Consider the following 67,500-nt stretch of genomic DNA (forward strand, 5'->3'; position numbering starts at 1 on the left):
AATAACAGCGTTGGAAGGGATCTTGGAGGTCTTCTAGTCCAACCCCCTGCTCAAGCAGGAGACTCTATACCATTTCAGGCAAATGATTGTCCAATGTACTTGAGAGACCGCCTACTGCCAATCACCTCCATTCGACCAATTAGATCTCACCGATTAGGCCTCCTCCGAGTTCCATCCGCCAGTCAATGTCGACTGGCAACCACGCGGAGGAGAGCCTTCTCGGTGGCAGCTCCGACCTATGGAACGATCTCCCCGTGGAGATTCGTACCCTCACCACCCTCCAGACCTTCCGCACAGCCCTTAAAAACTGGCTTTCCTGTCAGGCCTGGGGCTAAAGATTGCAACCCGCCCGAATGGTATGAATGTTGTGTTTTAATGATGTATTGTTCTATATGTTAAAAGTTTGTTCCCCCCCCCCCCATTTTTAAGTTGTAAGCCGCCCTGAGTCCCCCCAGGAAAAAGGGCGGCATATAAATAAACTTAAATACAAATACAAATAAATACAAATGTCTTCTTAAAAATCTCCAGTGATGGAGCACCTTCAACAGTGATCGCGAACCTTTGAGTGCCCAAACCGGAAGGAAACTCGGAAACCTGATAACCAGCTGGCTGAGCTGGGCGATGGCGCGCGTGCCCACAGAGGGAGCTCTGCGTGCCACCTTTGGCATGCATGCCACAGGTTCTCCATCATGGACCTACAACTTCTGAAGGCAAGCCATTCTACGGATGAATTGTTTTCACTGATAGGAAATTCCTCCTCAGTTCTAAGTTGCTTCTCTCCTTGATTAGTTTCCACCCATTGCTTCTTGTTCTACTCTCAGGTGCCTTGGAGAATAGTTTGACTCCCTCTTCTTTGTGGCAGTCCCTGAGATATTGGAAGACTGCTATCATGTCTCCCCTCGTCTTCTATTAAACTAGACATACCCAGTTCCTGCAACCGTTCTTCATATATTTTATCCTCCAGTCCCCTAATCTTCTTTGTTGCTCTTCTCTGCACTCTTTCTAGAGTCTCCACATCTTTTCGACATCGTGGTGACCAAAACTGGATGCAATATTCCAAGTGTGGTCTTATAAAGCCATTATAAAGCAGTACTCACACTCCACGTGATCTTGGTTCTACCCCTCTGTAAATGCAGCCCAGGACTGTATTCGCTTTTTTTTGGAAGCTGCAACAACGTGAAACAATTCACACCATGAAAAAACAAAACAGACACCCACAAACCCTCCAAGTCTGATCAAAAATGCTGGTTCAGTTCTCTGCCCAGTCTTAAAGAAAGCAGGGCGAATCTACCCTGCTCTATTGGAGTTGCTGGTTTCACACAACACCAGTGGTGGGATTCAGCCAGTTTTCACCTATCCGGGAGAACCGGTTGTTAGCTTTCAAAGCAGTTGGGAGAACCGGTTGTTGGAAGAAATCTCCTTTTGTTTTTTTCCACTTTACAGGGCTAATCCTGTAAGGAAGGCAGGAAGGAAACATTCTGGTGTTGTTTCTAGCCTCATCTTCATTGTCCTGCTTACAGAAACTGCCTCTCCATTTAACCCTTATTCCATTGTAACAGCTAAAGCGAAGCGCCCATCGATGTGAGTGACGCTGAGTTGGCCATGCCCACCCACTCTCTTGACCACTAAGCCACGCCTACCCAGCTGGTCATTAGGGCAGAGAACCGGTTGTTAAATTATTTGAATCCCACCACTGCGCAACACCCTTCACCTGAGTATAGAATTCACTTCTTTTCTAAGTTCACCCAATGTCACAATACCAATGGGCTGGATTTGCACAAGTCACTAAGCCAAAAACAAAGAAAGTTGAACTCTAATTAAACTTAGCATCTTGTGTGAATGCAGCTACACTGTTTTTGACCGACCTGGTTCACATATGTTGTGGGAAGATGATTGCAAGTGATGTAAGTAAACTGGGTCAAAGTGACTGGGTCGAAGTTTCCAAGGCTTGCCCAAGATTAAAGCTCACTGGGTAAAGAATTCTGAGCTGGTGAAATCTGAGTTTACTAGTGTGGCTGCATTCACACAAGATGCAACCACTATGGTACATAATTTAGCAATAAGGTAAAGGTAAATGTTCCCCTTGCACATATGTGCTAGTTGTTCCTGACTCTCAGAGGTGGTGCTCATCTCTGTTTCAAAGCCGAAGAGCCAGCGCTGTCTGAAGACGTCTCCGTGGTCATGTGGCTGGCATGATTAAATGCTGAAAGCACATGGAATGCTGTTCCCTTCCCACCAAAGGTGGTCTCTCTCTTTTTCTACTTGCATTTTTACATTCTTTCGAGCAAAGCTGGCTGAGGAACTCTGGGAGTTGAAGTCCACAAGTCTTAAAGTTGCCAAGGTTGGAGACCAGTGGATTAAAGCACCAGGAAGCCATGGTGGATGAGTCTGAAGCTTCAGAAAACCCAGAGAACAAATTGCCCCAGTGATTTTATTCTGTATCACGATGTAGATGGCACCAGCTCAAATATCACCCACTAAAGATAGTTGGTTTTAACGGTCCATCTCTGATTCAGTAGCCACATTGTTATGGGAACAAAGTCCAACTTCCTCTGTTTTTATTTTTATTTTTCATCTCGTCGTTTTTAATCAGGCACAGTCTGTTATTTTTCCCTTTCTCCCTGGTCCTTCTGAAATCACACATGGTACCTTGAATGTGAAGAACAAGCTATCTTCTGCAACCACCCAGCTGCTTTATCTTCTCTAGATGACAAATTAGAGCAGAGGGCTCCAAACCTGGCAACTTTAAGACCTGTAGACTTCAACTCCCAGAATCCCCTGGCAGCAAGGCTAGCTGAGGAATTCTGGGAGTTGAAGTCTTAAAGTTGCCACATTTGGAGACCCCGGTATCATAATAAGAGCATCCCATCACCCTGCCCATGGTCAGACACTCCACCCTGGACAGCTGTATCCCACTGGTGAAGCCAGCAAGTAGGGAGAAGATGCTGCACGAATCAAGAGGGATCATTTTAAATCAACCAGGAAAAGGAATGCTTTGAGGACTGTGTGACACGGATCCAAATAGAAAGACGATGGAACAGGGGTGAAATGTTACCAGCTCGCACCAGTTCACCTGAACTGGTAGTAAAAAAATGCTTTAAAAAGTAAAAAAAAGAGTTCCGATGATCAGCTGTGCAGCACGATCATCATAAGGGTTTTTTTTAGCATTTTTTACTACCTATTCGGCCGAACCGGTAGTAAAAAAATGGTAACAAAGTTTTTAAAAAGTCCCGACGATTGTGCAGCACAGCTGATCGTTGGAACCTTTGAAAACCTTTTTAAAGCATTTTTTTACTACTGGTTCGGGCGAACAGGTAGTAAAAAATGCTTTAAAAGGTTTTTTTAAAGTTCCGATGATCAGCTGTGCAACAATCAGCTGTGCCACGCAATTTATATTCCCTAGGAAATCCTGCTTTCTAGTGAACGTAAATCATGCAGCAGATCTGTTTCCCCCCTCCTTGCTGTTCTACTTACCTTTACAGACTCAGAAAAAGGCTTCTTAGCGCCTGCGGTGCGCCTGCGCATTTGGTGCGCGTGCGCGCGAGAAGCAAACAGGTGGCAGATTTCAGAGCATTTCACCCCTGCGATGGAGCACTCTGTCCCAACCTGATTCCTCTCATCTGTGGCATGCCCAGATGAGGTAAAGGGAATTGCAATTTGACAAGTAAGACTTGACATGTTCAGAAGAGGGAAATGTTTCCTCTGTGCAATCAGATCCAATTCCAAGGGGTTATCTCCATTCCTTGGCCAAGGGATCATCTCTATTCCTTGGCCAAGGGAGCCAGCGTTATCTGAAGACATTTCTGTGGCCATGTGGCCAGCAGGAGGCACATGGAACTCTCTTACCTTCCAACCAAAGTGGTACCTATTTATCTACTCGTGTTTGCATATATATTTTTTGAACTGCTATGTTGGCAGGAGCTGAGGCAAGGGCAGGAGCTCACCCACTGTGTGGCATTCAGATTTTGAACCCAGCTTTCCAGAGAGTAACACAGGTAAATCTATTGTAAGCCAATTCCCTTGAAGGCAGCTCTAAACCTTCTAGTGCAGTGGTCTCCAACCTTGGCAACTTTAAGACCTGTGGACTTCAACTCCCAGAGTTCCTCAGCCAGCTGGCTGAGGAACTCTGGGAGTTGAAGTCCACAGGTCTTAAAGTTGCCAAGGTTGGAGACCACTGTTCTAGTGTGCTGGTGTGAAATGATAAAGTTTGGCCAGAGCTGGACTCAAGAGAAGGATGAAATGAGATCTTGTAGAAGAGAGGTGACTCAGAAGTGGACGCTTTAATAGGAACAGGCCATCGCCTGGCAGTTTGCTGACTAATCCATCTGAAGATAGCTTGTTATTCATTTAGAAAAGTGTATTGAATTTGGAATTCACCTTTGATATTCTGCCAAGGTAATCATGAAGGGGTTAAACAAGCAAAACAAGCAACATGTAAGAAAGAGGAACATGAGGAGAAATGGTAGTGCAATTGTAGGTTTGGTGTGTAGATTCTCCCCCATCTTCAGTTCTTGGGTTTCTTCTACGTCTCCACCATTTCATACATTTTCATATGACTCGAAGCAAAAAAAGAAAAGAAAAAGAAAGAAAAAAGGATCCAATCTTGAATGTCTTCCATTCTAGAGGGAGCCGGGGAAAGATCTACCAGATCTGAAAGATCTGACCGAGGCTTCCCGAGAGCCTGAAGCAAACTTCTTGCCCGACAAAAACCCCTTTTACTAATACACTGAGAATTCTGCTCATTCACATCCAGCCAAGTCTTTCGAGGGAGGATTTACAGTCACAGACCTTCTCTGGCTTGGAGAGCTGCCAGGCCGATATCTGCAAAACTTGGCAAGGAGCCTCGGAGAGTCACGAACCAATTAAGCAAACTAATTGTCTCCTGTAAACTCCACTCCCCTTTCGCTCTTCTTTCATTTCCTCTGGGAGGCGCCGTTCATCATCCCCCTGTGGCCTTACTCCCAAATCGATCCCTGTTCTTCAGCTGTTCCATTCATCTGGCAACTCTGCCCATGCGCACACTGGGAACAGGCTCCAGCTGTTCTTCTGCCTCACTGATCTCTGACTCTGAAGGCAGCTGATAACTGGCATACGGCTCTGGCCCCCTCTCTGCCTCCGACACAGAGCCCTCCTCAGAGCCTTCTGCAGACTCCAGGACTGGCCCATCTTCCTCCCTAACCTCCTCACTGTCCAAATGCCGCCAGCTCTACTAGCCAGTGGTGGGCCACAACACTGACCTAGAAACCAGGTAATTGAGTTCTAGTCTGTTCCATCCATGAAAACCGACTGGGTGACTTTAGGCCGATCACCAGGAGACTGTGAGTTCTAGTCCCACTTTAGGCATGAAAACCGACTGGGTGACTATGGACCACCGATCACCAGGAGACGGTGAGGTCTAGTTCTGCCTTAGGCATGAAAGCCAGCTGGGTGACTTTGGGCCGATCACCAGGAGACGGTGAGTTCTAGTCCCACTTTAGGCATGAAAACCAACTGGGTGACTGGGCCAATCACAAGACCCCTGTTCTTTAGCTGTTCCCTTCGTCTGGCAACTCTGTGCATGCGCACACTGGGAACAGGCTCCAGCTGTTCTTCTGCCTCACTGATGTCTGACTCCGAAGGCAGCTGATAACTGGCATACAGTTCTGGCCCCCACTCTGCCTCTGACACAGAGCCCTCATCAGAGCCTTCCCCAGACTCCAGGACTGGCCCATCTTCCTCCCCAACCTCCTCACTGTCCGAATCTGCTGCCAGCTCTGCTGGCTGCTGGCGGGCCACAACCCTGAAGCCACATATTGCCAATTTTGTAGATAGTAGGTGCTTCAGCTGTTTGATTCATGAACTATATTCACCCGATGTCAGAGAGAGACCGTTTCAGTCAGGAGGAAGGGTCAAGCAGGACATCAGCCTGCAATCATTACATAAGCCCAAGAGGGCAAGGTCCGACTTCCCTTTGAATGCTCTTGAAGCTTATCTAGTTGTTTCCCAAGGGCAAACTGCTTGTCTGAGAAGATTGCCGTGAAACAGGCTTTTAACAATGAAGTAGCTAGTTTGTACTCGACGTGTGTTTGTTTGGTTGTTCGTGCCGAACACACAAAATGCTCAATTTTCGGGTTGAATTTACCCAAAACATTGAATTTGGTGACTCAGTTAACTGTTTTACTACGGGCTTGTAGAATAAATACACTGAACTATAAACAAACCATGATTCGCATGACTAAGTCTACACGACATGCTAAGCTTCTTCCAACTACTCAACCCCCCACCCCCCCAAAAAATAACAATTTTAACCAGGTTTAGCATGTTGTACAAATACTTCTCTTAGATCTTATCTGGTTAAATGGATTGCATGGATAGCACCAGTGATGACAACAGAATAACGGTTCCACCACAAAACCGCGGTCGACTAAAGCGCGCTCGACGAAACCTCGTACCTGACGTCATCACAGCACGACGAAAAAAGCACGCTGTGAGCGGTAAAGGTAAAATTAACGCGTAACCCTAAACCTAACCCCCCCAAACCTAACCCTAAACCTAACCCTAAACCTAACCCTTAACCTAACCCTAAACCTAACCCTAAACCTAAACCTAACCCTAAACCTAACCCTTAACCTAACACTAAACCTAACACTAACCCTTAACCTAACCCTAAACCTAACCCTAACGCTTAACGTAACCCTAAACCTAACCCTAACCCTTAACCTAACCCTAACCCTAAACCCTTACCTTTACGTGAATCGGCTTGCTTTAAAAGCGCTTTTTAAAGCGCCCTTTTTTTTCCGCGGTCGTTGTTGTCGCACTGCTGATGACGTCAGGGACACGCTTTAATCGGGCGCGCTTTAGTGGACTGCGGTTTTGTCATGCCACGCAGAATAACAAAGCTGGAGGGGACCTTGGTGGTCATCTAGTCCAACCCCCTGCTCAAGCAGGAAACCTACACCATTTGAGACAAATATTTGTCCAAGTATTGCAAAAATAAAATATCAGTTCAAAATCCGATTGCAACAGACAAATATAGATTAATGCTGCTAAGCAATCAGCTGGAAATAAAAACTTTGATGAAAAGAGAAGCTTTTGCTTTCTTCCTGAACACAAGGAGGAAGGGGACAATTTGAATCTTTGGAGATTCCATATATCCCAGGGGCTGAGAGAAGGCCTCTCACCTTATCCAAAGATCATGAAACTTGGTGGGAGAAGAGACTCATAGCTGGTCTTTTGGAAATGTCTGAATGCCACAAGATTACGTTATCATTAGATGGGTTCAAACCAAAATCGGAATATCGGTGTTAATAGCATCCAAGACTGCATTCACACAACATGGTTCCTAAATTAATTCATTTTCTGGATTAGCTCATCACTCTCAACTATAAACTAACTCAAGGGAATGATTTCTTCCAATGGGGCTCCTATTTAAAAACTGGCCCTACCCAAGCTTAGCCTAGGGACACAGTGCCTCAGTGGCAAAGACGCTGAGGTTGTCGATCAGAAAGGTTGGCAGTTCGGCGGTTCGAATCCCTGGCGCCGCGTAATGGAGTAAGCTCCCGTGACTTGTCCCAGCTTCTGCCAACCTAGCAGTTCAAAAGCATGTTTAAAAATGCAAGTAGAAAAATAGGGACCACCTTTGGTGGGAAGGTAACAGCGTTCCGTGCGCCTTCGGCATTGAGTCATGCCGGCCACATGACCATGGAGACGTCTTCGGACAGCGCTGGCTCTTTGGCTTTGAAACGGAGATGAGCACCGCCTCCTAGAGTCGGGAACAACTAGCACATGTGTGCAAGGGGAATCTTTACCTTTAAGCTTAGCCTACTCTGTCGATGCATATGTTCCTTCTTCCCCAGACATATTTAAACATGTTGTGTGAACCCGGTCAATGGATTTCCCAACTCCTAACAACCTCAAAGGGGAAGGCCCTGTGTTCATTTCAAATGCAAACAGGTCAACCCAAGTACTTTGTACCTTGGTTAATGAGTCATTAGCGATCAGGTTCTTGAATTGATAATATTCCTGACCCAGCAGGAGGTGCCACACTTACCTGAACTGACCCACAACTCACCTTTATACCTGCAGGTGAGATACCCAGCCTTGTAAAGCCGCTCCTTCAAAACTGTAACCCGACTCTGCCCCCCCACCCCCTGAGCTGTCTCAAACCTCCCTAGGGAGCATGTCATGCTTCTGCTCGGAAACCTTTCACCTGCTCGGCTCCTTCACATTCATCAGCCAACATCTCTCTGTCTGTCATCATAACTATCGTCGCCCTGGCAACGGAGGGCCGGGGAGCTGGCAAACCGCCAGAGGCAATGAGGGTTGCAAAGTGTAAGGGAGGAGAGAAGTAGGTGGATGCTTTCACAAGCGTGAAGAAGGGGGTGTCAGGACAGGGTGACGCCTTCGGAGCTGGGGCTGCTAATTTTTTTTTTTTTTTAATTCATCAGAATCAAAGGCTCTGCTGCTTCAAGCCAGGCTCCGCTCTCCGGCTGAGCCAGACGCGGTCCAACGTGGGGCAGTTCACACATGCCTCATGCATCACTTGATTTCTCTACCCTGGGTGGCTCGGAGGAGAATGTGTGAACAGGTGGCTCCGAGAAACAGGGCATTCTGAGCTTAGATTCACACATCTGAGTCATCGGTTGGTGGGATAGGCCTGGAGTGGGAAAATATGCAGATAGAAATCGCACGCTGCCCTGAAAATCTCCCTGGCAGAGGGAAGGAGACGATTGCCTTGAATCAAGGCTGATTTCAGGCTTGCAAAGAGGGACCCCCATCTCCAGGCTCCATGCCTGCTCGGACAGCGAGGGGCATTACCCTTGTCAGAAGAAATGTCCATCTGGGTTCAGTTCCAAGTGGGGGGGAAAAGACACTGGAAATCAGTGGTGGGATTCAACAATTTTTACTACCAGTTCTGTGGACGAGGGGTTGGTGGGCGTGGCAGGGGAAGAGATGAAAGAAATGTCCTTCTGGGTTCGGCTCCAAATGGGGAGAAAGACACTGGAGACATGGAGGCTGCTTGGAAAGATGGTTTATTGGTGGACAGGACCACATGGCTTGAGTCCTGAACAGAAAAGGGGGATCAGATGCTTCAATGTTGGTGGAGAAGAAGAGAAGGGAAGGGGCGGAAGAGAAACTGAGTCCCTGGTTTATTGCCCTCTCTGGCCTTTGATCTTGATCTTGTATTCTGATTGGTTGTCTGAATCCCATGGGCCCATGAAGGGGAAACTCTCTAGGCTGCGTTTTGAATCCAGGTTTGGTTGAGTTCTCAGATGCCATGTGGCGAGTTGGGTAAAGGGCCAATATTATCATGCCTTAATCCCATCCCCCTGGAGCTGAAGTGGAGAACTCTTTATTATGTAAAGTGGACTAGCGTGGCCTTCTTAATGGCCCATTGACAAAGTGGGGATGGGCAGGAAGCTACAGGGAGCTATTCTGTCTTTTAAAACATATTTCTTCCTTTTCATATCCAGAGAAATATTCTGCCTTTTTCAATATTTCCTAGGATATTTCATTTTTCTGGGAGAGGACGGGTGATAACTTCCTACAGAAGGATACTGCAAAATCCCCATTCCCTCCCAATCAGCTGGGACTCGGCAGGCAGAGAATAGATGGGGGTGGGGCCAGTCAGAGGTGGTATTTGCCCTTTCTCCAAACTACTCAAAATTTCTGCTACTGGTTCTCCGGAACTGGTCAGAACCTGCTGAATACCACCTCTGCTGGAAACATGGAGGCTGTTTGGAAAAAATGGTTTAATGGTGGACAGAATCACATGCCTTGGAGCTCCCGGGTGAAAAAAAGGGAAGAGATGCTGAGAGTCTCTGGGTTTTATGCCCTCTCTGGGGTTTGAACTTTCTGGGGCACAGGAAGAGTATCTTGATTGGTTGCTGTCAGAGGGGTAGATCTTTGTTATGCAGAATAGACTGGCTCAGGCCTTAATGGCCCATTGACAAAGGTGGGGGGGGGGCTATTAGGAGTGAGTCTTTCCTGTCTAAAAAACATGTTACTCTATTTCTCATCCAGGGTGGGAAATATAATATTCTGCCTTTTTAATATTTCCTAGGATATTTCATTCTTCTTGGAGAGGGCTGGGTGCTAACTTCCTTCACCCTGCAAAGTGGGCACCTGGAATTTGAACCATTCCCACAAAGACCCTGGTAACAATCGGAGCTTGCGGAGGCTGGTGCTCTCTGAGCTGGGTTCGTTTTGTTGCAAATGTTTCATCACCCAAACTAGGTTAGATCATCAGTGCTTTTCCCCTCCAGCTGGTTCTCGACTTACAACAGTTCATTTAGTGCCCTTCAAAGTTACAACGGCACTGAAAAAAAGGGACTTATGACCAGTGGTGGAATTCATTTTTTTTTACTACCAATTCTGCGGGCGTGGCTTGATGGGCGTGGCAGGGGAAGGATACTGCAAAATCTCCATTCCCATCCCACTCTGTGGCCAGCCAGAGGTAGCATTTGCCGGTTCTCCAAACTACTCAAAATTTCTGCTACTGGTTCTCCAGAACCTGTCAGAACCTGCTGGACTTCACCCCTTCTTATGACTGTTTTTCACACTTAACGACATTTTGCCCCATCCTCGTGGTCACAGCATCGAAACTCACCATCTCCTGGTGAATGGCCCAACGTCACCCAACTAATTTTGTGTCTAAGGTGGGACTAGAACTCACCGTCTCCTGGTGAATGGCTCAAAGTCACCCAGCTGATTTTCATGCCTAAAACAAGACTAGAACTCACCGGCTCCTGGTGAATGGTGCAACATCACCCAACTAATTTTGTGTCTAAGGTGGGACTAGAACTCACCGTCTCCTGGTGAATAGCTCAAAGTCACCCAGCTGATTTTCATGTCTAAAACAAGACTAGAACTCACCGGCTCCTGGTGAATGGTGCAACATCACCCAACTAATTTTGTGTCTAAGGTGGGACTAGAACTCACCGTCTCCTGGTGAATAGCTCAAAGTCACCCAGCTGATTTTCATGCCTAAAACAAGACTAGAACTCACCGGCTCCTGGTGAATGGTGCAACATCACCCAACTAATTTTGTGTCTAAGGTGGGACTAGAACTCACCGTCTCCTGGTGAATAGCTCAAAGTCACCCAGCTGATTTTCATGCCTAAAACAAGACTAGAACTCACCGGCTCCTGGTGAATGGCGCAACGTCACCCAGCTAACTGTCATGTCTAAGGCGGGACTCACTACCTCTCGGAGATTGGCCCAGTGCTGATTCTCATGTCTATGGGAAGACTAGTCTTCCCATACTAGAACTCACACATTCATAGTTTCTAGCCTGATGCCTTAACCACTAGACCACACTGCTTCGATTGAGGGGACGCAGGCAAGAACTTGAGGCAGTTAAAAGCATCCTCCTTATTTTCTCCTTCCTTTTCCTTTCACAAATGAGTCATTTTCTGCCCGTTCCTGACTGTCAGGCAGAACTTAATTTTATTTATTTAGGAAATTTATATTGCCGCCTACTCGCACATGGCGACTCAAGGCAGCTTACGAGGACATAGAGGGACAATATCAAAGAAATTAAAATAATAATAATAATAATAACCCCCATCCCCTGACCCCGGCATCAACAAACATTTATACCAGCCATTTAATGGGCTCCATCCTGCTCTGGCGTCCCCGGGCCTGCTGGTAGGCCCACATCTTCAGGGCCTTCCCAAAGAGTGTTAAGAGTGGGAGCCAGTCTAATTTCTGGACGATGTTCCAGAGAGAGGGAGCCACTGTGGAGAAGGCCCTTCTTCTGGGCCCTGCCAGATGTATCTCCTTAGGATATGGGACCTGAAACATCCTGCAGGATGTTAGCTCCTACCCCTCTCCTAGGAAAATGAGATACTTTAGGAAGTATTAAGAGGGCAGAATATTTCCCTTAAAAGGGAGGCCTTGACCTTTGTCAATGGGCCATTAAGGCCTGAGCCAGTCTTTTCAATATCTCAGGGGCTGCCACAAAGAAGAGGGAGTCAAGGTATTCTCCAAAGCAGGAGAATAGAGGGTAGAGGAGAGAAACAACTTAGAACTAAGGAGGAATTTCCTGACAGTTAGAACAATTAATCAGTGGAACAACTTGCCTGCAGAAGTTGTGAATGCTCCAACACTGGACGTTTTTAAGAAGATGTTGGATAGCCATTTGTCTGAAATGGTGTAGAATTTTCTGTCTAGGTCTAGGGTCCAACTCTGTTATTCTATTCTATTCTATTCTATTCTATTCTATTCTATTCTATTCTATTCTATTCTATTCTATTCTATTCTACATAACAAAGATCTACCTCCTTCAGGCAGAGCCATAATAGGAATCCCAAAGCCCTTTCATTACATCATCATCCAGCAAGGCTCAATCAAGCTTGGGACTCAGGACAGCCTACAGAGTTGCCCCTGCATGGCTCTATGGGAGCCTGACAACCAATCAGAATATAAGCTCAAATTCAAAGCCCAAAAGAAGCTTTCTCTCTCCCTCCACCCCTCTCTCTCCCTCCCTCCCTCTCTCTCTCTCACACACACACACACATATGCACCCTTCTTTCCCAGGACCTCAAGCCTGTTCACCATTAAAATCATCTTTCCAAGCAGCCTCCATGATTCCAGTGTCTTCCTCCCCACTTGGAACTGAACCCAGATGGGCATTTCTTCCAACAATTCCTTGCCTCTCCTTTCCCACTTCTCCATATGCCTGCTGGGTATGGTGCTCCCAAGTGTTGGAAGTTATCATCCAGCCCTCTCCCAGAAAAATGAAATATCCTAGGAAATATCGAAAAGGCAGAATATTTCTCTGGATGTGAAAAGAAACATGTTTTAAAAGACAGAATAGTTGCCTATAGCTTTCTGCCCATCCCCAGCTAATGGGCCATTAAGGTTGGCCAAGCTAGCCCACTTTACATAATAAAGACTTCTCCTCACTGCAACTGTAGGGGGAAGGGATATTACTCAACTGACCACAAGGCAACTGAGAACTCATCACAGCCTAGAGAGTAGCCCCCTGCATGGCACCATGGGAGTCTGACAACCAGTCAGAATACATTTCTTACACAGGAACAGGAAACAGAGAGGTGGGACTAAACAGGGTATAAAAAGCCTAGCAAGCCCCTCCCTCAGCCCTTCTCTCTTCTTCTCCATCAACATTGAAGCATGTGATCACCTTTTCTGTACAGGGCTCAAGCCATGTGGCCCTGTCCAACAATAAACCATCTTTCCAAGCAGCCTCCATGTCTCCAGTGTCTTTTCCCCCACTTGGAGCTGAACCCAAAAGGACATTTCTTTCAACACAAGCAACAGAGCCCAAATCAAGAGAGCTCTTGATTTTATCCCAAGTTTTGCCAGCTGTCTTCAACCAGAGTCCTGCAACCTGGCTAGCATTTGTTCTGAACATCTGGGTCCCCGTTTTGGATTTGATCAAGGGAAGAAGCAGATGGATTTGAGAAGAAAAGGATGATTCACACACAGATTAGAGGAGGAGTGGGGTGCCCTTTTTTTCTCGGTCTGAAAAAAAACGTTCGGGCTTCACTTCCCTGCTTCTCGGTTGCGCTTTAATTGATTCAGAAGACATCGCTGCCTTTTTGGCACAGCGAGATTCTGTTTCCTGTCTTTGTTGAGCTACTTTAGTCATAGTTTAAGTACCGACGCTTTAAAATGCAGCGCTAATCAAGCAATCAATACAAAATGGCACCAAAGAAAACACAACCCCGCTCTCTTTAAAAAAAAAACCCATTTCCTTATGGAATATAATTCCCTCTTCTCCGAGAGAGCCGGGCTGCGCTTTTAGAAAAGCTGCTTCCTCAACTCTATATTTATCAAAATAAATATCATCGGGTCTCTTCCAAAATGGCTAAATTAAAGACTATTCTTTCAACACGCCATTGGCCGGGACTGATTCAGAAGAGCCATCACCGATTTTGAGGCTGCATTAAGTGCTGCAATTTTTTTTTTAACTTTTTCTATTTCTATTTTTTTTTTAATATGTTGGTTTTTCGCTGGATGACATTCTGAGCTGCCCAGAACCCCTCTTTGTGATTAGAGTAGATTATAAAAATAAAAATAAAAACCCTGTGAAATAAATAAATGCCATGCCCCAAGGCTTTCTTCTTCTTTGGGATTTGACCGTGTGCATATTTGAACATTTGTACTCCAGTTTACCGAAGGGAAAAAAAAATGTTTCAGTGTTTAACTAGCATCTTTTGCTGGGCTTCTAGGAATTACAAACCAGGAATGGATCGCATTAGGAAATGGGGTGGCTGAAATTGATCCTTTAATCACAAGGAAATAGGCTGAATCAACAGAGGGATAAAATCAAAATCAGGTGAAGTGTTAATACCACTTTATAAGGCCTTGGTAAGGCCACACTTGGAATACTGCATCCAGTTTTGGTCACCACAATGTAAGGAAAGATATGAAGACTCTAGAAAGAGTGCAGAGAAGAGCAACAAAGATGATTAGGGGACTGGAGGCTAAAACATACGAAGAACCATTGCTGGAATTGGGTATGTCTAGTTTGATGAAAAGACATGTAGGAAGTAACTTAAAACCCCTCCCTCTCCCATTCTTTCGAACTGCTAGGTTGGCAGAAGCTTGGACAAGTAACGGGAGCTCACTCCATTATTCGGTGCTAGGGATTCGAACTGCCGAACTGCTGACCTTTCTGATCGACAAGCTCAGCGTCTTAGCCACTGAGCTACCACGTCCCTTTTAGTTTAGCAATAGCAATAACATTTTAGGCTTACATAACTGTAGGAAGTTAGCACCCACCCTTCTCCTAGAAGAATGAAATATGCTGAGGAGAGGGAGGAGCCACGTCGCGACGACACATCGTACGGACCCGACAGTCCGGGTCTGTCGATGAAACTTTTGTCTTTGGACGGTCCAGTAGGACCTAAACCGTCCCGAAGAGATGGCGACAGGGAAGAGAAAGCCTTGCTGGTCACAGGGACATCGCAAAGTCCCTGTTTGACCCAAGGATAGTGCTTCCAACTGAGGACAAACAGGCAGCCCCCAGGCTGGCATAGTTGGAGATGGCTCCTGAAGGAAGAGATGAAGTGAAAACGTTCCATCTGGTCAGGTTTTTTTTTCTTTTTTTTAACTTTCAGAAGATCCATGCTAAGAAACTTTTTAAAAAAAATAATAATAACATCCAGTCCCCAAAAGTAAGAATAAAGCGGCGTTTTTGATACTTATTGTCCAATGTTATTAGAAGATTTCCTGCTCTTGTTAGTAACGATGTTTTGTGGATTGAAGTAATTGCAACATTTCCTGTCTCCCTGCTTGTAGTGTATGGACTGATTTTTTTCTTTCTATTTTCTTTTCCTTTTTACTACCCTAATTTTTTTTTGTTGTTGGCTAAATTAAACTTATTTTCTTACTTCAACAAATTCTTTTTCTCCTACCGGTTAAAACCGCTAATTTATTGAATCTGCCACCTGGAAGCCAAAGTCTGAACTTTGTTTCTGTTTTGGTTACAAAGAATGAAATATCCTGGGAAATATAGAAAAGACAGAATATTATATTTTCCCTGGGTAAGAAATGGAGAAACATGTTTTTTAGGCAGGAAACAGACTCACTCTTAATAGCCCCCACCTCTGTCAATGGGCCATTAAAAGGCCCAAGCCAGTCTATTCTACATAACAAAGATCCTCCCCACCTCCATGGGGAAGGAATTAAGGCATGATAGTATTAGCTCTTTACCCATCTCACCACAGAGCACCTGGGAAGAAGAAATGCTCAACCAAACTTGAACGCAAAAAAAACAGCTTAGAGAGTTGCCCCTGTACCGCCCCTTGGGAGTCTGACAACCAATCAGAATACAAGCTCAGGTTCAAAGCCCAGAGAGGGCATTAAACCAGAGACTTTCAGCCTCTCTGTCTTTTCTTTTCCTCTGCACCCAACATCTGGAAGCATGTGATCCCCCTTTTCTGTTCAGGAGTTCAAAACACAGCCTATAGCTAACATTTTGTCCTGGTGTGCCAAAAGTGGGCGCATACCCATAAAGCAATGCGCACACAACATCCCCCTGCGCTTGCATGTGCGCCCCTTGCGTTCCCACCACCACCCCGGGCATGCATGCGCGCCCCCCAGTGCCCCATTTTGGGCCTAGCTGGCCTCCCTGAAGCCTCCTGAAACCAAAAATGGGGTGCCGGAGGGGTGGCGCCACACCCCCATGATCCCCCCCCCGCACATGCGCATATCATCCCCTCGCCTCCCCACACATGCGACTCCTGCTTGTGTGGCACAGACCGGAAAATCAGCTGACCTGTGGAACTGAGTTGGGCAATGGCTTGCTTGCCCTCAGAGAGGGTTCCCCGCAGTGGTGGGTTGCAGGCAGTACGCCCCAGTACAGACGTACCGGAGCCTGCCCGGAGCACCGGATACCGTTCCAGTGCTCCGGAGGGCCCACCTGCCCGCCTGAGCTCCTTACCAGTCTTTTAAGTCTTTGGCGCTGAGCAACTGCATCGTTGCGGAGGCTCGTGGAGGCGCTAAGATGCATGCGTATGTGGACGCCACCAAGCCTGTTCTAAACGTACCAGTTGGAATGGGATCTGGAACCCATCACTGGTTCCACGTGCCACCTGTGACACATGTGCCATAGGTTCGGCATTATGGCTCTATGAGCTACAAACCAGAGGTAAATCGGATTAAGAAATCGGGTGGGTGAACGTGATCCTTTACTCCCATTGGGTGGATCACAAGGAACTCTTCCTCCTCTCTGTGGTTGCTGACATTGGATTGTGTGAGATTGGCAAATATGGGGTGGCTGAGGAGTGGGTATTTTTAAAAACAGTATTTTAAAATTGAATGGTGAAACATTACTATAATATAGTTGAAGGAGGAGGAGGAGAGAGAGAGAGAGAGAGAGAGAGAGAGAGAGAGAGAGAGTGGTGGGTTTCACAAGTTTTTAGAACCTCTTCTGTAGGTGTGGCCTGCTGTGTGGGAGTGGCTTGCTGGCCATGTGACCAGGTGGGAGTGGCTTGCCAGCCATGTGACTGAGTGGGCATGGCCAACTTGTAAAATGTGGTCAAAACTCACTTAACAATGCTCTTGCTTAACAACCAATATGTTGGCTCAGAAACTCTGGTATTTGAAGCACGCAAGTCTTAAAGCTGTCAAGTTACAAGACCCTTGCACCCCTAACCCTTTAGGAACCCCCCCCAGGGGTGTTCAAAAATGACAGCTTTAAGACTTGTGGACTTCAACTCCCAGAACCCTTCCTCTCGCTCTTCATCTTGATGATGTGCGGACGGGCAGGGGGAGGGAGCTGGAACCGGTTCTAAACGGCACAGTAGATTTGGGGAACCTCTTCTATAGAAGAGCTTAGAACTGGCAGGAACCCACCCCTGGTGTGTGTGTGTGTGTGTGTGTGTGTGTGTTGCCTTCCCTTTCTTTCAGCAACTGTTTGGGCGGCTTAGTAATTTTTGTGGAAATGTTTAAGCTCGCAGAGGCTTACCCCAGCTGTTCCCTTTTTGTTTCTCAGAAGCAACACACAATTTCCATAGGAAAGGCATAATTTCATTCTTTGGGGCTCCTCCGCATGGTGGCTTCCCCGATGCCGGTGTTGTGCCGGCAGAGAAAAACCTCCTGCGATATTTCCTCCGCGCCCCCGCCCCCCTCCCCAACCCGCCGCCCCTCCGTCTCCGTGTTCTATTTTTCCATTGGAGGCCGGAGAATTTGGTTTCGGCATTTCTGCCAAGGAGAAGAACATTTCCCCTGGAGTAATCCTTCGCCCAATTTCTCTCTCGCCCGCAAACTGGCTGGAGGATTTCCAAAGTCATTTGTGACCAGCAGGATGCTAATGTTGCTTAAATCAAGGAATTCATTTCTTGAACGTTAGAGCTAGCGTTGCATATCTGTATCTAACTTCCTACGGGTGCGCGGACGCCTTCCTTACTGTTGGCGACTGCAGAGTTCTGGGTTTAGGGTGTTTTGGGAAGTGGTTTCCATTACTTCCTTCCCGGGACCGAGAGAGAAGAATTGGCACAAGGTCACCTATCTGGCTTTGTGCCGAAGTGGGACTAGAACTCACAGTTTCCTGTTTTTTCCTAGCCTGCGCCTTGGCCTCTACACCAGTGTTCGTCGACCTTGACATCTTTAAGCTGCGCGGACTTCGACTCCCAGAATTCCCCAGCCAGAGAATTCTGGGAATTGAAGTCCCCCACATCTTAAAGTTGCCAAGGTTGATAAACACTTTAAGATGCGCGGACTTCGACTCCCAGAATTCTCCAGCCAGAGAATTCTGGGAATTGGAGTCCCCCACATCTTAAAGTTGCCAAGGTTGTTAAACACTTTAAGATGCGGGACTTCAACTCCCAGAATTCCCCAGCCAGAGAATTCTGGGAATTGAAGTAGCAATAGCAGTTAGACTTATATACCGCTTCATAGGGCTTTCAGTCCTCTCTAAGCGGTTTACAGAGTCAGCATATTGCCCCCAACAACAATCCGGGTCCTCATTTTACCCACCTCGGAAGGATGGAAGGCTGAGTCAACCCTGAGCCGGTGAGATTTGAACAGCCGAACTGCAGAACTGCAGTCAGCTGAAGTAGCCTGCAGTGCTGCATTTAACCACTGCGCCACCTCGGCTCTCCCACACATCTTAAAGTTGCCAAGGTTGATAAACACTTTAAGATGCGGGGACTTCGACTCCCAGAATTCCCCAGCCAGAGAATTCTGGGAATTGAAGTCCCACACATCTTAAAGTTGCCACGGTTGATAAACACTTTAAGATGCAGGGACTTCAACTCCCAGAATTCCCTGTCTGGTGGACTTATAGGAGTTGACGTCCATGCAGCTTCAGGGTGCCAAGGTTGAGAAATCTTGCTTTATACCAAACTGGCTGATCTCCGCTGACTGTTCTGCAGGTTTCGTGGCAAGATTTCAGAAGTGGGGTTGCCATTGCCTTCTTCCTAAGGCTGAGAGGAAGGGACTGGCCCAAGATCACCCAGCCTCAGGTCTTCCAGTTTCTAGGCAGATGCCTTACTTTACTCCACCAAACTGACTAATTTAACTCAGGAGTCACCAACCTTTCTGACTTCCGGGACCACTAAATCCATAATTTTAAATCCCGCGGACCACTAATACGATCTGCCTAATGGCCGGCTCGGTGGGCGTGACAACGTGGTCATGTGACTAGATGGGTGTGGCCAAATCAATGTCATTCATGTCGAGGGGTGTCTTGCCAGCCTCTACTTGCCCCTCCCCTCCCAGCCACTCCTCCCCTCCCTGCCTGGGCTCCTTAGGACCCCAACAGGAGCTAAGCAGCCACCATGAGAAAGAGTTGGCAAAACAGCTCAGTTCAAATTGGATCAGACCGAGAAGGATGCTCAGCAGAAGCACCTCACTGAGGACTACGCGCATAGGCTTTCCAAGCAGAGGGAAGACTTGCAGGAGTGCAAGGCCAGGTAACTGCACCTGGAGGCTCACTGGGCTGAGATGATCAGCCGGTTCCAGGCCATGATGCAGCCTCACTGGAAGGAGGCCCTCAGTGGCCCTTCCCTCCATCCTTCGCCCAAAGCCCCCCACCAGGAGGCTGAAGCAGACCCCAAGTCCGCATTTTAATCACGTGACCATGGGGATGCTGCAAGGGATGCCAAGTGTGAAAAACCTGGCATAAGTCACCTTTTTCAGTGCCATTGTAACTTTGGACAGTCACAAAACGAATGGTTGTAAGTCGAGGACTGTATCCCGTGTTTCTTTTAGTTCTCCAAAGGGGACAAATGGCCAGTAAAATTAAGAAGGGTGGGTGGGAGGGTTGAAGGGACATCCCTAGAGTGGGAGCCCAGTGTGATCTTTGATCCCAGCCATTAAAAGCCAGGCCTGTGAAGAGGCATTCATTCAGGGATCAAGGAACTGGAGAGAAAAGACTCCAAATGTATTTTATTTGCTTATAAATTTTACAAGCCTCCCATGGACACTCTGGGCAGCTTAAAACATAAGAGGCACAAAGGCTGAAGAGAAACTGTCGCTGTAATTTCTGAGGTAAACAAGGAAACACTTTAACATTGCCCAAAGTGAGCTTCCATTACTATGGCCTTCTGCACTGCATCTTTTCATCAACCCAGCAAGAGTTCCTCAACCTTGGCCACTTTAAGAAGGGTGGACTTCAAGTCCCAGAATTCCTCAGCCAAAACAATCGCTCAGAGGTGTCCAATCTTGACCACTATTAAGATTTGTGGTTGTGGACTTCAACTTCCAAATTCCTCAGTCAAAATAATAGCCCAGCGCTATCCAATCTTGATCACTTTAAGACATATGGATTTGTGCACGACACTATATCAACTCCTAATGTTGCCATAGTGAGAGAAGTGGAGAAGCACATTCCATGCACACTTTCGGCTAAAGTCGGATTTCAGATTACCGCAGCAGGCTTGGAAGGGGTGCAACTCATTGGGCAATGTGATTTATGACACAGACTGAGTAAGGTATTTCTCCAAGCACCGTCTGAAATCCCATAGGGTCCATCAGGCACCTGGGGTGGAACCACCTACCCACCAGGGGGTAGGACTAGATGACCTACAAGGTCCCTTCCAACTCTGTTAATCTGTTAATAAAATCATAGGCCCCATTCTTTGATAAAAGTCCTCCGATATTTGAGAGGCTGCCACAAAGACGAGAGGGGACAACTTATCCTACAAAACATCTGAAGGCAAGACGAAGAAGCAATGGATGGAAACTAACCAAGGAGAGCAACAATCTAGAACTAAGGAGGAATTTCCTTACTGTGAAAACCATCACTGAAACGGCTTGCCTCCAGAAATTGTGAATGCTCCAACACTGGAGGTTTCTAAGAAGAGATTGGACAGCTGTTTGTCTGAAATGGAACAGGGTTTCCTGCTTGAGCAGGGGGTTGGACTAGAAGACCTCTAAGGTCCCTTCCAATTCTTCTGTTATTCTGTAATCAGTTTCTTAAGGGTGATTGCCCAATCATGGACTGCCTTCCAGGAATCGCTCTGGGGCCAGGAAATGAAGTCCAAACAGGATCGTACAAGTTTTTGTCCTTCTTTCAATGAAAAGAGGAAGAATAGCAATAGCAATAGCAATAGCAGTAGACTTATATACTGCTTCATAGGGCTTTCAGCCCTCTCTAAGCGGTTTCCAGAGAGTCAGCATATTGCCCCCAACAATCTGGGTCCTCATTTCACCCACCTCGGAAGGATGGAAGGCTGAGTCAACCCTGAGCCGGTGAGATTTGAACCGCTGAACTGCTAATCTAGCAGTAGCCTGCAGTGCTGCATTTAACCACTGCGCAACCTGTTGTGGTGAGGCTTTGGCCTGTCCTGCAGGAAGCCATTCTTTTGTTCCCCTCTGTCCATCCCTCCCTTCCTCCTCGCCCTCCAGCCCTTCCCAAAGCTATTTCCCTTCCCTTCCCCAACAAAACCCAAACCCCATATGAGCTGTGGCTATGCAACACACCCAGGGATGCATCGTCAAGGCAACCGAGGTGCCAAAGCAATGTGACTGATCAAGGAGCACAGCACCCGATGGGGAGTGTGTGGTTGCCATAGAAACCCCGAGAATGAGCCCGGCGGTTGAGCCTTGTTGCTGAAGACAAGTCCTCTTTGGCAGCTGAGGGGAGGGAGTGTGTGTGTGGGGGGGGGGAGAAAGCAGATTCCCACCACCACCACCAGCCACATCAAAGCATCAACAGGGCAAAGAGGACATTGGGCTCAATCTGGAAAGTCAACTCGATTTAGCTTTGGGAAACAAACTTCTAGGCCCACGAATTGAGGAACTTGGTTGAGAAGCATCAAGCAGATATCTGGCCTTTGGGAAATCTAGCACAAGGCACCCACTTATCCCTTTAAGCCAAGGACAGTCAAGTTTTATTCCCTCAGAATTGAGGTGCATCCCCAAGGCCTCAGGATCTGGGGCTGCCTGTAAGTGCAGTGATGGCGAACCAATGGCATGCGTGCCAGAGGTGGCACCCAGAGCCCTCAATGTGGGCATGTGCACTATCGCCAGCTGCTCTTCTGATTTCCGGCACACACATGTGTGCCAGCCAGCTGGTCTTCACAGATGTCGGAGCACCAGAAAATGGCCCGAAAAATGGCCCCAAAACCACCTGAAAAACTATCTGAAAACGGCCCGGAAAAAGATCCAAAAACAGACCAAAAAAACAGCCTGAAAAATAGCCAAAAACCAGGTCGTTTTTCAAGCTGTTTTCCAGGCCATTTACAGGCCATTTTTCATTCCTTTTTGGGCCAAAACTCCAAAATACAGCCAGAATAAGGCCTGAAAAAAATGGCCAAAAAACAGGTACGCACATGACGGCCAGCTAGTTTCCAGCACGTACGCACATGCATGAATGCTTGTTTCTGTTTGATTACTCAGTGCAGAAAAGGTTCGCCATTACTGATCTAGTGTTTCTCAACCTGGGCAACTCTTAAGATGTGTGGACTTCAATTCCCAGAATTCTCTAGTCAGCCATGCTGGGGGTTAATAGTCCACACATCTTCAACTTGCCAAGGTTGAGAAACACTGGACTAGATAGTCTCTAAGTTTATAATGCAATGCTGGCTTGGGAATTCTGGGAGTTGAAGTCCACACATCTTAGAGCATAGAATAACAGAGTTGTGAAGGGACCTTGGAGGTCTTCTAGTCCAACCTTCTGCTTAGGCAGAAAAACCTACACCACTTCAGACAAATGGGTATCCATTTTTTTTTCTTAAAATCCTCCTGTGATGGAGCATCAGAGGTGGTATTCAGCAGGTTCTGATCAGTTTTGGACAACCGGTAGCGGAAATTTTTGAGTAGTTCAGACAATTGGCAAATACCACCTCTGGCTGGCCACGCCCCCATCTATTCTCTGCCTCCTGAGTCCCAGCTGACCGGGGAGGAGGGATAGAGATTCTACAGTATCCTTTCCCTGCCACTCCCACCAAGCCACTCCCACCAAGCCATGCCATGCCCACCAAGCCACACCCACAGAACCGGTAGTAGAAATTTTGAATCCCACCATTGGGGAGCACCCACAACTTCTAAAGGCAATCTGTTCCATTGGTTGATTGCTCCAGCCATTAGGGATTTCCTCCTTAGTTCCTCTCCTTGCTTAGTTTCCATCCATTGCTTCTGGGCTTGCCTTTTGGTGCTTTGGAAAATAGCAGGAACCCCTCAAACACCGGAACACGGATGTGAGGTCTCCTCCACCTTATAGTGTCCCAGGTGAGGAAACACTGGTGGTTGTGTGTCATTCTGCAGCTCAGGAACCCCCCCCCTCCCCATTTTATTATTCACTTAAAACCAACCGGACTGGAAGGAAAGAGGGGGAGGGAAAGGGGGGAAGCATCAGAGAGGATGGGAGCAGAACAAAAATGAACCCGGCAGACTTGAAATAGATTCGCCCGGTGTGCTAAATCGGAAGTAACAAGCCACAGTAAGGTCTGCATTAATTAAAAATGCTATAGCTGGTAACTCATCTGCTGGGTTCACCTCAGCAGCTGAGACCCCTGAAAGGGACACACAAACACACACACGCATACCTCACACACATACACAGTCCATCTCCCCCCCCCCCAAGGATAACATGAACCAAAATCAGTACATTTTGCAAAGAGCTGCAGGATGTTTCTACCTTACACAGTTGAGGGAATTATTCACAACACAACTTACGTAGGCTAACCTTAAAGTTTCTAGCTAAGAGATGAGCGCCTGCCTCACATTCCTCCACTCCTGAGGTATTATCATACATGCCTCTGGGATATTTCCCCACCAATCTGGAACGGTCTTCAGCAGATTTCAATTCTGCAGAACCTGTAGATTAGTCACCAGGCGGGCGATGAATCAGGAGCAGAACTGCAACAGCAGGGCAAGTCTATCTGAGTCAGCAAAGCCTCCTTTTCGAGGTCCAGGGACTTGGGGATGAGAACAGTCAGGGCCTGCTGCCTGCAAGAAGCTCGCGTTACTCACAGGGGCTGGCACAAGTACAGGTGGTCCTTGACTAACATACAGCTTGTTTAGTGACCGTTGGAAGTTACAGCAGCACTGAAAAGAGCGGATTGCAACTGTTTTTTCACACCTCAAACTGCTGCAGCATCCCTACGGTCAAGATTCAAATGATTGGCAACTGACTTGTATTTGTGACGGTTGCAGTCTGGCAACGCTTAAAGGGGGGGGGGGTCACGGGATCCCCTTTTGCAACCTACTCACAAGCAAAGTCAATGGGGAAGCCAGGTTCCCCTTAAGAGCTCTGCCAGGAAAGGTCCTAAAATGGGATGAAATTCACTTAACAAATGTCTCGCTTAACAACAGAGATTTTGGGCTGGTGGTCATAAGTAGAGGACTACCTGTAGCCCTCCCCTTATGGCCAAGCATTTAGCCACCGTTCAAAGTTACAATGGCACTGAAAAAAGTGACTTACAATCAGCCCTCGGAACTCACTGCCACCAGAGAATCCCCACAACTGGCAGGTTCTTATGATGGTTGCAGCCTCCCGAGTTTACGTGATTCCCCATTTGCGATGGTCCCTCCTGGCTTCAGAGCAAAGTCAATGTTGGAAGCTGGATTCACTTAATGACCGCATGATTCGCTTAGCATAAGGTAAAAGTAAAGGTTCCCTCGTAACATATGTGCTAGCCATTCCCAACTCTAGGGGGCGGTGTTCATCTCCGTTTCAAAGCCGAAGAGCCAGCGCTGTCCAAAGACGTCTCCGTGGTCATGTGGCCGGCAGGACGAAACGCCGAAGGCGCACAGAACGCCAAACGTGGTTCTTATTTTTCTACTTGCATTTTTCACGCGCTTTCGAACTGCTAGGTCGGCAGAAGCTGGGACAAGTAGCGTGGGCTCACTCGGTTACGCAGCGCTGGGGATTCAAACTGCTGACCTTCTGATCGACAAACTCAGCGTCTTAGCAACTGAGCCACCGCATCCCTTCACTTAGTATATGAAGTGTAATATGAAGGTGTAGGGTCTGCTTGGGGGGGGTGGACTAGATGACCTACAAGGTCCCTTCAATTCTGTCAATCTGTATCTGAAGTGATTTGCTGAACTACCATGGCCAAAAGTTTGGAAAATTGAGCAGGACTCCCTTAGCAACCGTCTTGCTCAGCAACATATTCTGATCGCAGTTGTAAGTTGAGGAACTTACACCCACAATGAATTTTTGGGTGCAGCAGCCTAAACGTAGCCAGCGCCTCTGCATACTGAGTTCTGTTTAGAATTAAACCATGGGATGGTTGTAAGTGCGAGGACTGGTTGTCCGTCCCTTTGTTCAGCAACATTATCACTTTGGACGGTCACTAAACATATTGCCGTAAATCGAGGACTACCTGTATGCAACCACTTGAAAATTCATTGCAGGTAATCCTCAACTCACAATGAATTGGGATCAGAACAGAAGAGAATAGAATAACAGAGTTGGAAGGGACCTTGTAGGTCATCTAGTCCAACCCACCGCCCAAGGAAGAGAGCAAGAGAGTTCTCAAATGAGTCCCGCTCAATTTTTCAACCTTTTGGCCGTGGTTGTTAAGCCTCTTTGTTAAGTTGTTAAGCAAATCATGAGGTCATTAAGTGAGTCCGGCTTCCAACTTTGCTTGGAAGGCAGCAGGGAAGGTTGCAAATGGCTGCAACCGTCATAAAAACTTTGGCCAAACAGGTAATGACCAATCCCACTTCAGGGCAGGTAGTCCTCAACTTACGACAGTTCATTTAGTGACCATTCAAAGTTACCACGGCACTGAAAAAAGTGACTTAGGACCGACCAGCTTTCACACTTACGACTTTTCCAGCATCTCCATAGTCACGTGATCAAGAGTCAGATGCTTGGCGGCTGGTTCATTATTATTATTTTTTATTTATTTTTTATTGTTTTAATTAAACAAAAACACACAAAAAAAGAATAATAGCAATATAGCAGTAGACTTATATACCGCTTCATAGGCCTTTCAGGCCTCTCTAAGCGGTTTACAGAGAGTCAGCATATTGCCCCCAACAATCTGGGTCCTCATTTTACCCACCTCGGAAGGATGGAAGGCTGAGTCAACCCTGAGCCTGTGAGATTTGAACCGCTGACCTGCTGATCTAGCAGTAGCCTGCAGTGCTGCATTTAACCACTGCGCCACCTTGGCTCTAATAATCTTTTGTTACATCTTGTAGAAAGCGTATCAACTGGTGGTTCCTATTTTTCTACTTGCATTTTTATGTGCTTTCAAACTGCTCGGTCGGCAGAAGCTGGGACAAGTAGCGGGGGCTCACTCCCTTACGTAGCACTGGGGATTCAAACTTCTGAACTGCTGACCTTCTGATCGACAAGCTCAGCGTCTTAGCCACTGAGCCACCGCGTCCATTCACTTAGTATATGAAGTGTAATATGAAATGGTGTAGGGTCTGCTTGGCGGGGGGGGGGTTGGACTAGATGACCTACAAGGTCCCTTCCAACTCTGTCAATCTGTATCCGAAGTGATTTGCTGAACTACCATGGCCAAAAGTTTGGAAAATTGAGCAGGACTCCCTTAGCAACCGTCTTGCTCAGCAACATATTCTGATCGCAGTTCTACTTGCATTTTTACGTGCTTTCGAACTGCTTGGTTGGCAGAAGCTGGGACAAGTCAACGGGAGCTCACGCCATTACGCAGCGCTAGGGATTCGAACCGCCGAACTGTTGACCTTTCTGATCAACAAGCTCAGCGTCTTAGCCCCTGAGCCACCGCCTCCCTGTAATATGCTCCATAGATACACTATTATCCCCTCTCCTTCATGAATGGCCATGAGTTGTGTCTTGAATTTCTGAACTAAACCAAGTGCCTTAAGCCAGGCACCTGCTCCCTTTTCCAGTTTTTTCTCACTGCATTGATTGATATGCAAAAAATACATTGGGGACCCCCGTAGCCCCTTCCTATTTTTCCACCAAATGCATCTCACAGGCTCCCCCTGCTGGAGGTAACAGACATTAACATGGTGGGCTACTGACGGCGCTAGTGCCCTTGGTTTTCAAACACCCCAAAAGTAACATCAGCTTCCACCCACACCCTTGGCAGAAGGTTGACCCATAAGGCAGCCAGAAGACTGAGCTTGAGCAACATACGAAGCTCAAATAAAACAAAACCGAAACGAATCCGGGCAAGGCAAGCCCTCATCGAGCTTCTCATGTGGGAATGCAACTGCAGGGTCCAGTCAACCTGGTTTAAGTGGAGCATGTGAACATAACCTGGCAGCTGAAAGGCAAAAAAAAACCAAACAGCAAACTATGGAACTGTAGGAAGTTATCACCCAGCCCTCTCCCAGAAAAAATGAATTATCCTAGGAAATATTGAAAAGGCAGAATATTTCTCTGGATGTGAAAAGGAAGAAACAGGTTTTAAAAGACAGAATAGCTGCCTGCAGCTTCCTGCCCATCCCCACTTTGTCAATGGGCCATTAAGAAGGCCAAGCTAGTCCACTTTACATAATAAAGGCTTCTCCACTTCAGCCCCAGGGGGGATGGGATTAAAGCATGATAATATTGGCCCTTTACTCAACTGACCACAGGGCATCTGAGAACTCAACCAAACCTGGATTCAAAAGGCAGCCTAGAGAGTTGCCTCTGCATGGCCTCATGGGAGTCTGACAACCAATCAGAATACATTTCTTACACAGGAACAGGAAACAGAGAGGTGGGACTGAACAGGTTATAAAAAGCCTAGCAAGCCCCTCCCTCAGCCCTTCTCTTCTTCTCCCCAACTTTGAAGCATGTGATCACCTTTTCTGTTCAGGACTCAAGCCCTGTGGTCCTGTCCACCATTAAACCATCTTTCCAAGCAGCCTCCGGTGTCTTTTTCCCCACTTGGAGCCGAACCCAGAAGGACATTTCTTTCATCAGAACTATAAGCTTTTTGTTTTATTTTATGCACTTAAAAATGAGCTTGGAGTATATTAAACTTTTCATTATCTTAATTTATCCTAACTGCAATCTTTGTTGCTACTGATTAACATGGTTACCTGTTGGGAGATTTGGGAAAAAAGCATTATTTGCAATTAAACTCTAAACTTAAGATGAATAAAACCTACCTGCTGGGTTTACATCACATGTAAGCCCCAAACAACAATGATTTCACAATCACATCCTGGTTCAGAATAATAGAATGGAATAAAATAGAATAGGAATAGAATATAATAACAGTATTGGAAAGGACCTTGGAGGTCTTCTAGTCCAACCTCCTGCTCAAGCAGGTAACCCTACTACACCATTTCAGACAAACAGTTATCCAATTTCTTCTTAAAAACTTCCAGTATAGAGCATCCACAACTTCTGAAAGCAAGCAGTTCCACTGATTAATTGTCCTCACTATCAAGAAATTTCTCCTTATTTCTAGGTTGTTTCTCTCCTTGATTAGTTTCCACCCATTGCTTCTGCCCTCAAATGGTTTAAAGAATAGGCTGCCCCCCTCTTCTTTGTGGCAGCCCCACACAACTTGCTAAGATGGAGCCTGGCTCCCCTCAATCTGCTGATCCAGAAATCTCCCGACTCTGTTTTCACCCAGCATCCTGTGCAAACACATCCTACTGGGTATCAGGAACCCCAAATGTAGAATCACATTTAAAGAGCCCATCCTAACTTTAGCCTACAAGGGAATTTGCAAAGAATGTTTGTTGTGCTAAAAAAAAACCTGCATCCTCTCCTTTCTACCAGATCTATTTACACCAGAAAGAAACTGCATCCAGTTTTGGTCACCACATTATAAAAAGAGATGTTGAGGCTCTAGAAAGAGTACAGAGAAGAGCAACCAGGATGATCAGGGGACTGGAGACTAAAATATGAAGAACGATTACAGGAACTGGGCATGGCTAGTCTAATGAAGAGAAGGACCAGGGGTGACATGATAGCAGCATTCCAATATTTGAGGGGCTGCCACAGAGAGGAGGGGGTCAAGCTATTCTCCAAAGCACCTGAAGGTCAGACAAGGAACAATGGATGGAAACTGAACAAGGAGAGATTCAACCAAGAAATAAGGAGGAACTTTCTGACAGTGAGAACAATCAACCCATGGAACAGAAGTTGCCTTTGGAACTTTGTGGCAGCTGGAGGCTTTCAAGAAGAGATTGGACTGCCATTTGTCAGAAATGGTGTAGGGTCTCCTGCTTGAGCAGGAGGGGGTGGACTAGATGGCCTATAAGGTCCCTCCCTGAACTGGACCAGCATATCTTCAAAGCATACCAGATTAATAATCTGTTTATCTCCCCCGAACTTTTAAGGGGTTTAGGCAATCTGGTATGCTTTGAAGATATGCCGGTCCAGTTCAGGTGTTCTGATCTGCCCACACATCCATAAAGCCAGGTAGCCACAGAATGTGGTTCCCACATCAATGGATTTTCTTAAGGTAATTCTTGGCAGAGCCAAAATTTGCTGACAACCCCTTCCCCACCGCCACGAAGCTCCCCCTCGAAATGGGGAGGAAATAATTCAGTTTGCTGGAATTGTCCTGTGTCTGCTCCCCAAGGTGAGCATTCAGAAGCAAAGAGTTGCTCTGTGTGTGTGTGTGTGTGTGTTGGTTTGTATCTTAGTAATGCAATGCAAATTGAACCGCTTAGCGTCTACGTCAACGTACATGCAACACAGAAAACGGGTTAGTTCTGCAATCCAGTGAAGCGCGTTGTGGGAACGCCAGTCTTAAAAACGATGATAAAGCGCTCGTCTGTCCCCACTTGGGGAAAGTCTTCACTCCCCCCCCTCCTCCTTGAGGTTTGGCCCCCGTGTGTTGCATGCACAAATAGGTGTCGTCTTTCTTCCGACCGATTGGAGACATTTTTTTTTTTTTAAATGTGCGTAGAACAAATGGAAATGACAGCCGACTTTTCCACGGTGGAAACTGACTGTCTGTGCAAAGCTGGAGGGGCGGGAACTGTTCTTTTGCTGAAACGAGATGGGTTAAATGCTGAGTCAACTCTGCGCTGGATGCTTGGTTCGTAGCTAGCCGGGCGGGCGGGATGGGGGGGGGATCAGCTCCCACCCACCGGAAAGCTGAGTCACCGAGTCCTTCAAACTGCTTTCCATTTTGCCTGCTGCTTTTATTATTATTATTATTGTGGCAACATCGCCATCAAAGCCTGCTGCATAATGCTGCTTAATCTGGCCTCTGGTTGCCTTAAAGGGCGAAATTAGGTCCCCCAAGTGAATGAAAGATAAAATAAAATAAAAAAAATAAAAATTAAGTAGTCCCCCCCCCCCTACTTCCTTTTTCTTACCAGTAGAAAGCTGAACGGCTGGGCAGCTGAATGGCCCAAACTCCTTTATCCGGTGGGCGCAGGTAGTCCTCGACGGATAACCATTCGTTTAGTGACGGATGTTATACGACGGCACTGAAAAAAGTGACTGGTGACCGTTGTTTACACAACCACGCGGCATCCCCATGGTTCATGTCATCAAAATTCAGATGCTTGGCAACTGGCATGTATTTTATGACGGTTGCAATGTCGGGAAGAGTGGGGGGTGTCATGTTTCGCGACCTTATCAATGGGGAAGCCAGATTCACTTAACAACTGCATTACTAATTTAACAACTGCAGTGATTCACTTAACAATGGTGGCAAGAAAGAACATCTTCTTAAAAACTTCCAGTGTTGGGGCATTCATAACTTCTGGAAGCAAGTTGTTCCACTGATTAACTGTTCTGCCAGGAAATTTCTCCTCAGTTCTAAGTTGCTTCTCTCCTTTATTAGTTTCCACCCATTGCTTCTTGTTCTACCCTCAGGTGCTTTGGAGAATAGCTTGACTCCCTCTTCTTTGTAGCAACCCCTGAGATATTGGAACACTGCTATCATGTCTCCCCCAGTCCTTCTTTTCATTAAACTAGACATACCCAGTTCCAGCAACCGTTCTTCACATGACTGACCGAAGATCACCCAGGTGGCTTTGTGCCTAAGGTGGCACTAGAACTCTCTCTCTCCTTGTGATTAGCACAATGTCATTCGGACAGCTTTACTAAGGTGGAACTAGAACTCACAAGACTCCTGATGATTGGCCCAGTCATTCAGTTGGCTTTGTGCCTGAGGAACTCTGAGTCTGCTAGTGATTGGTCCGGGCTGGGTGGTTGGGGGTTCCTGCTGGCATTACTACCGGTTTAGTGCCCAAATTTTTTGGCCTGTCCATGCGCACATTTGCACTTAAAAAGGTTTACACATGCACACACCATTAAAATCGATGAAGATTGTTCTGCGCCTGTGCAGAACAGACAATAAAGATGGCGGTGCCCAGGATAGAACTGGTACGGTGTCTGCCCGAGTTATTACCTATTCGGCCGAACCGGTAGGAACCCACCTCTGGATTGATCCAAAGTCACCCAATGTGGCTTTGTGCCCGAGTGTGAGTGGAATAATCTCTTGATTTCTAGCCTGGTGCCTTAACTAATACACTACCTTGGTTAAAATCATGCGTGGCACGACAAAACCACGCTCGACTAAAGCGCGCCCGATTAAACCGCATCGCTGACGTCATCAACAGGGCGACAACAGCGAGCGCGGAGAAAGAAGGGCGCTTTAAATAGCGCTTTGAAAGCAAGCCGATTCAACTTAAGGTAAGGGTTAGGTTTAGGGTTAGGTTAAGGGTTAGGGTTAGGTTTAGGGTTAGGGTAAGGTTTAGGGTTAGGTTTAGGATTAGGTTTAGGAGGGTTAGGTTTAGGGGTTAATTTTAGGTTTAGCGTTTACAGCGTGCTTCTGTCTCCGCGCTGTTGTCGCCCTGTGATGACGTCAGCTACGCGGTTTCGTCAAGCGCGCTTTAGTCGAACGCAGTTTTGTGGTGGAACCAAAATCATGATCCTCAGGATAGTCTCTTTATCCTTTGCCTTTCCCTAGCGATTCACACCTGCTTTGAACCTTGAACTTTCAACACAGAACGGGAGTCCATCCTCAAGTTACAAAAATCTCTGGGCACCTTTGCTAGAACCTGGTGCCTTTTTCATTCCCAACTTCCCCAAAATAAGCAGAAGCCCTTCCGGATCTCCTCTCTTCATCTTTCCTTCCCCCTTCAAACTCCACTCTATTGGTATTTAGATTAAAAGAGACAAGACCAGCCTTGATGGATTTGCCCATTTAATAATTCTTGATTTTATATTCCCGGCGCGCAGAACTGAGGAACATCATCCAAACCTCGGCTCGTCATAGAAAACAGCGCAAAGCAAAACGATTCGTTGGGACTGGGCATGCCGCGGACGAGCGCCAGCTTCTGCCGCTCGTCCTGAGCTTGATGATAAGAAAAATAGGGTTGGCAAGCAGCCCACTTGGCAAGGAAGCCATCAGCCAAATACGGTAGGTTGTTTTTTTTGGCAACAACCCCCTCGGGGATGGGCCTTCCACCTCCAAGCCTTGTTATGTCAAGAGGCAAGATCTCAGCAATTCCAAAATGAATGCAGAAGCAGTCATTAACATCAATCATAATCTTGTAGGATTAAAACACCATCTGCCATTCGGTAGATGTCCGACTTGAAAGGAACGGTTCCAGCAAAATTGAGGGCTTAGTCCTCCAGTCTGTATTCACTGGTATTGGCCTAGAAATGTCTGCACCGAGAGGTTTTCTTGATTCAGCCCCATCTCGGCTCCTGCAAAGGCCCGCTTGCATGTCAATTAAATCTCTCGTTCCCTACTCGGGTGTTTTAAGCTGTGCGGACTTAAGATGGCAACTTTAAGAGGTGTGGACAGAATTCTGGGAGTTGAAGTCCACACCTCTTAAAAGTTGCTAAGGTTGAGAAGTTAAGGTAAGTAACTCTACACCAGTGTTTCTCAACCTTGGCAACTTGAAGATGTCTGGACTTCAACTCCCAGAATTCCCCAGCCAGCATTCGCTGGCTGGGGAATTCTGGGAATTGAAGTCCAGACATCTTCAAGTTGCTAAGGTTGAGAAACACTGCTCTACACAGCCGATAATGAAGTTTAAACTTCGTTATCGGCAAGAAAACGGAAGCTTCGAGGCTATTCAGAAGCAGGTGATTTGAAATGTTCCAGGACATTGACAACGGCTAAAAAGATATTGCGGATGAAGCTAAATGCGGTCAATATTTTCAATGGAAAGCCCCAAAACTGGCTTGGTTATCTATGTCCTGTAACCCCAGCATTCCACAGTTCGAATCCTGAAGCAAAGACTGCCAAATGAGGTTGACGGACAACGAATAATAGAATTCTAAAAAATTTTAAAAATCCCCAGCTCCTATCATTTAGGTAAGATGCTTTTCCCCTCACAGTAATTATTGCTTTAAGTTTGCAAACCAGCAAGGCAAGTTTGGGAGTTCGGTGACTCCCAGTGCAAGAGATAAATTCAGCCAACCCTGCGTTCTGTAGATGGGTTTGGATTACAAGGCCCAAAACTCCCCCGGAATTCCGGGGTTGGAGTCTCAAAGCTACAGGAGAGCAACCCAAAGGACTGTTTAATCTCTCTTTCAAAGCTGGAAGGGTGATCAAAGCAGCTTTTTGCGGAGACATCTACTCTGGACATGCCTCCCTAGAGCAAGAATTTGCCCAGAGGGGGATCCTCTTGAGACCACGGACATCCTTTGAGACCACGTGCCTCAGGCGATCGGATGTCCCTCAACCCACAATTGGGATGCTTGTTTCTAATAGCACGTCTCAAAAACCGTGGCGACTTTAAGATGGGTGGACTTCAACTCCCAGAATCCCCCCCCTTCCCCGCCAGCATGGGCGACTGGGGAACTCTGGGAGTTGAAGTCCGCTTGTTTTAAAAGTTGCCAAAGTTGAGACACTGCTCCAGTATATAACCGTTGTGAACAGCAGGGTCCTAATTGCTTGCCGCAAGGGGCAGCTGAGTGGGGAGGAGGCCACCCCCCTCCCTAGGCCTGATAGAGGGGAACCGCACGGTCTATGTCAGCCCGGCAGATGGGGCAGGAAGAGTTGGGCAAGGCCTGGAAACAATGGAAGCACAAGCAGATGTGGCCACAGGGAAGCAGGACGCACTCGCGTGGGTTGCTCAAGCACACCACGCAGGTGTTGGCGGGCAGCTCTTCGTCCTGGTGATTCCTCAGGTACTCTTCAAATTCCTGCCGTTGCTCCTCCCGCTCCCGATTCAGCTGGCGGATCCGGTAGGCTCGATGAAGGGACCTTAGGATAACCACCGCAGCCACCAAGCCGCACACCAAGGCTGTCCATTTCCAGAAGCTGCTGGCCGACTGCAGACCGGATAGCAAGGTCTGCCAATCCTCCAGGCACAGGAAATAGCCGGCTCCGTTCGAAGGGGGCTGCAGGCAGAGGGTACCGTCCGGGCGCTGGGCCAGCTCGCCGATGCCGGTCAGGCTGCTGCCTACCAAGAGCATCTCTTCCGTCTCCAGGAAGCCCTTGGGCTTCTCCCCGCTGAGGTAGTGGCTGAGGAGGTCTTTGAAGCCATGGGAGGTCTGCTGGAAGCGTTCGTAGACGGTCTCCAGGGGCAGGTCAATCGCCTGGAGGGGCAATTCCACGCTTACCCCTCCTGCCGCTTTGTCGGCGGAGGCGAGGACAAAGGGGACTGTGTGCAGCTGCTCCAGCACCACCCGTTCACTGTCGGTCCTGCAACGACAGGAAAGCAATTGGAGGGGAGGCCGCAGCAAAGGTCTCCTGATCTGAAGCCCAGATTTACCTTGCCCAGAGACAGCCGTAACAGGAGCACAGGGCTGAAAACCACTTAGGGCAGGGGTCGGCAACCTTAAACACTCAAAGAGCCACAAAGGTCCTCACCAGAATCCCCTCCCCATTCAATTCTGGAGCCAACCGGAAGTCCAGTTCCCCCACCATAGAGTCTGCTCCTAGTGCGGCACCCTTTTCCTTCTGCCGACTGGAAGTCCAGTTCCCCCACCATAGAGTCTCCTCCTAGTGCGGCATCCTTTTCCTTCTGCCGACTGGAAGTCCAGTTCCCCCACCATAGAGTCTCCTCTTAGTGTGGCATCCTTTTCCTTCTGCCGACTGGAAGTCCAGTTCCCCCACCATAGAGTCTCCTAGAGCGGCATCCTTTCCTTCTGCCGACTGGAAGTCCAGTTCCCCCACCATAGAGTCTCCTCCTAGTGCGGCATCCTTTTCCTTCTGCCGACTGGAACTCTAGTTCCCCCACCATAGTCTCTCCTCCTAGCATGGCGTCCTTTTTCCTCTACCTGTCCTAACCGAAAGCTCTATCAATTGTGGAGCCAACCAACGACAGGGAGCCGCAGCAGAGGGATGAAAGAGCCACATGCGGCTCCAGAGCCATGGGTTGCTGACCCCTCACTTAGGGGAAGGCATTAAACACAGTAGTCCAATACCTCATGTTGTCTTGTAGCTTATGTGTTTATCTATCACCCTTAATGTTTTTTATAAATCACTGAAGGCAGCATATGTGCCTCATACTCCTCCTCCCTATTTACCACAGAACAATTCTGTGAGGTGGGTGGGACTGACAGAGGGACTAGCTCACAACCAACATAGCAGTTTTCATGTCTATGGTGGGACTAGAACTCACACCATCTTGGTGATTGGCCAAAAATTACCCAGCTGGCTTTCATGCCAAGGGCAGGACTGGAAATCAGTCTTCAGTTTTCTAAGCTGGTGCCATAACTACTAGATCGAACTGGCTCTCTTATTCCTTGACAGAGGGGGGAAATGTTTTGTTTTGGACACGTAATGAACTTCCCTTGCAGCCTGAACAACAAATGGAGCTGCCCCTTGCTCTTTTCCTTTCTTTCTCCCTTTAGATCATTCTATTATAGAGGTGGGGAACTGTGGGCCCTTTAGGCCTCCTGGACTTCAACTCCCAGAATTCCTGAGCCAGCCAACTAGGCTGGCTCAGGAATTCTGGGAGTTGAAGTCCACGAGGCCTAAAGGGCCCATAATTATCCACCCGTTTTAATATCTCCATCCACCTGTTGAAGCTTGTGTTGATCTTTCAAATCGGATCGATGTCTGCCCGAGACACCTGCACACATTGACCCTCAGCTTTGGGATGACATGACACAGGAAACATTAACCAGGTCAGAATTATTACAGACCCCAGAGACAGCCAAGGCTACCCCTGTGTCTACCCTAAGCAAATGCCTAAATTTGGGTGCTTCTTATACACCAAATGTAGCCCCGCCCACCCGCCAGCCCCCACCCTTTGGCCTCTGCCTCCCAGCAATTTGCCTCCTTGCAGTAAACAGTGAACAGCCTGTTTCAGTTTCGGTTTCAGCACAGCCTGATTAGCACAAGCAGCTGATTGTTGATTGGATCAGCCTCCCGACCATCAGCTGTTTCAGACTGCAGGGATTGCCATTGCCTATTGCCGCCTCCGCCTGCCCCATTTTTGGCCTCCGCATGCCCCATTTTCTGCCCATTCTGATCCACCCCGCATGGAACGGGCAGAAAATGGGGCACGTAAAGGCCAAAAACGGGATGCAGAGGCTGAAAATGGGGCGCACGGAGGCAGCAATAGGCAATGGCAATCCCTGAAGCCTGAAACAGCCGATCCAAACAACAATCAGCTCCTGGTGCTAATCAGGCTATGCTGAAACTGAAACTGAAATGGGCTGTTCACTGTTTGCTGCAAGGAGGCAAATTGCTGGGAGGCAGAGACAGATTTTCTTTTTCTCGTCTTCCTTCCCGGAAGCTAGGTGCGTCTTATACTTTGGAGAGTCTTATACTCTGAAAAATACGGTAAATGTGAGGCTACTGCCTACTCCCTCAGCCCTCTTGCTTCTTCTCCAAAGGGTTGCTCACCAGCTTCGGGCCAGGCTGTTCCAGACCAACCGATGCTCCTTCAGGATCAGTCTCTCAATCACCCCCTGTAGCTCCTTGTGGTATGGGCTGGTGAGGGCAGCTTCGACCGGTTGGACCACTCCTGAAATGATAGGCATGGAAAACTGTTGCAACTGGCAAGTCCTTGAGCTTTGAAAGGGGTCCATTTCAAGCCCAGAAAACCCTTCTAAGTAGTGCAAATTTACCACGGCACCGGAAAAAAGTGACGTAGGACCATTTTTCACACTTATCACCGTTGCAGCATCTACAGGGTCACATGATTTACATTCAGCTGCTTGACAGCTGACTCACAGTTATGACGGTTGCAGGGTTCAGGAGTCCTTTTGCAACCTTCTGACAAGCAACGTCAACGGAGAACCCAGATTCACTTAACAACTGTGTTACTAATTGAATAACGGCAGTGATTTCCTTAACGAATGCAGCAAAAAGAGTCGTAAAACAGGACAAATTCACTTAGCAAATGTTTCACTTAAACCACATAAATTCAAAAAAGTAGGGTTTTACATTTAGGCAAGAAAAACGAAATGCACAAGTACAGTATATGTGGCACTTTTGCTCAATAGCACTAACTGTGAGAGGGATCTTGGAGTCCTAATGGACAACCATTTAAATAGGAGCCAGCCGTGTGCAGCAGCTGCCAAAAAAGCCAACACAGTTCTAGGCTGCATAAACAGAGGGATAGAATCAAGATCACGTGAAGGGTTAATACCACTTTATAATGTCTTGGTAAGGCCACACTTGGAATACGGCATTCAGTTTTGGTCGCCACGATGTAGAAAAGATATGGGGACTCTAGAAAGAGTGCAGAGAAGAGCAACAAAGATGATTAGGGGACTGGAGGCTAAAACATATGAAGAACGGTTGCTGGAACTGGGTATGTCTAGTTCAATGAAAAGAAGGACTAGGGGAGACATGATAGCAGTCTTCCAATATCTCAGGGGCTGCAACAAAGAAGAGGGAGTCAAACTATTCTCCAAGGCACCTGAGGGTAGGACAAGAAGCAATGGATGGAAACTAATCAAGGAGAGAAGCAACTTAGAACTGAGGAGAAATTTCCTGAGAGTTAGAACAATTAATCAGTGGAACAGAAGTTGCCTCCAGAAGCTGTGAATGCCCCAACACTGGAAGTCTTTAAGAAGATGTTGGATAGCCATTTGTCTGAAATGGTATAGGGTTTTCTGCCTAGGCACGGGGTTGGACTAGAAGACCTCCAAGGTCCCTTCCAACTCTGCTATTGTATTGTATTAAATTGTGGTTGTAAGTTGAGGACTACCTGTGTATAAAGGTGTGTTCTGACCGATTATATACTTTACTGTTCCAGCTATTAAATATCTTAACACTGTCCCTCTCTTTGAAGTAGCTAGTTCTTTCCCTAGAGATTAGATCAGGCCATGCTTCGGTGTTTGAAAAGGAATCAAGACCTGGAGTCGCCCCCCCCCTTTAAATCTTTGGGGACTGGATGTATTTCATTCTGATCCTTCCTGCAAAGGAAGTATTTATAGAGATTTAATTGTTTAGTGGTAGCCAGAGGATTTAGATTATGAACGTCTGTCTATTGTTATAACCTTAAAAACTGGGTCTGTGTGTGCTGCTTGGAATCCGTTCAGACTGAAGGGGGACATAACCCCGAGCAAGTGAATTAAAAATTGGCCTGTATTGTAGTATTAAGAACACTGGGTGTGATATACATGTAGTCCTCAACTTACGACCAGAATTGAGCCCAAAATTTTACGAATTATTTAGCCACGGTTAAATGACTTACAAAGTGCGTCTAGTCAAGGCGATGGTTTCCCCAGTTGCAATGGATGGCTGTGAAAGTTGGACCATAAGAAAGGCTGAGTGCCAAAGAATGGAGGCCTTTGAACTCTGGTGCTGGAGAAGACTCCTGCATTGAGTCCCTTGGACTGCAAGGCCATCCAACCGGTCAGTCCTAGAGGAGATCAACCCTGACTGCTCTTTAGAAGGCCAGATCCTGAAGAGGAAACTCAAGTACTTTGGCCACCTCATGAGCAAGCGGATGGCTTTCTTTATAGTTGCAAGTTTGCCTGTCGCGAAGAAGGCAACTCTGAGTCGCAATAGAACGACGAGCTCTTTTAACAATCAATGGTATATTTTCCCATTGCAGATTCTTGTTAATTCCTCGGTGGGCGTTTAGCAAGGATAACTGCTGCCGCATTCACAGTGATAAATGGAAAAGGAAGGGATTGAAGAATTGGCCTGGTGGCTTCCCTGTTCAAATCTTGGCGAACCCGTTTGCTGAATTCTTACCTTCAAGGACAACGTAGGGGAGGCAGTTGCTCCCTGCGGCAGACAGAATGCTGGGAAGGCTTGAATCAACGTGGAGCTTCGGAGCCCCCTGCAATAATGAGGGTGGGGAGTGAAAATGTAAATATAAGAGGAAATAGCAGAACCTATACAGAATCAAGGTGACTTGGAACCTCAAACGTTTGCTTATTCACATATTTACCAAGGAAACTCCCAAACCACTGCTCATTGCTGGAGTACTGCAATGTGCTCTACATGGGGCTGCCCTTGAAGAGCATTCGGCGACTTCAGCTGGTCCAGAATGCGGCCGCGCGAGCGATCGTGGGTGCACCTCGTTTCACCCACGTAACACCTATCCTCCGCGAGCTGCACTGGCTGCCTGTTGATCTCCGGGTGCGCTTCAAGGTGCTGGTTGTCACCTACAAAGCCCTTCATGGTATTGGATCTGGGTACTTGAGAGACCGCCTACTGCCAATTACCTCCACTAGACCAATAAGATCGCATCGATTAGGCCTCCTCCGAATCCCATCAGCCAGCCAGTGTCGACTGGCAACTACCCGGAGGAGAGCCTTCTCGGTGGCTGCTCCAACCCTCTGGAACGAACTCCCCGTGGAGATCCGGACCCTCACCACCCTCCAGACCTTCCGCGCTGCCCTTAAAATCTGGCTGTCCCAGCAGGCCTGGGGCTAAGGACTTTAACCCCACCCGAATGGTATGACTGTTGTGCTTTTTTAACAATGTACTGTCTTCTTGTTGTAAATTGTTCGTCTTCCCCTCCCCCTGAAATGTGAGCCGCCCTGAGTCCCCTCAGGGAAAAGGGCGGCATACAAATAAAGTATACGAATACTGCCGTATACGAACTTAAGCACGTTTGTTTAGCAACTGGCACACTCCTGGGTGAATGACCAGAACTGCACATTGCATGAAGCTGTTTCCTTCTGTCTGCTCTGAATTAAGATCACTTAAATAAGGAACGCGCTCTACATGGGGCTGCCCTTGAAGAGTGTTCGAAGACTTCAGTTAGTCCAGAATGCAGCCGCGCGAGCGATTGTGGGTGCACCCAGGTACACCCACGTCACACCTATCCTCCGCGAGCTGCACTGGCTTCCAATTGGTCTCCGGACCCGCTTCAAGGTGCTGGTCGTTACCTATAAAGCTCTACATGGCATCGGACCTGGGTACCTGAGAGACCGCGTCCTGCCGATTATCTCCCAGAGACCGATTAGATCTCACAGGTTAGGTCTCCTCCGGATTCCATCTGCCGGCCAATGCCGGCTGGCGACTCCCCGGGGGAGAGCCTTCTCTGTTGGAGCTCCAGCCCTCTGGAATGACCTCCCCGTGGAGATCCGGACCCTTACTACCCTCCCGGCCTTCCGCAAAGCCACCAAGTCCTGGCTGCTCCAGCAGGCCGGGGGAGTGGGGGCTGTGAAATATCCAGCCCCACGGAAATTGTGAATGTTGCGTCTTTTTTTAAAGTGTTGTCTTTGTCTATTTATCCCCCTTCCCTTGTCTGTTGTGAGTTGCCCGGAGTCCTCCGGGAGTGGGCGGCATACAAGACAAATAAAATGAAATGAAAAATAAGGATAAATAAGGGGGGAAAAATTCTGCCTCTGCTTATGAGTCTTATGAGTATGAGTAGTTTATTTATATGCCGCCCTTTTCCCTGGGGGGACTCAGGGCGGCTTACAATTCGAAAGGAGGGGAAAACAAACAAATTAACACATAAGACAGTACATCATTAAAAGCACAACATTCATACAATTCGGGTGGGTTACGGTCTTTAACCCCAGGCCTGACGGGATAGCCAGATTTTAAGGGCTGTGCGGAAGGTCTGGAGGGTGGTGAGGGTACGAATCTCCACGGGGAGATCGTTCCATAGGGTCGGAGCTGCCACCGAGAAGGCTCTCCTCCGCGTGGTTGCCAGTCGACATACTGCCTACAGTATTCATCTGGCTAGCCTCCTTAGCAAACAGCCTGGTCAGCACCAGCAGCTGATTGGCGGGTGGATCGGCCTCCCGAAATACCCCCAATCAGCTGTTCCCAGAGGTGAACCTTAGCAACAGGTTCGCTGGTTGTGAGTGAGCGAGAGCACGTTTGATTTGCCTGTGCCCCGCTGGGGTCGATGCGCAGCTTCAAAAACACAGCTGATTGCCGCAGGGAGCTCCAGCCAGTACAGCAGGAGACGTGCCAAACCGGTCAGACAAGGCAGCAGCTGTTCCGGGTTGCCATTTTGGCCTCTGCGCCTCGCGTTTTCAGCCTCCAAATGTTCAAGGCTGTGGGGATCGCCAAAGCACATTGCCGCCGATTGCCGCCTGAAAATGCGACGCGCAGACACAAATAACGTGATGCGTGGAGGAGATCGGCTGCGATGCGCTCTGGCAATTCCCTCAGCCTTGAACGGGTCTCAAACGGAGCGTTTGGAGGCTGAAAACGCGAGGTGCAGAGGCCAAAAACGCAAGCCACGGAGGGGGCGATGGTCTGTGGCAATCCCTGCAGCCCGGAACAGGCGTAAAACGCAACACAGCCAAAGGGTTGGGGGCCGGCAGGTGGGCAGGGCTATATTCAGTGTATAAGACACACCCAAATTTTCAGCCTCTTTTTGGGGGGGAGAAAGTGTGTCTTATGCTCCGAAAAATGCGGTACTACTTAATTAAACAATATTAAATTAAATTAATTAATTAATTTAATTTAAACAATACATCAATGTCTGTTGTGGCCCAGCAGGAGCCGTTGGAGCTGCCACCAGACTCTGACAGCGAGGGGCCCTATGAGTCTGCTTTGGAGGATGTGGAGGACCCTGGATAGGGTTCCCACTCCGCGCAGGGCGCAAAAGGCTGGTTGGCCACCAGGAGGCGCCTGAGCCTTGGACCAATGGGGAGGAGACAAGGGAGTGTGATCCAGACGTCAGCAGTGGGGAGGAGCCAAGGGAGTTGTTCCTAGATGCCCGGCACCGGAGATCTAATAGGCGTAAGAAACAATTACGCAATTACAGAAGGTAATTGCACTCAGCTGGTGGTCATTAGGCTCCTCTCCAGACTATAAAAAGACTGCTTGTGCACACGCTCCTTTTTGCAGAAGTCAACGCAGGAACTAAAGTTGGAGAACATTATGGCGAGCTTGGCAGGCTGGATTGCTGCCACGGCTTATCTGTGCTGGATTGCTGCCCAAGCTTGTCTGTGACGGTTTGCTGCCAAGGACCTGTCTGTCTGTTAATTAAATGCTGTAATTTATCTTTGGCTCGGAGTGTGTGTTGGGGTGGGACGAGGGGGGTCAGAACAATGTCATACCTGGATTTTGGACACCACCTTGGCCTTCTTCCTGTGCAGGTAATAAAAGAGGCCAGAGAAAGCCAGGCTTGAACCCAAACAGATCGCTTCTCCTATTGTAAAAGGAAAAGTATCCATCGAAGCTCAGGCTGGAAGAAAAAAGAAAAAAAAAAAACACCAAGAACTCAGCTATCAGCCAGGAATGGAATAGTAAGATATCTCAGAGTCCACTAGGATGCTTGTTGACCAATGTCAGGAAAGTCCTTGACTTATAATAATTCATTTAGTGACCGTTCAAAGTTACAACATCATGTTATAGCCCGCGCAGCCAGCGGATCTAGCAGCAGATTCGGACAGTGAGGAGGTTGGGGAGGAACCTGGGCCAGTCCTGGAGTCTGATGAGGGCAATATACATTTACAGTTAAATTTTCTGCAATATACATTTACTATTAAATTTTCTTCAATATACATTTACTGTTAAATTTTCTGCAATATACATTTACTACTAAATTTTCTTCAATATACATTTACTGTTAAATTTTCTGCAATATACATTTACTATTAAATTTTCTTCAATATACATTTACTGTTAAATTTTCTGCAATATACATTTACTACTAAATTTTCTTCAATATACATTTACTGTTAAATTTTCTGCAATATACATTTACTATTAAATTTTCTTCAATATACATTTACTGTTAAATTTTCTGCAATATACATTTACTACTAAATTTTCTTCAATATACATTTACTGTTAAATTTTCTGCAATATACATTTACTATTAAATTTTCTTCAATATACATTTACTGTTAAATTTTCTGCAATATACATTTACTATTAAATTTTCTTCAATATACATTTACTGTTAAATTTTCTCCAATGTACATTTATTATTAAATTTTCTCCAATGTACATTTACTACTGAATTTTCTTCAATATACATTTACTATTACATTTTCTGCAATGCACATTTACTATTAAATTTTCTGCAATGCACATTTACTATTAAATTTAACCTTCCTGCTGACAAAAGCACAGAAGGCAGCTCGGAACAACAATCAAGGAAAATAAAAATAAATACAATAACGCCAGTTTATTTAAAATCAAGGCGAAATTAAAAGTTTGGGGGAAGAGAGAGAGAGGTCTTTCCCCCATCCCTTGGGTCTGCCTGGCGCCTCTAATGAGTCATCAGCAGCACCCTCTGCTCATGCTCAGAGGCACCTTTGTTTTAAAGATTTCCAGAGGCGGGAAGTTTACTTACCAGGCTACTTACAAGGGCACAAAAGTGATTAACGACCATCCACGACCCGAAGCTTGGTTCCCCTTTCACTTTCACAATCAGCCGTAGCGGGGCATGGTGGACGGATTAACGTGACGCGAAGGCGCATGGGAAACAAAGTTCCTAAAGCCGGTTAAGGCAGCTTGGCTTCTCTAGGCCTTCTCGCTTTGAAAACGACAACTCCCGGCATGCCTTCTTCCTCTTTATCGTTCTTGCGAGGACTTTTTTTAGGAGGCGGCGGCGACGGCGGCCATAAGCATTTGCGGTCGTTGGAAACTACGAATCCCATCAGGCATCGGGGCACGTTCTTTGCATCTGCGGCTATGGAGAAAAGCCACGTAGGCTGTCGCTCCAATGGGGATGGCATTAGGCGTTTGCTAAAAGGGGCTGTTGGGTTCTGTGATTTATTTATTTTTTAAGCTCCTTTTGTTTTAGACCTTTCAGTACTAAAAAATGTCTTGGGCTCCTGAATGACAGGCAGGTTGACATGGACATTGAGTCTTTACTGATTAGTCCTTGGGCCATATCAAAGTTCCAGAAAGAATGTATTACTAACATTTGATAAAAGCAATTTAAAATGGAATTGGAATAAAATACGATTTAAAGTGGAATTGGAATAAACTACGATTTAAAGTGGAATTGGAATAAAATACTGTAGGAAGTTAGCACCCAGCCCTCCCCTAGAAAAATGAAACATCCTAGGAAACATTGAAAAGGCAGAATATTACATTTCCCTGGATGTGAAAAGAGAGAAATATGTTTTTATAGACAGAGTAGCTCCCTGCAGCTTCCTGCCCCCACCCCCTTTGTCAATGCGCCACTAAAGCCTGATATAGTCTACTTTACATAATAAAGGTATCAGCTTGTCACAGAAACTCCCCACATGGCATCTGAGAATTCAACCAAACTTGGGGTTCAAAATACAGCCTAGAGCAGTGTTTCTCAACCTTGGCAACTTGAAGATGTCCGGACTTCAACTCCCAGAATTCCCCAGCCAGCATTCGCTGGCTGGGGAATTCTGGGAGTTGAAGTCCGGACATCTTCAAGTTGCCAAGGTTGAGAAACACTGGCCTAGAGAGTTGCTCCTGCATGATCCCATGGGAATCTGACAACCAATCAGAATACATCTGTTACACAGGAACAGGAAACAGAGAGGTGGGGCTTATATATAAGATTATAAAAAGCCCAGCAAGCCCTTTCCTCTCTTCTCTTTCTTCTTCTTCACCCAATGTTGAAGCATGTGATCACCTTTTCTGTTCAAGAGCTCAAGCCATGTGATCCTGTCCCCCATTAAACCATCTTTCCAAGCAGCCTCCATGTCTCCAGTGTCTTTTTCCCCACTTGGAGCCGAACCCAGAAGGACATTTCTTTCAACAATTCAGCTTAAAGTGGAATTGGAATAAAATAGTCTAAAATGAAATTGGAATCGAATACAATAATTTAAGATATAGATAAAAATATGATAAAATTATATTTCGGTGTCACTCTTGCAATCTACCCCAATCGGTCTCACATATGCAGATCTCAACTGAACCATTTTGTTTAAGTACTGTGCTGTGTTAAATGTTATTTTCAGGTTCTGGATGCACATAAAGTGAGTTGTTTTGATATGGGGATCCCAATGGGTCACTCATTTGGTATATAGACCAAAGTACTAGTCACTCACCCCCTTACACAAGCAACAATCCAATAGGATGTGAGCCAGTTCTTCTACCTCTGCCGCTCCACAAATGCAGAATAAGAGGCAGGTTAAAAGTTCAACATATTTTAAGGGCTGCCACAGGGGTCAAGCTATTTTCCAAGGCACCTGAAGGCCAGGCAAGGAATAATGGAGGGAAAACTGAAGGAGAGATTCAAGCTAGAAATGAGAAATTTTCCAACAGTGAGAACAATCAACCCATGGAACAGAAGTTGCCTTTGGAGGTTGTGGAGGCTTTCAAGAAGAGACTGGACTGTCACTTGTCAGAAATGGTGTAGGGTCTACTGCTTGAATGGGAGGGGGGTTTAGTTTATTAGTTTTATTAGTTTTGGGTTGGACTAGATGACCTACAAGATCCCTTCCAACTCTACTAATCTGTAAATAAACAGAGCTATACAATACAATACAATAATACAATAGCAGAGTTGGAAGGTACCTTGGCAGTCTTCTAGTCCAACCCCCTGTCTAGGCAGGAAATCCTATACCGTTTCAGATAAATGGCTATCCAACATCTTCTTAAAGACTTCAAGTGTTGGGGCATTCACAATTTCTGGAGGTAAGCTGTTCCACTGATTAATTGTTCTAATAGTCAGGAAATTTCTCCTTGGTTCTAAGTTGCTTCTCTCCTTGATTAGTTTCCACCCATTGCTTCTTCTCCTGCCCTCAGGTGCTTTGGAGAATAGTTTGACTCCCTCTTCTTTGTGGCAACCTCTGACTTATTGGAACACTGCTATCATATCTCCCCTAGTCCTTCTTTTCATTAAACTAGACATACCCAGTTCCTGCAATAGATCATATGTCTTAGCCTGCAATCCCCTAATCCTCTTTGTTGCTCTTCTCTGCACTCTTTCTAGAGTCTCCACATCTTTTCTACATCGTGGCGACCAAAACTGAATGCCGTATTCCAAGTGTGGCCTTACCAAGGCCTTATAAAGTGGTATTAACCCTTCACGTGATCTTGATTCTCTCCCTCTGTTTATGCAGCCTAGAACTGTGTTGGCTTTTTTGGCAGCTGCGGCCCACAGCTTGCTCCTATTTAAATGATTGTCCACTAGGACTCCAAGATCCCTCTCCCAGTTACTACTATCAAGCAAGGTAACCACTTATACTGTACTTGTGCATTTTGTTTTTCTTGCCTACATGTGGAACCTGACTTTTTTCACCATTGATAAAGTATACGGTATTGGGGGTCATCTAAAGATTAGTTTCACTTCAGCACAGTTAACAGTTGGGGGTCATCTAAAGTTTAGTTTCACTTCAGCACAGTTAACAGTTGGGGTCATCTAAAGGTTAGTTTCACTTCAGCACAGTTAACAGCTGGGGGTCATCTAAAGGTTAGTTTCACTTCAGCACAGTTAACAGTTGGGGTCATCTAAAGGTTAGTTTCACTTCAGCACAGTTAGCACAACTATATACATTCAATACATAACAGGCTGAAAGCAGGAAACAGTGCTGCACTCTCAAATGTATTTTTCCACTTTTTTTGTTTTTATTCCGTCATACAGTTTTGAAGTCCACTTTGAAAGAGTCAAGCGGAAAGTGCTTTTAATAGTAAAGACATCGACAGCAGCCCTCCCCCCTCCCTCCCCCGTCCCCAACCCAATGACATACACATACACACACACATATGCACTAATCCAAGGCACTAATCTCCACCAAGCTCAATTAAGATGGGAGCGAGTTTGGAATTTCTCAGCCAAGCTAATTTGGATTCGATCACGAGCTTGGGAAAGGATGGAACGACACCGCGTCGGAAGCGAGTTCAAATTCGTTTCTCGCTTCTCCCGTCTCCTGCCAGACTCTTAAAAACTTCCTTGGGATACGGAGTTTGTTTGGTTTTTTTTTCCCTCTGTGTGTGCTTTGAATAGGGTGACCTGCGCGTGATTCCTAGCCACCAATCGGAGGGGGGGGCACCTCCGTTTTGTGAAAAAGGGATACGAAGCTTGGGGAGATGCGACGACGCTAGCGGGGGGGGAAAGGCAGTTTGTCTTTCCACAGTGATTGGGTGGGATTGTGCTTCGACAGGTGTACAATCTCTCTGGCTCTCCCTTTTTCGACGCAACACAGATGACTTTGCTCCAGATTCGAAAGAAGCAAGAACGGAGAAATAGTCTATGCCCGGCCCTTGTTTTCTTCTTTGGATGCTTAATTGGTAGGAAAAATAAGAGTCAGTCTTTCTTCGATTACACCCCGGTACGTACGGGAGAGAAATGCTCTTGTGGTATGATCCCAATCTTAGCTAGACTTTGACCTCGGAGTTTTTCAAACTTTTTTTTTTTCAAGCTGTGGAATCTATTCAGTTGAAAATAAAATAAAATAAAAATAAAGTAAAATAACAAAATAAAATAACAAAATAATAAAACTAAAATAAATAAACTAAACTAATAAAATATAATAAAATAATAGAATAGAAAATGGAATGGAACAGAATAGAATAACTGAGTTGGAAGGGACTGTGGAGGTCATCTAGTCCAACCCCCCTGCCTAGGCAGGAAACCCTGCACCACTTCAGACAAATGGTTATCAAAAATAAAACAAATAAAGTAAAGTAAAATTAAAAAAATAAAGGAAAATTCATGCAACGCCCATGTCACCTGACACGCTCCAGTCTTTCCTTTCTCTAACCAGTGTTAATCAATCTTCAGCAACTTTCAGCTGTGAGAACTTCAACTCCCAGAATTCCCTGGCAGGCGGATTGTCCCAAAGGTACTTCCTATTTTTCTTTCCCCGCCCCCGGCAGGGGAATTCTGGGAGTTGAAGTTCACAGAGCTCAAGGATGCTGAAGCTGAAAAACACTGCACTTTGGTTTAGTGTCTAAGGGGGGGGGTCGTAGGGGGGAACTCTCTTAGCATTCTCCTCCAAAAAGAAAAGGCTTAGTTGCTGGCAGAGAGTTTCTTTTTCTCCAAATAATTAGTAGACAGATCTTTTTTTCCCTCCTCCTTTGATCCCATTCCAGGTACCCATTCCAGCTTTCGCAGAACCCCGTTTGAAAAAACCCTGCTCTAACCCATTAGCCGCGCAGGGGATCATGACAGCGACTAATTGAGATGGCTGAATGGAAAAGACAAGTATGAAAGACAGCTCTGGATCCTGACGATTAGCTAAAGCAGTGTTTCTCAACCTTGGCAACTTGAAGATGTCTGGACTTCAACTCCCAGAATTCCCCAGCCAGCATTTGCTGGCTGGGGAATTCTGGGAGTTGAAGTCCAGACATCTTCAAGTTGCCAAGGTTGAGAAACACTGAGCTAAAGGATACCTTCAGGTTCAGGAGCAGGGTATCCCTGATTACCCCTCTAAGATAAAGGTAAAGGTTCCCCTCGCACATATGTGCAAGGCGTTCCCGACTCTAGGGGGCGGTGCTCATCTCCGTTTCAAAACCGAAGAGCCAGCGCTGTCCGAAGACGTCTCCGTGGTCATGTGGTCGGCCTGACTAAACGCCGAAGGCGCACAGAACGCTGTTACCTTCCCGCCGAAGGTGGTCCCTGCTTTTATACTTGCATTTTTCACGTGCTTTCGAACTGCTAGGTTGGCAGAAGGTGGGATGAGTAACGGGAGCTCACCCTGTTATGCGGCACTAGGGATTCGAACCACCAAACTGCCAACCTTTCTGATCAACAAGCTCAGCATCTAAGCCACTTGAGCCACTGCATCCCGATGATTACACCTCTAATCGTGGGTAATTGTAACCCCGGTTGCAAGCAACTACACCTTTTCTTCCTGTTTTCCAGTGGGAGAAGTTTCTCAGAGGTACCGTGTTTCCCCGAAAATATGATCTACCCCAAAAGTAAGTTTTAGCTTGATTTTTACCTGTGTGTCCAATATAAGACCTACCCCCAAGTAAGCCCTAATTAAGACCCCGCCCACTCCAGAGTGCAGGGGGTGAGGCAAGGCACACAGGTAAAAATCAAGCTAAGGCGGGGATGGGGATGGGTGGAGCTGCCCTATTTACCGGGCCTAAGACACCCTGCCTTGCCTTGCCGGCCTGCTTCTTCTGTGGTTGCAATCCGGAACTCTGTTATTGGCTGCAGAGGGCTTTCCAGAAGAGCCTCTGACGGCAAAACGGAGACCGGGGGGCGACGCGCACAAGTGTCGGCAAGCAGCCACTGAAGAAATGTTCTGGCAGCAGGCTCCTGCTGGGCAAGACTTCAGTTACACACACACACACACACACACACACACAATTTGTGCTGATAAATAAATAAAGGGAGACTAGTAGAGATCTATTTCAAGCTATTTAGCTCCCATCAGCTAGCCATACCCTTACTGGGATTTGAACCTGGGGTGTCTTTACATGTTAGGCAGTTATAATAACCTCTAAGCCACAGGCTCTCCTCCCTTATCAGCTGAGCCAAGGAAATAAGTACATGTTATGTCAAAATGGTTTCCTGCCTGGAAGGCTCCTAAGGTGGAGTTGAAAGGCAAAAGGGAAGCAGTATGCTCCCTCCCATATTTAGGTATCTCAGGTGCTTTGACATAACGTGTGTGTGTGTGTGTGTGTGTACACACGGGTCTTATTTTGGGGGAAACACAGTATCTTGTTGGCCTGTTGGGAAGAAATCTGCTACACTCTTCTGATCCAGTAGGACTACACTGCAATCTTCTCAGAAGGATCCTTCTGGCATGTTGGGAACAAATCTGTACCTTGTTTTCCCAAAAATAAGACAGGGTCTTATTTTCTTTTGAATGCTGAAATAGGAACTTGGCCTTATTTTTGGGGAGGTCTTATTATTTTTGAGGTGCAGGAAGCAGTGAGCGTGGTCACCTCATGGCTGCTGCTGTGTTGCGATATTTTCAGGGAGGGCTTGTTTTGGCACATGTGCTCAAAAGCCCAATTGGGCTTATTATCCAGGGAGGTCTTATTTTCAGGGAAAACAGGGTAAAAATGAATGGATTGTCCCAAAGGATCTTTTTCCAAAAGGCAACTGGACTTTCTTAGGGTTTCTTTTCTCCCCTTGGAAAACATTTTGTTTCTCATCCAAAAAGCTTCTTCACAACTTTTGGGGGGGGGCAGGGGGGAGCACTTTTGGGATAACCATGACTTGGACGATGGAGAAACTCCACAGACCACCGGGTGGATTCTGCTCTGATTTGAGTAGGATTCTCTGGGAATCCCGGTTAGAGGGTAAACTTCCAAGTGGTTCCCTGTGGAATCTGTAATTTTTATAAATCTACCATGTTTCCCCCAAAATAAGACAGGATTTTCTTTTGACCCCCGAAATAAGCACTTGGCCTTATTGTTGGGGATGTCTTATTATTTTTGAGGTGCAGGAGACAGCAACTGTGGTCACCTCATGGCTGCTGCTATGTTGCAATATTTTTGGGGGGAATGTGGCAACAATATTTTCAAGGGAGGGGTAAAGTTCATCCATAATTCAAACAAGGATTAGATCTGACTGCAATAGGGTATCGCCAAAATGGTGGTCCTAATAAATGACTGGTTTTCTTTTGAAACTCGGCTCAAGGCTCAGGAATCAATTAGGACATCTTTCGGAAACCTGACAGAGGGCTTATTTTTCGGGGGAGTGCTTATTTTAGCGCATGCACTCAAAAGCCCAATTGGTCTTATTATCTGAGGAGGTCTTATTTCCAGGGAAACAGGGTAGGAAGCTGTAGTTGGACTCTCCCCCTACTGTCCCCCAAATCCAGAGAGAGACGCCTTCCAACCTGAAGATCCAATGAGCAAGGGCATCCTCCTTGATGTGGTTCCTAGACCCATCTCCCCCTACACTTCCCCCCCCCCTTCAACAGACAAAGCTGCAATGCTGATCTAGAGAAGCAGAAGAAAGAATGGCGCCAGGGCACTGCAAAGGTTTGGCAAGGCCCTCTGAGTTAGCTGGAGAGGGGGAAGAAAAGTCAAAGAGGTTGAGTTGGGAGATTCTCTGCGGATCCTCCGGAGGAAGGGCTTAGTTAAGAGAAGGATGGGGGTCCTTTGCTTCTTCCCGAACTTAAGGGAAGTAGTCTTGGAAGGAAGGCAAGAGGCTCTGCTTCTCTTTGTCTTGGTGCTCAAGGAGAAGAATTCGTACCAACTGAAGATGTCCAGGTAGGATTGCCAAGGGCTTCAAATTCAGCAGGACTCTGCAGGTGGACAGCTGGACGGATGTATGTACAGGAAGTGCCAGAGATGCAATTTCCTTCCTTCCTTCCTTCCTTCCTTCCTTCCTTCCTTCCTTCCTTCCTTCCTCTCTCTGTCCCTCCCTTCCTCACTTCCACCTATCTTCCTTCCTTCTTTCCCTACCATACCTCACAATATTTCCCAGGGTTCATGAAAGAGCCTATCGGGCATTCAAAGTGCTCTAAAAAGTCCCGGGAGTTGCTGAGAGTGCCGATGACCCGGAACTTGTCAGGGCTGTGGGGGTCCGTCATCAGGCCCTCGTGCGAGCTCTCTGGGGTCCTCACCGAACACCACACCTGCATGGGAAGGAAGAGGGTTAGCAAAGCACTCATCCTGCAGAGGGGGGGGTGTCAAATGAGTGGAATTGCATGCCTGGCGTGTAGCACCACAGGGGGCGTCAGGCCTGCAGCCATCTTTTCTTTCGGGTCTTTGACCTGCCACACTTTCAATTATTCTGCTATGCATTTTCTATTGTGGGGAAATGGGAGGGAGGATTGAACGGAGTGAGATGCTATGTAGCCATAACAACATTCTTTCTAGAAAGCCAAGGTCATCCTTTGTCTTTGCACCTCTTTGCACCCTTTGATTTGGTCACACGTAGCCAAATTTCATCTAAGTTGATTTGGGGGGTACAGATGGACAGGTAGTCCTCGACTTACAACAGTTCATTTAACGACCATTCCTAGTTACAACGGCACTTGAAAAAAGATTATTGCTTTTGACACTTATGACTGTTGCATCAGCCCCATGGTCATGTGATCATAATTCAGGTGCTTGGCATGTAGCCCGTTTGCTGCCGCTGCAGCCCGTTCACCATGGCCCATTCACCGCCAATTGCTACAAACAGGCGGTGGCGGCGATATGTGGTAATAGGCAGCAGCAGCGATCCCTACTGCCTAAAACATTTGATTGGCGCCACATCAGCTCCCTTTTTTGGGGGGGGTGCATCTTATAGTCCAAAAATATGGTATTTATGGAGCCGTCAAGGTTCCAGACAGAGCTTGGGGTTATTCCTGACACTCTCGCCCACAGTCCGGTGGAGACTCTGGCTGCTGCGTGGCACTCGGCAGCGTCGGAGGCCCTCGACCGGATTGCGCCACTGCGGCTCCTCCGAGGCAGCGGATCCCGGAGACCCCCTTGGTTTACCGAGGAACTCCGGGAGATGAAGCGCCGGAGGAGATGCCTAGAGCACCGTTGGAGGTCCGATAAGTCCGAATCGAACCGAGCAATGGTAACCACCTGCACCAGGGAATACACCAGAGCACTTAGGGCAGCAAAAAGATCGCACATAGCCACCCTGGTTGCATCCGCTGAGTCCCGTCCAGCCGCCCTGTTTAGGATAACCCGCTCCCTATTGAACAAAAGGGAGGCGGGGGAACCCTTGCAGGGCAAGGCTGAAGAGTATGCCCAATTCTTAGCGGACAAAATTGCTCGGTTTCGGTCGGACTTGGACTCCACCCCCGCAGTTCCAGCCGAGGCACAAGGGGACCAAGTAGAACAGCTCTGGGTTGAGTTTCAGGACGTTACCCCCGGGGATGTGGACAAGGCCATGAGAGCTGTAAGTACCTCCACCTGTGTTCTGGATCCGTGTCCCTCATGGCTGGTTACGAACTGCAGTGAGGTGACACGAGGCTGGATCCAGGCGGTTGTAACCGCCTCCCTTCGGGAGGGGAACTTCCCCGCCGCACTGAAAGCGGCGGTGGTGAGACCCCTCCTGAAGAAACCATCTTTGGATCCAGCTGTTCTTAATAGCTATCGTCCTGTCTCCAACCTTCCCTTCTTGGGGAAGGTTGTTGAGAAGGTGGTGGCCTTTCAGCTCCAACGGTCCTTGGAGGAAGCAAACTACCTAGACCCCTTCCAGTCAGGCTTCAGACCCGGTTACAGCACAGAAACCGCTTTGGTCGCATTGATTGATGATCTCTGGAGAGCCAGAGATGAAGGACATTCCTCCATCCTGGTCCTCCTTGACCTCTCAGCGGCTTTCGATACCATCGACCATGGTATCCTTCTGCGACGACTGCGGGGGGTGGGAGTGGGAGGCACCGTGCTACGGTGGTTCTCCTCCTACCTCTCGGACAGGTCGCAGTCGGTGTTAGTAGGGGGGCAGAGATCGTCCCCTAGGCCCCTAAATTATGGGGTGCCTCAGGGCTCGGTCTTATCCCCCCTGCTATTCAACATCTACATGAAACCGCTGGGAGAGATCATCCGCAGGCACGGGATTAGATACCATCAATATGCAGACGATACTCAATTGTATCTGTCCGCCCCGTGCCAACTCAATGAAGCGGCAGATGTGATGAGCCGGGGTCTTGAGGCCGTTATGGACTGGATGAGGGTTAACAAGCTTGTGCTCAACCCAGAAAAGACCGAGTGGCTGTTGTGTTTTCCTCCCAAAGATTTGACTAATATTCCAACACTCAGGCTGGGGGGTCAAATTTTGCACCCCTCAGAGAGGGTTCGCAACTTGGGAGTCCTCCTGGATCCACAGCTGTCATTTGACCACCACTTAACGGCTGTGACCAGGGGGGCATTCGCCCAGGTTCGCCTGGTGCGCCAGTTGCGACCCTACCTGAATCGGGAGGCTCTCACAACAGTCACTCGGGCCCTTGTGATCTCTAGGCTGGAATACTGCAATGTGCTCTACATGGGGCTGCCCTTGAAGAGCATCCGGCGGCTTCAGCTAGTGCAGAACGCAGCCGCGCGAGTGATCGCGGGTGCACCTCGATTCACCCGCATTACACCTATCCTCCGCGAGCTGCGCTGGCTGCCTGTCGATCTCCGGATGCGCTTCAAGGTGCTATTAATCACCCATAAAGCCCTACATGGCGGTGGATCTGGATACTTGAGAGACCGCCTTCTGCCAATTACCTCCCTGCGACCAATAAGATCCCATAGACTAGGCCTCCTCCGTATCCCATCGGCCAGCCAGTGTCGGCTGGCAACTACAAGGAGGAGGGCCTTCTCAGCAGTAGCCCCGGCCCTTTGGAACGAGCTCCCCGTGGAGATTCGTACCCTCCCCACCGTCCAAGCCTTCCGCATAGCCTTGAAGAACTGGCTCGCCCGTCAGGCCTGGGGATAAGGATAGTTACCCCTCCCGAATGATGAATGTATGTTGCCTACTATTTTATTATATGTCTTCTATCTTGATGTTTGTGTTCCCCCCTTCCCAGTTTTATGTGAGCCGCCCTGAGTCCCCTCAGGGAAAAGGGCGGCCTACAAATTCTAATAAAACTACAAAACTACAAAACCTGTATTATTTTTACAACTAACTCAAGGTGGCAAATATATCTAATACACTTTCCTCCTCCTATTATCCCCTTAACAACAACCCTGTGAGGTGAATTGGGCTGAGAATGTATGACTGGTCCAAAGTCAGCCAGTTGATTTTCATGACTAAAGTGGAACTAGAACTCTGAATTTCCTAGTGATTGTCCTGAAGTCACCCAGTTGATTTTCATGGCTAAAGCAGAACTAGAACACACAATTTCCTAGTGATTGTCCTGAAGTCCCTTAGTTGATTTTCATACTAAAGCGGAACTAGAACACACAATTTCCTAGTGATTGTCCTGAAGTCCCTTAGTTGATTTTCATACTAAAGCGGAACTAGAACTCACAATTTCCTAGTGATTGTCCTGAAGTCACCCAGTTGATTTTCATGGCTAAAGTGGAACTAGAACACACAATTTCTTAGTCATTGGCCCTGAAGTCAGCCAGCTGATTTTCATGCCTAAGGAGGAACTAGAACTCACCGTCTCCTGATTTCTACCCTGGTACCTTCACAACTAGACCAAACTTGCTTTCTGTTGTAGCCCGCCAGTATCCAGTAGAGCCAGCCACAGATTTGAACAGTGAGGAGGTTGGGGAGGAACATGGGCCAGTCCTGGAATCTGGGGAAGGCTCTGATAAGGGCTTTGTGTTAGAGGCAGAAAGGAGGCAACAGCCATATGCCAGTTATCAGCTGCCTTTGGAGTGAAACATAAGTGAGGCAGACAAACAGCTGGAGCCTGTTCCCAGTGTGCGCATGCGCAGAGTTGCCAGATGAAGGGAACAGCTAAGGAGAAGGGTTGACTTGGGAGTAAAGCCACAGGTGGACAATGAATGGCCCCTCCCATATGGAATAAAAGAAGAGCGAAAGGGGAGTGGAGTTTGCAGGAGACAATTAGTTCATTCCTGCATCCTTGCCAAGTATTGCGGCATCTGATAGATATGGGCCTGGCCACTCTCCAAGCCTGAGAAAGGTCGGTAATTGTGAGCTACATTGAAAGACGGTGGGAGAGGAAACACTTTGCTGGAGAGGAATTCACTGTCAATTAAATAAAAGGGGTTTATTGGGACGAGGACTCGGCTTCGTGCTGCTGGGGAAGCCGAGATCAGAACACTTTCCTTGTTTGATATTGACCTGCATTCAGCATTTGAACCCACTGGTGGTGATAGAAAAGCTACCCCTCCCCATGCACATGTCAGCTAAATTTACTACCAAACCTATGAGGTGCACCCCGTATGGGTGAATGGCACAAGGTGCCCTTGTAAGAAAACATCCGAAGCAAGCGGAAGTAACCTTCTGTGCCACAAGGGTAGGAATCAGACAGGAACCCATGGCCCAATAATGCCAATTGTTTCTATTCGCTGACTACATCTCAGATTTAATATACCTGTCATGCTGACCTAGTAAGAAGGGATAAATAATAAGAAGGTCACGTAGCATCAACAACATTCTGATGTCATGCTGTAATTTATACCCTGTCTGCCTTATTTGTCTTCCCTTGGCAAATATTGGGCCAAGGGTATATCCGCTCTGTCCTGCCTTTACTCAGGGCTGCCCAACAAACTGCCTGTAAGGCCTCCAACCATCTTTTCTGTTGGGTCTTTGGCCTGCCACACTTTCTATTATGCATTTTCTATTGTGGGAAAATGGGAGGTGGGATGGTATGGCGTTAGATGCGATGTAGCCATAACAACATTCTTTCTAGAAAACCAAGGTCATCCTTTGTCTTTGCACCTCTGCACCTGACCGGAACTGGATGGGTGGAACTGCCAGCATGGCAGTGGATGACTGGACCATGTGATGGACTTGTGGGTGTGCGGGCAAGATCTGGAACTTTCAAATGGATGGGGCAAAATGGGAAGCTTTCAAATTCAGGTTTTCCCAGATGTGCCAACATGGCTCTCTTAATAAATTGGAACTTTGAGCAATACTTTGCCTTGGACTCTGATTTACTTTTGGATGCTATTTGGAACCCTGGCGCTGCCGATCCTTTGGTAGAAGCCCGGCGTTTTGCACCTTAAGAAATCTGTGTTGTATCTTCAAAGTGATTTAGCAAACTAACAGAAATTTCCTGACAGTTAGAACAATTAATCAGTGAAACAACTTGCCTCCACAAGTTGTGGGTGGAAGCTTTTAGGAAGAAGATGTTGGATAACCATTTGTCTGAAGTGGTGTAGGGTTTCCTGCCTGAGCAGGGGGTTGGACTAGAACAGGGGTCCCCAACCTCAAGGATCACTGAATCCATAATTTTAAATCCCACGGACCACTAATATGATCTGCCTAATGATAGGGTGGGTAGATGGTCATGTGTGGGCGTGGCCAACTTGAAGTCACTCACGTCAAGGGGCACCTCACCAGCCTCTACTTGCTCCTCCCCTCCCAGACACTCCTCCCCTCCCTGCCTGGGCTCCATAGGGCCCCAACAGGAAGCAGTTGCTGGAGCTGAGCAGCCACTGTGAGAAAGAGTTGGCAAAACAGCTCAGTTCAAATTGGATCTGACCGAGAAGGAGGCTCAGCAGAAGCACCTCACTGAGGACTACGAGCATAGGTTTTCCAAGTAGAGGGAAGCGTGACCCGTCAAAACCGCGGTCCACTAAAGCGCGCCCGATTAAAGCGCGTACCTGACATCATCATCAGCGCGACAAATACGACCGCGGAGAAAAAAGGGCGCTTTAAAAAGCGCTTTTAAAGCAAGCCGATTCACATAAAGGTAAGGGTTAGGGTTAGGGTTAGGGTTAGGTTAAGGGTTAGCGTTAGGTTAAGGGTTAGGTATAGGGTTAGGTTTAGGGTTAGGTTAAGGGTTAGGCTTAGGGTTATTAGGGTTAGGTTTGGGGAGGTTAGGTTTAGATTTACCCTTTAATTTTAAGTTTACTGCTCACAGCGTGCTGTTTTCGCCGCGCTGTGATGACGTCACGTACGCGCTTTCGTCGAGCGCGCTTTAGTCTACCGTGGTTTTGTGGTGGAACCGAGGGAAGACCTGTGGGAGTGCAAGGCCAGGTGCTGGCGCCTGGAGGCTCAGCGGGTTGAGATGGTCAGCCAGTTCCAGGCCATGATGCAGTCCCACTGGAATGAGGCCCTCCGGCTCTTCGCCACCAACGGCCCTTCCCTCCAGCCTTTGCCCAAAGCCCCACACCAGGAGGCTGAAGCAGACCCCAAGTTGGAATTTCTGCCCCCCTCTGCCCCACACAAAAAGACCCCAAAGTGGGAGACTCTCTGCAGCAACACAAATGTTCATTGCACGTATCCGGCCCAGGGGCCATAGTTTGAGGACCCCTGATTTAGTGCAATAAAAAATGCAAATAATTTTTCTGCGGACCACCAAAATTTTCTCACAGACTACCAGTGGTCCATGGAAGACCAGTTGGTAACCGCTGGACTAGAAGACCTCCAAGGTCCCTTCCAAGTCTGTTATTTTGATTTGTTTGCTTTTAGCAAGCCTGATTTGGGCCACAAGAGACTGATTCTTGTACTCCTGCTAGTTAGTCCTTGACTTAATTACCATTCATTTAGTGACTGTTTGAATGAAGTTACAAGCACCTGATAAGCTGGAATGGGTGCTTTCATCTATTCTATGCATCATATTTATTTGGTGCCGTCTATTGGTTGATCGGTGTGTTAATGGCCAGCGATTGGCTCCTAAGTACTGATAAACTGGTGGTAAATCAGCACTTCGGTTGAGTGACAAGGGGCCCATTTCCCAGGCTTCAATCACTTCCCTGGCTATCTTTGTGCCTGCCCGGCCAACAATCTTAGTAGCTGCGAAATGGAATGTATGTCTTTGTTCGTTGCAATGTGAGCTTTTCAATTAGCTTGGGTCTCCTCGTCTGATTGCTCAGTTGTGTTCTTGCAATCTGGTGGTAAGTAATTTAATGGTAGATAATATCATCACCATCCATGGTCCTATCTCTGGTCTTTAGGCCTGGCTGGAGGATTAACAGAGAGGCGCCAGGTTTAAAACGCTGGTCAGGAAAATGGGTACAGCAAATAACGGGAGGGAGAATACCCCGGGGCGTTTACCTGTGCAAATCCTAAAAAGAAGAGTTGGTGACTCGTAAGATCCACGGAGGGCAGGTGTTTTTCCTCCCCATTCTTCTTCAGCCAAGTTTTGTAAGCCTGCAAAATCAACAAGAGGGACATCTCAGAGTGCACACAGATTTACTACATGCGACAACCCAGGAGCAATAACAGCAAATAGAGGTTTGTCAAAAAACAGAGATTTTATCAGCCAAAGAATATAATCTATACATACACATATTATAGGCAGAGGTCAAACAATCATCAATTACAGCAGAGAATAACACACGGCGAGAGAGAGAAATGCCCTAACAGGGCCTCTTTTTATTATACAGGCTCTTAAAGGGATAACAGCCACAAAAAAAAAACCTTGCTGACTCATTCCCATCATTGCATCAGCTGGTCAGCTCTTAAATCACTACCCTGACAGGACATCTATACTCCGACTCAGGAAGGGTGTGAATCCTGCCCCTTCCCTCCAGGAATTTGAACCTCAGATGAAGACGTTTTGAGCAAAGCTGGCTGAGGAACTCTGGGAGTAGAAGTCCACAAGTCTTAACGTTGCCAAGGTTGGAAAACCTTGTTCTAGTGTGGTGGACAATTTCCCCCCCAGGGCTTACTCACGTTGTAAGCGGCTTTCAGGCCCCCGTGGTCAGCAATGTTCTCTCCCAAAGTCTGTTTGCCGTTGACGTGCTCTCCGTTGACAAGGTATTTGCTGTATTGTTCCTCCATGCACTCCGTCCTGTTCTTGAAGGCCTCAAGGGATGAGTTTTGCCACCAAGGACGCAGGTTCCCTTCTCTGTCGTACTCTCGGCCTGGAAGGAATAAAATGGTTTTTTTTAAAAAAAAGTTTTTAAAAGTTTTTTAAGTTTACTCGGCCCCCTCGCCCTCACCTGCCTGGCCGCTGGTGGGCTCCGTAACTGCCGCGGCGCTGGAACGATCTTAACCAATACATTTGTATGTTTGTTTATTAGTCATGTGCGTAGAATTTCTCCTTATTTTTGGTTCAGAGTTTTAGTGTTCACTGTTTTTAGAATAGTGTAATTTTAATTTTGCTAACACTTTGAATGTAGCCCCCTCTTGATCTTGAGGCCCTAGGCTGAAGCCTAGTTAGCCTATAGGAAAATCCGGCCCTGCCCGCGGGGCTGCCCAACGCAAAGAGGAAACATCGGCCCAGCGTGGCTTTGGCCTGGTCTATCCAAAGCGAAAAGGAAACATGCCAGCAGTTTGGGGAATGGCGTCAAGTTAGCCTTGCCCATCCAGTTGCCCACACTCACCCAGTCATTCATGCCCCCACACACCCCACAGCCCTCAGCGAAATTGAATTTGACGCCCCTCTCCTGCAGATTAACAGAGTTGGAAGGGACCTTGTAGGGTCATCTAGTCCAACCCCCGGCCCAAGCACCATTTCTGACTGATGGCAGCCCAGTCTCTTCTGGAAAGCCTCCAGTGATGAAGCTCCCACAACTTCCGAAGGCAACTTCTGTTCCATGGGCTGATTGTTCTCACTGTCAGAAAATTTCTACTTATTTCCAGGTTGAATCTTTCTCCTTGATCAGTTTCCATCCATTACTCCTTGTCTGGATTTCAGGTACCTTGGAAAATAGCTTGACCCCCTCTTCTCTGTGGGGGCCCCTCAAATATTGGAGGACTGCTATCATGTCTCCCCTGGTCCTTCTCTCTTCACTAGATTAGCCATGCCTAGTTCCTGCAACCGTTCTTCCTATGTTTTAGCCTCCAGTCCCCTGATCATCCTGGTTGCTCTTCTCTGCACTTTTTCTAGAGTCTCAACATCTTTTTTATAATGTGGTGACCAAAACTGGAATGCAGTACTCTAGGTGTGGTCTTACTAGGGCTTTATAGAGCGTTATTAATACCTCACATGATCTTGATTGAATCCCTTTGTTAAATGCAATGTAGGATTGCATTGGCTTTTTGGGCTGTCATGCCACACTTGGAAAACACCATGAATGGTGAATGCGAACCCCAAACAGCCAAGCCCCAGGTGGAATAACTGCAGAGTGTTCGAAGACTGCAGTTGGTCCTGAATGCAGCCGCACAAGCGATATTGGGTGTACCTAGATACACCCATGTTACACCCATCCTCCGCGAGCTGCACTGGCTCCCTATTGGTCTCCGGACGCGCTTCAAGGTGCTAGTTGTTACTTTTAAAGCTCTACATAGTTAAGGACCTGGCTACCTGAGAGACCGCCTCCTGCCACATACCTTCCAACGACCAACAGGATCTCACAGGTTGGGCCTCCTCCGGGTGCCGTCGACCGGACAATGCCGTCTGGCGACTCCCCGGGGGACAGCCTTCTCTGTAGCTGCGCCAACCCTGTGGAACGATCTACCCGTAGAGATCCGGACCCTTACCACTCTCCCGGCCTTCCGAAAAGCCACCAAGACCTGGCTGTTCCGGCAGGCCTGGGGCTGTTGATCAATGTCCAGCCCCACCTACACTGAATGGATGATGTGCAATTTTAATTGTGTACCTTTATTTTTAAATGTTTTTTATCTGTCTGTAAGCCGCCCAGAGTCCCTAGGGAGTGGGCAGCATACAAATTTTATTAAATTGGAAATTGGAAATAACGGGCTGTTTACCTTGATCATCGAAAGCATGGGTGAGCTCGTGCCCCATCACAACGCCGATGCCTCCGAAGTTGAGGGCCCTTGAGAGACAGAAAGGAAATAAAGACACATGAAGCAGTAGGTGAGGCTTTGACTATCCCAGACAAGTTTTTTAAAGAGCCCTGTCTGCAAGCACACCGGACGTCACCCCAGCCCAGTTCCACCGCACATGTGCGCGTGCCTCCCACCAGCCAGCTGGTCTTCGCGTCACTGCGAGGGTGGAGTGCATATGCAAGGGCACTCTTATTGCATTTTGGGGTTTTGCATGCACACGCTTTGGGCACTTGGCACCAAAACGTTTAGTCATCACTGCCCTACACTATTTCTAACAAATGACAGTCCAATCTCTTCTTGAAAGCTTAAAGTTTAATAACATTTGTATGCCGCCCGATCCCGTAGGACTCCGGGCGGCTAACAATACAAATAAATCAAAAAGAAGAGAAGGAAAGAAAAGATAGATTTAAAAAACACACCATGCACTCCGTACTAAGTGGGGCTGGACCGTATTTTGGGGGCAACAGCCCCAGGCCTGCCGGAACAGCCAGGTTTTAGTGGCTTTACGGAAGGCCGAGAGAGTGGGAAGGGTCCGGATCTCTGCGGGAAGAGATCATTCCACAGGGCCGGGGCAGCTACAGAGAAAGACCTCCCCCGAGTAGTCGCCAACCGGCATTGCCTGGTCGACGGTACCCGAAGGAGGCCCAATCTGTGAGATCTTATAGGTCGTTGGGAGGTATGTGGCAGGAGGCGGTCCCATAGCTTCCAGGGATGAAGCTCCCACAACTTCCAAAGGCAACTTCTGTTCCATGGGTTGATTGCTCTCACTGTCAGAAAGTTCCTCCTTATTTCTAGGTTGAATCTCTCCTTGGTCAGTTTCCTTGAATGTGCGTGTTACACTACCCTGCCCCAAGTCTCGTCTTCCCACCCATCACCGCTGCACCCCCACGCACTTGGGATGGTTGTGGGCGTAGAACGGAGCCTGGAGGATGCCTGCAGGAAAGACGATGCCGTTCTTGGTAGGCAGGTAATAAGCGTTGACGGTCTGGGGGGTCATGCTCCACCTGGAAAAGCACCACAAAACATCATTTTTTGGGGGAGGGGGGCAACAGTCAGCCCTGTTTAGACAGAGTTATGCCTGGCACAAAACTGGGAAGTGATCCTTTCGGGAGGACACCTTAATGCCACTCTTTCTAGCCAGTTCTACTTTAAAAGCCTCAGTCTCATTCTTGGGCAGAGGGGACGCCCAAAACCCCTTCATCATTTGCATCTTTAAAAGGGGTGGGTTACTGCCGGTTCATTCGTGTGCGTGCTTTGCATGCGTGATGCATGCTGTGCGCGCATGCATAGTGCAATTAAAATTGTTCTGCGGATGCATTGAAAAACAAGATGGCACCGCTGATGATGCCAACTGGGGAAACAGTTCGAGGGCGTGGCAGGCTTGGGTCACTGTCGGTTCCAGCGACCCCACAGTGACCCAGGCCGCCAAACCACTATCGGTTTGTCTGAACCGGTCTGAACCAGCAGGAACCCACCACTGGTTAGACTTAAGGTCTCGATGAAGTCTGCTAACTTTCTACATACGTTATTTTTATTTGTTTATTTATTAGATTTTTAATCCCTAATCTATCTATCTATCTATCTATCTATCTATCTATCTATCTATCTATCTATCTATCTATCTATCTATCATCTATCTATAAAATGGATCTTGTGTGTGGTGTGTGTGTGTGTATAAACTTGTTACACAAATGACTTACTCTCTGGAAAAAAAACACTGTGGGGGTAAGACACCCCTAACAACCCTTGAAGGGGGGGTGTTCTGTTAAGATACAGCCTGTTGTGCCTTAAAATGACTTCTACTGTACTGCTGTAAAATGGCTTCTACTGTACATCACAGAGGCAAACTGATCCACTGGTTAATTTTTTTCATTGTCATTGTTAGGAAGTTTCTTCTCAGTTTTCGGTGCTTCTCTTTTTGATTAGTTACCACCCATTGTTTCTTGTCTTGCCTTCTGGTGCTTTGGAAAATAAGTTGACTCCTTGTTCTTGGTAGTAGTCCCACCAATACTGGAATATTGCTATCATATCTCCCCCTAGTTCTTCTTTTCTCTAGACTAACCATACACAATTCCTTTCTGATTCATTGAATGAATGAACTAACTAACTAACTGTCAGAATATTCATGAACTGGCAGAGACATAGCAACAGATCAGCCATTGGAGACTGGCTGGAATAGGACATGGTAACAAGGTCAGCCAATCTATAGTCATGGCAACTACTGTAGGTTAGCCAATGGGAGCTATTTGGTGACTGAGAGCCATGGCAGGTGGCTCGGAGCCTGGGAGTGGCTTATCTATGTAGCTCTGAGTCTGTGCAAGAGAACTAATCGAGGCTGCAACTCTGAATCAAAACTAAAAGAAACTCATTTGTTTGCTGTACTCTGCCTGTGTTTGCATTTACTTCTCTACCACGTTGGAAGAATCACCTGTTGGTATTTTATATTTACTTAGGTTCTATTATGTATATAAAGAAGTTAATGAATCCTGCTGAATCAGTTATCTATGTATGCTTTCTGGATTTCATTTCTGCAACAAACTCTGACACTAACTAACTAACTAACTAACTAACTAACTAACTAACTAACTAACCTGTGCCAGAACTTCATTCATGCTTCGGTGCCTAGTCCTTTGAATCTTAAAATAAATTTTAGAACTTGTTTTTCTGAATCCGGATTTTCTCTGTTCGACTTTCAGTGTTGGATTTTGGCCTAAGGGTTGTCTACCTCTTCATCTTGCGTTGTTGTGTCAAATCGAGGGAATTTGTTATGCCATGACTGGGAAAAAAAGTATCCTTACTGGTCCCGGTTGGGAGGCTTCCTCAGTTGGTCTGCCATAAACCTGGCCGAGAAGTTGTAGAAATTCAACATATTCTGAAAGAAAGAGTCTTCCGAGACCTCATACTGGAAGAAGAAGAAGAAGAAAGAAAGAAATACATTTCAGTCTTAAAGAGGGAAACCTCCATTGCTCAATAACGTGCCTTGAATGCAGAAAATCAAGCATTTCCAGTAAATTTTCTTCTATCTATCTAAACAGTATGTATAAAAATGGCTGTGTTTGTGTATGTTACAGCATAACTCTGGAATGCCTTGAGCAATTTCAACCAAACTTGGTACACAGATGACTTACTCTCTGGAAAATAATATTCTGGGGGTAAGACACCCCCAACACCCCTAGGAGTGTGTGTTCTGTTAAGATACAGCCTGTTGTGCCTTAACGTGGCCTCTACTGTACAGTGCTGTGGAGTTGCCATGGTAATGGCTTCACAGTACTCCACAAGGTGGCTCCCTCTATTAGGGAATATCCAATATGAGAAATTACGTTTGGTCCAGACATTTCCCCCTCATTAGTAAATACCCAGGCAACACTAGGTTATCAACTGGTTACAATCTAAAGGAAAAAGAGTCCTTCGGGATTGGGCGGCATATAAATTTAAGAAATAAATAAATAAACAAACAAATAAATAAATAAATAAGAAATAAGTAAAAGCACAAATTATTCACATATCATCCCAGGCCTTAAGAAATTGGTCAGAAGGTGTCTTGGTCTATGTGGCTTGCTAAAACAATAGTTCAGGGGTGTCCAACCTTGATCGCTTTAAGACATGTGGACTTGAACTCCCAGTATTCCATAGCTAGTACTGCCATGCTGGTTAAGGAATTCTGGGAGTTGAAGTCCACACATCTTAAAGTGGCCAAGATTGGACATGATCCAGTGGTGGGATTCAGCCGGTTCACACCTATTAGGGAGAACCGGCTGTTAACTTTCCAAGCTGTTTGGAGAACCAGTTGTTGGAAGAAGTCTCATTTTGGTTTCTTTCCACTTTACAGGGCTAATCCTGTAAGGAAGGCAGGAAGGAAACATTCTGGTGTTGTTTCTAGCCTAATCTTTATTGCCCTGCTTACCGAAAGCATCTCCCGTTAACCCTCATTACATTGCAACAGCTAAGGCGAAGCGCCCATCGACCTGAGAGATGTTGAGTTGGCCATGCCCACATGATCACATGACCATCGAGCCAGACCCACCCAGCTGGTCATTAGGGCAGAGAACTGGTTGTTAAATTATTTGAATCCCACCACTGTGGACATCCCTGCAACAGCTGGTGTCAGGCCTGCAATCATCTTTTCTTTTGGGTCTTTGGCCTGCCACACTTTCTATTATTCTGCTATACATTTTCTATTGTGGGAAAATGGGAGGGGGGGGGATTGTACAGAATTAGATGCGATGTAGCCATAACAACATTCTTTCTAGAAAGCCAAGGTCATCCTTTGTCTTTGCACCTCTGCACCTGACCGGAACTGGATAGGTGGAACTGCCAGAATGGCAGACGATTGGACCATGTGATGGACTCGTGGGTGTGGGGGGCAAGATCTTGAACTTTCAACTGGGCGGGGAAAACCTGGAAGCTTTCAGATTCAGGTTTTCCCAGTTGTACCAACATGGCTCTCTTAATAAATTGGAACTTTCAGCAACACTTTGCCTTGGACTCTGATTTAATTTCGGATGCTATTTGGAACCCTGAAAGCTGGTTTCTTACAACACAGTGATCCACGAGTTGTCTCCAAACCATTTTAGTCTGTACTGTGCAAAATCACCATTAAGCCATGCAATAGTGAAGAAATTACAAAGCTTGGCTTCACACACTGTATGAAACAGCAAGCTGAACCAACCACATTTGACCCAGCGTATCATGCCAATAAAAACTGGAGCAGCTCCTCTTTATTTCTCTTGAGACCACCAGGCCCTGAGAAATTTCCATGCCTTTCATGCTGCTGTCCTAGGTTCTCACCCCATCGTAGACATCATCCAGCTCCTTGTTGTCAAAAATGAACTCGGGGAAGCCAATCATGTCATAGATGGCATCAGCCTGTATAGAAAAGAAAAGAAGAACGGTCTGAAGCTCTCAGTTTGCAAGAATGCAAGGAAACCCCAGTGAAGAGGACTTTCAGAATAACAGAGTTGGAAGGGACCTTGGAGGTCTTCTAGTCCAACCCACTGCTCAAGCAGGAGTCCATTCTGGACAAATGGCTGTCCGGTCTCTTCAAAACCTCCAGTGTTGGAGTACCTACAACTTCCGGAGGCAAGTCGTTCCACTGATTAATTGTTCCACTGGTCGGAAAAATTCTTCTTATTTCTAGGTTGATTCTGTCCTAGATTAGTTCCCACCCGTTGCTTCTTGTTCTGTCTTCAGGTGCTTTGGAGAATAGGTTGACCCCAGTAGTGGGTTCTGGATCCCGTCGCAACCGATACGCTGCAAGGGCTGGGCATCCTTGTCGTGCACGCACACTGCGTACGCCACCGCCCAGCGACACTCAGCTGCTCAGCAGAGGTTGCGCAGGTGCCCCACGCTGTGCGCAAGTGCGTAATTGGCCTGTTTGCATCAAAAACCCGTAAAGAATGCGGACGGGTGGGCCAAACAAGCCACTGTTCCGGTACAGTGGCTGCTGCTCCCAGCTACAACTGGTATGCCGGTACTAGGCCATACCTCCTGGAACCCACCACTGGTGGACCCCCCCCCCCCCGTCTTCTCTGTGGCAGCCTCTGAGATATTAGAATGCTGCTATCAGGTCACCCGTAGTCCTTCTTTTCATCAGACTAGACACACCCAGTTCCTGCAACCGTTCTTCATATGTTTTAGCTTTCGGCCCTCTAATCATGTTTGTTGCTCTTCTCTGCAGTCTTTCCAGAGTCTCCACGTTTTACTTTTTTTTTTTTTTTTTAAGGAAACACTGTAGATTGGAATGCAACTAAACCAATTGTAAGCAACAGGATGATCAAGGAACCACCTAGAACACTCCCATCAACACTGAAGCAATCCTTCAAGTGCGCTAAGGCCATGCTTTGAAGCTAGTAGCCATATAACCTCGGAATCAGATGAGGTGAATACTGAGAAGCAGTAGAAAAGCAGTATATATTTTTATGATAGATACATAGATAGATGATAGATAGATAGATAGATAGATAGATAGATAGATAGATAGATAGATAGATAGACAGACAGACAGACAGTATAGAGATGATAGATAGATAGATAGATAGATAGATAGATAGATAGATAGATGATAGATAGATAGATAGATAGATAGATAGATAGATAGACAGACAGACAGACATACATACGATATAGAGATGATAGATAGATAGATAGACAGATGATATAAGGATAGATAGATAGACAGACAGACAGACAGACATTCGATATAGAGATGATAGATAGATAGATAGATGATAGATAGATAGATAGATAGATAGATAGATAGATAGATAGATAGACAGACAGACAGACAGACAGACAGACAGA

General features: G+C 47.1%; 2 protein-coding genes across 2 annotated transcripts in view; both read right to left on the minus strand.

Moving 5' to 3' along the window:
* Positions 1-31,944: 31,944 nt before the first annotated feature.
* LOC106540207 (mitochondrial ubiquitin ligase activator of nfkb 1-A) lies at positions 31,945-43,542 on the minus strand. Its single transcript, XM_087725124.1, has 5 exons — positions 43,408-43,542; positions 42,164-42,291; positions 38,880-38,967; positions 36,573-36,693; positions 31,945-34,418 (listed from the first exon to the last, which is right to left on the minus strand). The coding sequence occupies exons 2-5, from the start codon at positions 42,278-42,280 to the stop codon at positions 33,710-33,712; spliced, it is 1,035 nt and encodes a 344-aa protein (XP_087581250.1). The 5' UTR covers positions 42,281-42,291; positions 43,408-43,542; the 3' UTR covers positions 31,945-33,709.
* A 6,577-nt stretch (positions 43,543-50,119) lies between these two features.
* The window catches only part of ECE2 (endothelin converting enzyme 2), an 83,592-nt gene continuing 66,211 nt past the window's right edge, over positions 50,120-67,500 (minus strand). Inside the window, exons 13-19 of the mRNA XM_087725125.1 lie at positions 65,989-66,066; positions 63,999-64,102; positions 62,094-62,204; positions 61,120-61,187; positions 59,140-59,330; positions 58,519-58,614; positions 50,120-51,532 (exon numbers count right to left, since the gene is read on the minus strand). Of these exons, the coding sequence (XP_087581251.1) occupies positions 51,356-51,532; positions 58,519-58,614; positions 59,140-59,330; positions 61,120-61,187; positions 62,094-62,204; positions 63,999-64,102; positions 65,989-66,066 (825 nt within the window). The 3' untranslated portion in view covers positions 50,120-51,355. The remainder of the gene's footprint in view (positions 51,533-58,518; positions 58,615-59,139; positions 59,331-61,119; positions 61,188-62,093; positions 62,205-63,998; positions 64,103-65,988; positions 66,067-67,500) is intronic.

This window comes from Thamnophis sirtalis, unplaced genomic scaffold (genome assembly GCF_051295495.1).
Source record: "Thamnophis sirtalis isolate CommonGarterSnake01/CBP01778 unplaced genomic scaffold, rThaSir2_p1.2 scaffold_11, whole genome shotgun sequence".
Classification (NCBI taxonomy): Eukaryota; Metazoa; Chordata; class Lepidosauria; order Squamata; family Natricidae; genus Thamnophis; species Thamnophis sirtalis.

Excerpts from the sequence above, each read along its gene's own strand:
- LOC106540207 (XM_087725124.1), bottom strand. The coding sequence starts at position 42,280 with ATGGATACTTTTCCTTTTACAATAGGAGAAGCGATCTGTTTGGGTTCA. Across the intron at positions 38,968-42,163 it reads AGGTGGTGTCCAAAATCCAG|GGGGCTCCGAAGCTCCACGT; the intron begins GTATGACATTGT and ends TCATTATTGCAG. Across the intron at positions 36,694-38,879 it reads CCCCTACGTTGTCCTTGAAG|GAGTGGTCCAACCGGTCGAA; the intron begins GTAAGAATTCAG and ends CTATCATTTCAG.